This window comes from Coregonus clupeaformis, chromosome 7, assembly GCF_020615455.1.
Source record: "Coregonus clupeaformis isolate EN_2021a chromosome 7, ASM2061545v1, whole genome shotgun sequence".
Classification (NCBI taxonomy): Eukaryota; Metazoa; Chordata; class Actinopteri; order Salmoniformes; family Salmonidae; genus Coregonus; species Coregonus clupeaformis.
Window position 1 is genome coordinate 5363106 of NC_059198.1, and position 68539 is coordinate 5431644.

The following is a 68539-nucleotide window of genomic DNA, read 5'->3' on the forward strand; positions in this document are numbered from 1 at the left end:
GGACCAGGCTAATGCCCACATTCCACCCTGACAATGATCTCTACTTTGGCCACAAGGGAGTGATAGAGGGCCATAATCAATCATCTGATGGAGGGTATAAATCAGTGTTTCCCAATCCCGGTCGTGTGACCCTATGGGGTGCATATTTTTGCTTTTGCCGTAGCACTAACACATTTTATTAATTTAATTCAACTCATCATCAAGCCTTTGATTATTTGAATCAGGTGTGTTGGTGATAGGGAAAAAATAAACATTTGGGTTCCCAGGACCAGGATTTGTAATTTGGGAAACACTGGTGTATGTGCTTATAGGGTTTTCAAACATGTTTGGCTTGACAAGCACACACATATATATGGGACCAGGCTAATAAAAATGACTGGAATACATGTCCATACAATATTGTGTCTCAAACAAGATGAAAAGACCCCATGCTGACAGAGGAATCTATTTTATATGATCTTAGTTCATTAGTGTCTGTACAACCATTCATCTGTCAACATAAAACAACATGAAAGCATTCCAAGCCAGAAGTCACAGCCATGGGTTTATCCTATGGAGAGGGAGGCTCAAATAATGAACTCACTGACACTTTGCTTTATTAGGAATATAGCCAATATATTGATATAGACTCTGTTCAGCTTTCTATATTAAAACATCTTTCCTCTGAAATTAATGTATTGAACCCATACATCAACCCAAGTGTAGAATATAAAAAATGTATAGAATCCTGGATAGTCATAGCCTAATTAAAAAACATATATTTTTAACTGAAGATAAAAAATAAATGTAAAAAAAGCTAAGACTTTGATATTTGGAAAGGTATAAATAAAGTTGTTAATGCTAAAAACAGCTGTTGTGCAAAATGTAATCAGTCAGCTTGGTATCATAGACTAGACGTAACATAGTAAACGAAAATCTGTGTACATTAAATTAGTATGATATGTTACGTTTGGTATGGTAATGCGAATGTCTAGCATCCCAACGGTTGCGTGTTCGAATCTCATCACGGACTTTAGCACTTTAGGTAATTAGCAACTTACTAATTAACTACTTACTATTTTTTAGCTACTTTGCATGTTAGCTAACCCTTCCTCTAACCTTAACACTTTAACATAACGCCTAACCCTAACCTTAACCCTAACCTTAACCACCTAGCTAACGTTAGCAACAACAAATTGGAATTCGTAACATATCATACTCGTTGCAAATTTGTAACATATTGTATGAATTGCAATTCGTAACATATCGTATGAATTGTAATTCGTAACATATCATATGAAATGAATGATGAATAAATGAATACATACCATACCAAATGTAACATATCATACTAATTTGACATCCCGGATTGTCCTTTACTATGTTACGTCTACCCCTGAGTCCAGGTTGCATCAGTCCTATTGTCTTAGCTTGTGCAACAGGTGAGTAATGTATGTATGGCTTTATGGTGGATCAGTAGCTATTGGTGAGAGACCTGCACAGAAGCATAGTGACGTTGTCACGTTATTGTGATATATAAATACCAGCGCAGCAGCCAGCCTCCCTCTCCAAAAGGACTAGCCGAAAAGCTCCAGACGAATTAATTGCATTCCCACCTTCAAATGAATTCTGCACCCTGCAGAGCTGGATCTTGCTGTTTTACTTTGCTAACAGTAAACTACACATTCATCACAATCAAACAAGTTACTTTGATTTGATAAGAAAATGTATGTTAGTTTACATAACAATAATGATTAGATTGTGGGCGTTTTGAGATCAGCAAAATGCAAAAACGGATTATTGAGTGTGTACCGCTCCCGCTTGGAACTGAGACGAGGACTTGATCGTTGTGGACGCAGAGAAGGCACTATCTTTTTGTAATGTGATAAAGTGTAACATTTCTTCAAAACATTTCGTTGCTTTGATACAAGTCTTTAACAGCACCACCTCGATGAAGGCGCGCGTCTGAGGTGGAAAATAAATGGAAATGCGCACTGCGCGAATGGCTAAACTCTGACGTGCCATGGACAGTGTATGAAGCGCTCAGGTAAGTCTCTCAATAGAAATGAATAGAACTAGCAAATACGTTTTTTTTTTTTCAGGGGAATTATTAAAACAAGATTAAAGTTGCATTGTTTAATATGTCCCTAAGCAATTGAATATCAGGTTTTAAGTTATTGGTGTGCTTGCTAAAAGCAAGACTACTCTAACACTCTTACAGAGGAGCTACACCGGGATGGCGCGTGCCCAAACTGTGAACAGGACATTAGGGCTGTAATTTTACACGCTACACCAGAGAGGTAAACAGATGCGTGGGTGGAAGCAGAATCAGTAGTACTAGGTCTCTTCTGCAAGGAATCTATTGACTTTCGGTCCAATATGGGTATATGACTATATGACGACAACCATATTTCTCATTATATCAAAAATAAAGTTGAGTTAAAATTCTACAACCATATGCAGTCAATTCATTAATCAACAATTGAACAGTTGCTGGCTATCTGCAGTGTCGGCCGCCCATTTGGGTGTTAGGGGCAGCGCCCCACATGTGATTGGTCAAACTGAAAAAATAAATAATTATATATATAGAAAAAATAACAATATTATATAATTCATGGATTATGTTTTAAATGTTCATAAAAGTGTGGTAAATGTGTACATTTTCCTGTTAAAAAAATATATAGTTCAAAACAAGCGGTGCAGTAACTTACTACTCTGCCCCTCAGTGACTCTGCCAGCAGCAGCAGCTCCGCGGGCGCATAGGCTGTGCGAACATTGCTTGGATTGTTTTGCCAGCTATTTGCTATGAGGGGGAACTGCCCCAATGAAATCACAGAATTTCATAGCATACATTTTTACAGCACAAATTAAATGGACCACCCTGGGGCGCTGAAATGTTCACTCAGTCAGAACTTCTGTGTCTGCTCTAGTCTTCCTCCCAATGAGTCTCTCACACCTGACGGCTTACTTCTGCGTGAAACTAGATCTGCTCTATCAGGTACAGACGCCGCTAGATCAAAAAGCTAATTGTATAGTTAACTTGTAAATAAATAATCAAAACAGTCATGGGAGCCTGGGACCTGATAAACCGGACATCTACATCCAACAAGAGTCGAAGGACAGAGGGATACACTAGCTAGAACCTTCTCATCGCAGATCTGGTAGGACAAAAAAGCATGTTTCCCCCATGGTGTTTATCAGGCAACATGTTGACTAAAATAACATAAAACTGGGTGTATCACAAAGCATGATCAAATTAATTAGCTAGCTACAGTAATTTTGAGAAACGTGAAATAGTTTGGTAGATTTTTTTGTCAAATTAACCCTTTATCTACCTTTGATAAGCAGATAGCTAGCTGGTAGCTTGCTAGATAGTTGGCTCCCATGCCAATTTCAAGTCTATCTAAACTAATATCTGACTAACTCGGAAATAGGAAGTTTTTTCAGAATTAAAGTTAACTTGCTAGTGCATCATACTTTGTGACATTATGTTAGCTATCCCCAGTTAGATAATCTGATTTCACTTATAGCATCTGCATGCTTGTTGCGTTCTCCCTGGTGCACTCGTTAGTTTGTGAGCTGGCTGCTTGTTCTAAATAGACCTGCGCCCCGGGCTTTCAACCAATCAGCGGCTGCCCCTGGCTAGCTGTCTGTACTTTGCAAGCCAGAACAAATACACATCAATTGATTTTGTTGACAAAACAGACCTGGTTCTCCGAAGACGGTTGCTACAGCATTCCATGCTTTTTCTTTGGACAAAGCGTCCTTGTATTGGGGGTTGCTGGGGTCATACAGCAAAGGATCCTTCTCAACTTCAATGATCAAACGGGTGTCATCCATTTTGCCAACTTTGTTCTGTCCTTTCAAATCGGAATAACTTCCAAGGAGGGTTGGGGGAGGGGTCTACAGCATCCTCTGCCTCAAAAGATAATACAAGGTAGACCATCAGCTCTGCAACTGCCTTTTTGTTCATTAGCTGGTTTGAATGTTTAAATGTTTTTAAAAAAATGCATTGATACTATACATATAACAACCTACCTCTAGTTATGAACTAGGAAGACTACAGTTATATTTGTTTTTCAATCAATCAATCAAATGTTATTTATAAAGCCCTTTTTTTCATACAGGTAGCCTTCTACTATTGTATTGATGTAGCCTACTACTATTATTCATGTGTCTATTACATTTTCACTATGAAGCTGAGTGAATATGTCTTTAAGTGTCAAAAAAAGATTCATACCAATTATTTCAGGCACTTTGTATGGTGTTTACGTGTGTGGATCCGAGAAAAAGAGACTCCAAACATAATGTTAGGTTGCTGCTACAGCATCTACGCTTTATGCACGTGCCAATGTAGCAGGTAACATTGACTACAGTCTTATCTTATCAACTTAGTATGAAGCAAGTTTCATGGACGCGTGGTGTAGCTGGGCCGTTACATACTCTTATTATTATTAGTGTGCTTGCTGAAGGCAAGACCACTCTAGATTTCTTTAATTGTCTTATTACATTTACACATTTCAGTCATTTAGCAGACGCTCTTATCCAGAGCGACTTACAGTTAGTGAGTGCATACATTATATATATTTTTTATTTTTTCATACTGCCCCCCGTGGGAATCGAACCCACAACCCTGGCGTTGCAAACGCCATGCTCTACCAACATCCCCTGCCAGCCATTCCCTCCCCTACCCTGGATGACGCTGGGCCAATTGTGCGCCGCCCCATGGGTCTCCCGGTCGCGGCCGGCTACGACAGAGCCTGGATTAGTGTGCTTGTTGAAGGCAAGACCACTCTAGATTCTTACATAGTCTTATTAGTGTGCTTGCTGAAGGCAAGACCACTAGAGTTCTTACATAATAATAATAATAATAATAATAATAATAATAATAATAATAATAATAATAATAATAATATTAATAATAATAATAATAATAATAATACATTATTATTTTTGCATAAATTAATGTGGACCTGAACGAGAACAATAGTAATACAGTGGTAGCTATTCAACAGGTGTAGACATTACAGTGAAATGCTTACTTACAAGCCCTTAACCAACAATGCAGTTTTAAGAAAAAAGTAAGTAAAAAATAGATAAGTAAAAAATACCGGTTAGTCGAGGTAATATGTACATGTGGGTAGAGTTAAAGTGACTATGCATAGATAATAAACAGAGTAGCAGCAGCATAAAACATTGTCCTGTTTCTCAGCCAATTAAGACCAACTTTAAAATGTTCAGGCTATCCTAACTACATAATTCTCTAAAACCTTTCTAAACTATGTAAAGAAATGTATTTGCATAAATGTGCATACAACTTAATTTATTCAATGCCAGCCATAAGAACACAGTGGTGGACATTTTAAATGCTACTTCTCTTTATCCATTTCAGCTACAAACATTAAAACAACTTTAAGATTTTCAAAAGGTTATAAATTATATCTATTGAAATGTGCATAAATTACCATAACATAACCCATCAAAAATAACAGCAACTTTTGAACCGTTCAAGCTAAAAACACCAAACCAACTTTTATATATTCAGGCTATCAATCAATCAATCTTTCAATCTACCTACTTTTTCAACTATAACCAGTCACTACCGTTACTACTGCAGTCACAAGCACTACCATAAATACTTCAACACAAGCTAGTAAGCACACACATTCTTTAGGAAATTTACTTTTCTAGTATGTATGTATTATTCTTTTCACATGGCTGAACCAACTTTATATGTATTATACAATTGTAAAATTCGAACAATTCAAAGCATGATAATGTTTTTGTACGCAGGCATTTGCATTGGTATGCAGCATTGCCTGTGTGTACTTTTTTTTTAGGAGATCAGTGACTGACTGTGAAACTATCTGACTTGACGTTAGGTATTTGCCCAGCGTCACCTATCATAGCATTTTACTGTGACAGAAGTCACCCGGAGATGAGATGATTTATTGCCAGGACATGCATGTCCTTAAAGATAAGAATGTTCCATTGTGTTTAGCCAAAAATGTCATGAGATAGTTCACACGGCCATTATCCAGGGTTTCAAATGAACAGATATGCCACATTTCTGGTTCGTTCTTGTTGCAGGGAGCGTTGACAGGAATTAGAATTTGACTATAGAAAACCATGCTTTTGTTATGTGTGATATGACAATTGGAGAGAAAGAAGATTATACAGGCTGCCCAATTCTGATCTTTTGCCCAATTATTGTCAAAGAGCTGACATGTCCTGTGTAGCTCAGTTGGTAGAGTATGGCGTTTGCAAAGCCAGGGTTGTGGGTTCGTTTCCCATGGGGGACCAGTGTGAAAAAAAATGTATGCACTCACTAACTGTAAGTCGCTCTGGATAAGAGCGTCTGCTAAAATGACTAAAATGTACATCTGATTGGTCAAAAGACTAATAAGCAGCAAAAGATCAGAATTGGGCTGCCTGTGTAAATGCAGCCAAAGAAGAGGTGTGGAAAGAATGTCACCATGCCGGTTTGCAGACAGTTGCCATGTTTCCATCCAACCATTTTTCTGCGTAAAAAAAAAACTCCAGACAAGTGGAAGTAAACAGCAAATTGTCTGTAAAATGTACACACAAAATATGTTTGACTAGAGTGGTTTATTTTTTGTTGGTGAAAAAGATAATGGGACAAATGGCGATGAAAAAGCTTTTTGGAGCGAATAGCCTATTGATAGAATACCATCATGTTGTCCTCCCACTCCTAGGCTATGACATGGGGATGCACCACAGCTCACGTTCAATATGTTCCTCATGTACAATTCCAAAAAAGCAGCACACGAAGTTTCAAACATTTACAACACAAAGCACTACAGTTTAAAACATCAGTTTACACATTGATCAGGACATTGGTGGTTGGGAGGAGTGGTTGACTAGGGGTCAAAACATTGACAACACCGCAAATCATTTTCCACCATTTGACTCTAGCTTTAAAATCATTTTAAGGGACAAGCTCCTGAAGTTTCAAGTCCTTTTGTAGCTCGTTCCAAGTAGAGGGGCCAGAGTAATGGGATGCTTTTTCACCTAGCTCTGTACGGACCTTAGGCACCGTCAAGGAGATACAGTCCTTTGAGCATATGCGATAATTGTCATTAGTCTGCTGGACAATGCAGGTACACAGGTAAAATGAAAGCTGTCTCAGTATGGCCTTATAAATTAAAACTTATGTTGCTTGCATTCAGATTTTTGATACTATTTATACTTTTTGAACTATAACCGTTTTGAATTTGCATAAATTAACATGGATTTCAATGAGATCCATAGGCGTACAGTGATTGATATTCAAAATGGTCCTGCTCCTTGGCCAATTAAGCTACAATACCAACTTTGAAAATGTTCAGAATATCCTGACTTCAAATTCTCTAAAACCTTTATAAACTGTAAACAATTTTAAATTGCATAAATTAGGATAAAACGTAATGGATTCAAAACCAACCGTAACAACACAGTGGAATACATTTTAAATTCTACTGCTTTTTAACCATTTTAGCTACAAATATTAAAACAAATGTAACATTTTCAAAACGTTTTAAATTAAACTATTTAAATTACCCACAAACAGTAATGACAACTGTTGAACCATTCGAGTTAGAGACACCAAGCCAACTTTCTTGTGTTCAAGCTATCCTATCAATCAATCAATTAACCAATTAACCAATTAACGAATCGATCTTCTTTACATTTCCATAAATTAACATGGGTTAGCATAAAACTTCATGGATTCAATGCCAACCATAAGAAAACAGTGGTAGACATTTGAATGCTACTGCTCTATAAACATTTCCGTTTCAAACAATTAACCACTTTAAAATTGTCAAAAGTTTATAAATGATAACTATTTAAATGTTTACTACTTAAACTATTTACATTTGCTTAAACTAACCCAGCAACAGTAATAGTAAAAATCAATCAATCATTCTGTCAATCAATCAATCTTTCCATCTACAGGTACCTACTTTTTTAACTATAACCTGTCACTACCATTACTACCCTTATGGAAAAACCACATGATTTCACATGTGGAAAATCACAGGATTTCAAGTGAAATTGCCACGTTTTGCAATTTTTCTAGAACACTTCACGTCATGATATTTCACATGAAGTTTCACATGTGGATTTCCACAAGTGCTCACATAACCTTTCACATGTAAAATAATGTGAAAACGTGTGGTTTTGGAACACTTAACATGTTATGATATTTCACATGTTTTCTCATGTGATCACATTAACCTTCACATGTGGATTAAAATGTTCGTTTTCAACTTACATATTTTGACGTACACGATTACATTGTGTATGTACAGCGCATTCGGAAGGTATTCAGACCCCTTGACTTTTTCCACATTATGTTACATTACAGCCTTATTCTAAAATGGATAAAATAAAATACAAATCCTCATCAATCTACACACAATACACCATAATGGCAAAGCAAAAACAGGTTTTTAGAATTTTTGCAAATATATATAAAAAAAACAGAAATACCTTTTTTAGATAAGTATTCAGACCCTTTGTTATGAGACTCGAAATTGAGCTCAAGTGCATCCTGTTTCCATTGATCATCCTTGAGATGTTTCTACAACTTGATTGAAGTCAACCTGTAGTAAATTCAATTGATTGGACATGATTTGGAAAGGCACACACCTGTCTATATAAGGTCCCACAGTTGACAGTGCATGTCAGAGCAGAAACCAAGCCATGAGGTCGAAGGAATTGTCCGTAGAGCTCCGAGACAAGATTGTGTCGAGGCACAGATCTGGGGAAGGGTACCAAAGCATTTCTGTAGCATTGAAGGTCCCCAAGAACACAGTGGCCTCAATCATTCTTAAATGGAAGCAGTTTGGAACCACCAAGACTCTTCCTAGAGCTGGCCGCCCAGCCAAACTGAGCAATCGGGGGAGGGCCTTGGTCAGGGAGGTGACCAAGAACCCGATAGTCACTCTGACAGAGCTCCAGAGTTTCTCTGTGGAGCTGGGAGAACCTTCCAGAAGGACAACCATCTCTGCAGCACTCCACCAATCAGGTCTTTATGGTAGAGTGGCCAGACTGAAGCCACTCTTCAGTAAAAGGCACATGACAGCCCGCTTTTTAGTTTAGTTTGCCAAAAGGCACCTAAAGTACTCTCAGACCATGAGAAACAAGATTCTCTGGTCTGATGAAACCAAGATTGAACTCTTTGGCCTGAATGCCAAGCGCCATGTCTGGAGGTAACCTAGCACCATCCCTACGGTGAAGCATGGTGGTGGCAGCATCATGCTGTGGGGATGTTTTTAAGCGGCAGGGACTGGGAGACTAGTCAGGATTTAGGGAAAGATGAATGGAGCAAAGTACAGAGAGATCCTTGATGAAAACCTGCTCCAGAGTGCTCAGGACCTCAGACTGGGGTGAAGGTTCACCTTCCAACAGGACAATGACCCTAAGCACACAGCCAAGACAACGCTCCCCATCCAACCTGACAGAGTTTGAAATGATCTGCAGAGAAGAATGGGAGAAACTCCCCAAATACAGGTGTGCCAAGCTTGTAGCATCATACCCAAGAAGACTCGAGGCTGTAATCACTGCCAAAGGTGCTTCAACAAAGTACTTAGTAAAGGGTCTGAATACTTATGTAAAAGTCATATTTCAGTTTTTTAAATGTATTTATGCATTTGCAAAAAAAATCTAAAAACCTGTTTTTGCTTTGTCATTATGGGGTATTGTGTGTACATTGATGAGGAAAAAAAGCAATTTAATCGATTTTAGAATAAGGCTGTAACGTAACAAAATGTGGAAAATGTCAAGGGGTCTGAATACTTTCCAAATGCACAATTTATATAGTCATTATTATTCAACATGTCCTCACCTGAGATTTGAACTCACAACTTCTTGGTTCCCGGCATTCCGATCTTCCTGCTACGCCACCATGTCTGTGTGAATAACTGATTTCACCTGTATTCCGACACTTTGGACTTCAAAGTAGATCTCAGCTTTGTATGATACACTCAAGAAAAGCTATTTTATTTATCATTGTAAGGGTTGGTGTGAGGTGTGAACAATGTGCGGTGCAGGATAGACAGTAGGCAGTAGGCAGAGATGGTGAAACAAGGATCTTTACTGGTGGTCCCAAAGCCAGGATACAAAATAACGGACTTGTCACAATAAAATAAAGGAGGAGCAAATTGGTCTCCAAAAACAGGCTGACAGCAAAAATACGAAATACTAACTACGACTGAAACAACAATGAAACAGGGAGAACACTTCTCAAGTACCTGTACATATGTCTCGCGATCAGACACTGATTCGTACTGCTTGGCATCAAGAAACTAACAGAGAAAATTGAGCAAGGGAACACAGGGAAGTGAGGGCATAAATACACAGGTGAACAGGTAGACACAGGTGACACCAATAGGATCATGATTAGTCCAGACTGTGAGTGAGGAGGTGCCTAAGGTTGTCAGAGGAGGACACCTAGTGGGTCGCTCCGGAACTGCGACCCCCTCCTGTAACAATCATAGTGATTCAGGAGTAACATTTAAACATAATATGCCCAAACAACATTAGACAACTATACAAAAAAAAACTCAAATTGCTGATATAAGTAAATAGAATCAATAATGAGAGAATAGTCAGATTAACTGATAACTAAAATAGCAGTGCAGATGGCACTCTTTTGCTAAGTGCAGAGATGTATTATAGGTAATGAATGTGATGGGCCTTCTGACAATGTTACAGACTTTGTGGCACAGCAGAAACATCAGCATACCCAGGTGGGGTCATATTGAAAAGTCAGTACTACATCATCATGTCAAATGTAATCATATTGTCAATGATTTAAGATTTTTACAAAAACTTTGCTGAACGGCATACCATTTACCTTAAAACCTCCATACCATTTCATTACTTATCTTACAAATAAATCATATGAAGAGAATAACATGTTTTCACCTCACATTTGAATTGCAGATTGTGAAAATCTAATTTCTATTTTCACATGTGGAATTGCATTTTTACGTGAAAAACTGTCACGTGAAAATCTAATTTGCACTTAAACATGTGAAAAACTTTCAAAAGTTGTCACATGTAGTTTCATGGTATCACATGTTGAAATGTTGCACCCCCATGTTGTCACATTTATTTCACCATGAGATGTTTTCATATGTGTAGCTTCATGTTGTCACATGTTTCTTTTACATGTTGTCACGTTATCACATTAACTTCACATAAGATCACATGAAATTCATGTGTTTTTTCCTGTAAGGGTACTGCAGTCACTATCACTACTATAACTTATTTCAAAACTATAAATAATTTAAGACAAGCTATCAAGCACACACATTTTCTTTAGGAAATGTACTTTTCTAGTTTGTCTATTTATTCCACCCACTCTAGCGCTTAAACCGCTTACGCATTCAACACTAAACAAACTTTAGAATGTGTAGCCAGCCCCAACTTCAATTGTTTGAGATTTTCTTTTCATACTATTTATACTTTTTTTCTACGACAACAATTCTTAAATGCATTTCACCCAATGCATTTCAATGGCGATGGCAATAAAAGTGCCACCGTTTGCTCACCATTTATTAATCATTACTCCCACATTTGCAAATGTTAGTAAGCTAGTTATTCACACATGTACAGTTGAAATCTGAAGTTTACATACACTTAGGTTGGAGTCATTAAAACTAGTTTTTCAACCACTCCACACATGTCTTGTTAACAGTTAACAGTTAACAGTTTTGGCAAGTCGGTTAGGACATCTACTTTGTGCATGACACAAGTAATTTTTCTAACAATTGTTTACAGACAGATTATTTCACTTATAATTCACCGTATCACAATTCCAGTGGGTCAGAAGTTTACATACACTAAGTTGACTGTGCCTTTAAACAGCTTGGAATAGAATAGAATGGCGTTAGAAGCTTCTGATAGGCTAATTGACATCATTTGAGTCAATTGGAGGTGTACCTGTGGATGTATTTCAAGGCCTACCTTCAAACTCAGTGCCTCTTTGCTTGACATCATGGGAAAATCAAAAGAAATCAGCCAAGACCCCAGAACATTTTTTTTAGACCTCCACAAGTCTGGTTCATCCTTGGGAGCAATTTCCAAACGCCTGAAGGTACCACCTTCATTTGTACAAACAATAGTACGCAAGTATAAACACCATGGGACCACGCAGCCGTCATACCGCTCAGGAAGGAGACGCGTTCCGTCTCCTAGAGATGAACGTACTTTGGTGCGAAAAGTGCAAATCAATCCCCGAACAACAGCAAAGGACCTTGTGATGATGCTGGAGGAAACAGGTCAAAAGTATCTATATCCACAGTAAAACGAGTCCTATATCGACATAACCTGAAAGGCCGCTCAGCAAGGAAGAAGCCACTGCTCCAAAACCGCCATAGAAAAGCCAGACTAAGGTTTGCAACTGCACATGGGGACAAAGATCGTACTTTTTGGAGAAACGTCCTCTGGTCTGATTAAACAAAAATAGAACTGTTTGGCCATAATGACCATCGTTATGTTTGGAGGAAAAAGGGGGTATCTTGCAAGCCGAAGAACACCATCCCAACCGTGAAGCACGGGGGTGGCAGTATCATGCTGTGGAGGTGCTTTGCTGCAGGAGGGACTGGTGCACTTCACAAAATAGATGGCATCATGAGGAAGGAAAATGATGTGGATATATTGAAGCAACATTTCAAGACATCAGTCAGGAAGTTAAAGCTTGGTCTCAAATGGGTCTTCCAAATGGACAATGACCCCAAGCATACTTCTAAAGTTGTGGCAAAATGGCTTAAGGACAACAAAGTCAAGGTATTGGAGTGGCCATCACAAAGCCCTGACCTCAATCCTATAGAAAATGTGTGGGCAGAACTGAAGAAGCGTGTGTGAGCAAGGAGGCCTACAAACCTGACTCAGTTACACCAGCTCTGTCAGGAGGAATGGGCCAAAATCCACCCAACTTATTATGGTAAGCTTGTGGAAGGCTACCCGAAACATTTGACCCAAGTTAAACAATTTAAAGGCAATGCTACCAAATACTAATTGAGTGTATGTAAACTTCTGACCCACTGGGAATGTGATTAAAGAAATAAAAGCTGAAATAAATCATTCTCTCTACTATTATTCTGACATTTCCCATTCTTAAAATATAGTGGTGATCCTAACTGACCTAAGACAGGGAATATTTACTAGGATTAAATGTCAGGAAATGTGAAAAACGGAGTTTAAATGTATTTGGCTAAGGTGTATGTAAACTTCCGACTTCAACTGTATATATATTTCCTTAAACATCCTGTGTTGTGTGCTTATTCTTTTACCAGGTACTGCAGGAATGTCTACCAATGGCATGCCTATCTTTTTTTACACTGGTCACTCAAAACATTTATGAAATATTTATATACAGTACATAGCACTCACTTTAGATCAGGGAATGCAAAAATACTTAATAAATGGTGAACAAACTATTTATTAATGGCTAATAAATTGTTTATTACGGAACCTTAAAATACCACTTGAATGGTCAAAACTTAACGCTACTCCACTTGAACCGTTTAAGCTATCAAAACCAAACCAATGTTGAAATGTGCAGACTGACCCTACATAATAATTGCACACAGCTTTTTGATTCTATTTATACTTTTCGAACTATAAACATCATACCCTTCAGAAATACTTGTAATAGGCCTCTGATTATGAAAATAATCAAATGTTTATTATTTCAAGTTTCCTGGTGTTTTTACCATTATTTTCATATGTTAATTCCTTTATTAATTTTCTAGAAACTTTGCAAATATGCAACATTGTGCTTCAATGGTGTCAACATTTTGTGGTAAGAAAACTGTTAAATTCTATTAAAATCACATCAAAATGATAAAAACCATTGACATGTGATGAAAAATATTGACTAATGGTATAGAAATCTGAAATGAAGTCTTATTTTGTCTGAAATGGCTAAATGTATCAACTTGACCAATCCACATTTTTGTATTTTGCTATCAAAAACATATCATTTTTAAAAGATCAACAGTTTTTTGGATTTTCTATGTATGGAGAGCATCTAACTTTCTTTTAGTAATATTTGGTTGTCCTTTATGGCTTAACTTGGAGACATAACCAGGGGTTAAATTGGGCCGGGTCCCGCCAGGTCCGAGACCCAGCACCTATGATGATGAGAGCCAGGCAGAACTGAGACCTGGTACCTTTGCATATTTGAATTATCTAATGAAAAATTGTTGTCCCACATGAAAAGAAAAAGAACACGTGAAAAGAACACGTGAAAAAACACATGGTTTTCGGACACATGACACAAGAGGACCAACACTAATTTTGAAGTCGCAGGCGGGGCTACTTCATCACGTGACCATGAGCAACCTCACACACGGTTATGGGCTTAAAAAAAAGAAGACACCTGTACCATGTCAGATATAGAGCTGAAATGTATTACATTTAGAGTTTGCATCCCAATATTACACTTTATATACAGTACATCACAGTAGACTGAAATAAAACGAAACTGTTTGACATAGAAAACATTCCAGGTGAAGCTGGTTGAGAGAATGCCAAGAGTGTGCAAAGCTGTCATCAAGGCAAAGGGTGGCTATTTGAAGAATCTCAAATCTAAAATATATTTTAATTTGTTTAACACTTTTTTGGTTACTACATGATTCCATATGTGTTATTTCATAGTTTTGATGTCTTCACTATTATTCTACAATGTAGAAAATATTAAAAATAAAGAAAAACCTTTGAATGAGTAGGTGTTCTAAAACTTTTGACCGGTAGTGTATATATTATGTATTTTGGATGTTTTCAGTGTATTTTGAACTCTTTCAGACAATGCATTTAAAACAATTGTGCATTAAAATTACAAATAGTTAACTGATTAACTCTGACAGCGCTCATTTTAACATGTTAAAAGGATAAATAAGGAGACACGGAGCGTTAGCTTCTCTGTTCTTTTCACTGGGTTTCTTCCATCGGTCACTGACCAACGTATGAAGAAGAGAAGCGTGCGCCTGCAGCAGTAACATTCCGAATGGATAGCTCAGAAATAAGACATTATTATTTTTAACACACTTTAATTATTGTACTCAGGTAGGCTAAGTTACCTTTTTACAGAATGGCATTACAGAATTTGCAATTCCATATGTGGAAACATTGCTACTGCAACATGTTAACACCACCTTTACACATGTAAGGAGAATAACACTATTTTCAAACTGCATATCCAATTTTCACATGTTCAAGTTTTTAACATGTGAAACAGCTAATTTCACATGTGCAACTGCAACTCACGTGAAAAGGTGGTGTTAACATGTGAACTCTACATTTTATACATATGAAAATATGGTTTCACATGAAATTTGAGCTCAACATGTGAAAACAGTTTTTTTTTGTAAGGGGAGTAAGCAACAGCAAAATCAGAGAACCCCATAGTAGAATAGTAGAACTATTCAATTGTTCAGCCTATAATATATTCCTCTCGAGGCGTATTCAAATTGCGAGTGCTGCACAGGGAGAGAAATATGCATGCCATGTCACTCACTGTACAACTTCCTTGATGCAGTCGCAGGAAAACACACCTTTGAAAGCAGTTTTGATGGCCTCTGTTAAAAGAGGAGGATCACTTATCTTTCTAGTGTTACTACAGATGCAAGATCTTCATTTGACCTGTATTGTTGCAGCAAAATAATTCCTAATGTTTAGTATACTCAATGTATACAGACATAATGCTAATGCAGTTTAACCATTTCAGCTACAAACATTGAAACCACTTAAACATTTTCAAAACGTTAAATTATGGAGTGGCTACTCTAAAGATACTGAGATTTCTGTGCATTTGCAGGATCCGCTCCGCGCTTCCCCTTCCGAGTCCTTTCAGGTGCTGCTTCAGTGCTCACTCACTCCATGACTCTGCTGCCGCTTGTTCAAACAAACTTAGTTATTTGTCTGTTGTAACAGTAATCAAAGCAAACATAAGAACGACACAACAGGCAGTCTAGCGATTTCATGTTCTTTTTTCAGGAGGGGAGTTGGCCTACATGCAGCTATATAGGCAGGTTATATGTACACAGCATATCAACAAGCAAGACACAGACAGGCAGTCAGTAGTAGCGATTTGATGTAGAAACATTGGCTATATGGCAGCATAACTATAAAGATTACATAATCACAAATAATGCTGATAGTTTTCCCCCAATGCAATGTATAGACTTCTTGCGTGTGCAACAGCAATATCCATTACAACAGACAGATAATCTTCATATACAGTATACACTGAGAGTACAAAACATCAGGAACACCTACTCTTTCCATGACATAGACTGACCAGGTGAATCCAAATGAAAGCTATGATCCCTTATTGATTTAACCTGTTAAATCCACTTCAGTCAGTGTAGATGAAGGGGAGGAAACAGGTTAAAGAAGGATTTTTAAGCCTTGAGACAATTGAGACATGGCTTGTGAATTGGCAAGACAAAAGATTGAAGTGCCTTTGAACGGGGAATGGTAGTAGGTGCCAGGCACACCGGCTTGAGTGTGTGTCAAGAACTGCAACACTGCTGGGTTTTTCACGCTCAACAGTTTCCCGTGTGTATCAAGAATGGTCCCCCACCCAAAGGACATCCAGCCAACTTGATACAACTGTGTGAAACATTGGAGTCAACATGGGTCAGCATCCCTGTGGAATGCTTTGGACACCTTGTAGAGTCCATGCCCTGACAAATTGAGGTTGTTTTGAGGGCAAAAGGGAGTGCAACTCAATATTAGGAAGGTGTTGCTGTTTTGTACACTCAGTGTATATATTTTTGGAATGTTTGTTCAAATCGCCACCACGTTTTTATTTCAGCTGTTCAGAATTATGAGGCAGAGACATAGGCTACATCATCATGTCCATCAAATTGGTTGAGGGTTCAGAAGAGGGTGAGTAAAGCGTAAAGCGAGAAACTTGAATGTGTGTGTAAAATAACACATGCGCAGAACGTGATTCGGATCCTTAGTTTTGGGAGAGAAGTTTCCAGAGGGGCGGGGGGCATAAACTCCGTATTCGTAGTCTCGGCCTAAATTATTGAAACTGTTGAAATTAGCATAAATTAACATAACATAACCCACCATCTATAACAGTAACTTTATGTTTGTATTCTTATTTTTTATGACCTATTATTGTTGAGAAGGAACATGTATTGTAAGCATTTCGTTGTAATGCTGTATTGTAAGCATTTCGTTGGATGGTGTATACCATGTGTATTCTTTACGACTAATACAACTTTTTTTTAAACTTGAAACTTGAACAGTACACGCTAGAGACACCAAACCAACTTTCACATGTTCAGGCTATCCTATCCAATACTATCCTATCCTATCCTATCCTATCCTATCCTATCCTATCCTATCCTATCCTATCAACCATAAATACGTAAAGAAAAGCTAGCAAGCACACCCATTTTCTTTAGGAAATGTACTTTTCTATTTCTATTACATATTCAGGCTATCCTATCCTATCCTATCCTATCCTATCCTATCCTATCCTATCCTATCCTATCCTACCCTATCCTATCAACCATAAATGCTTAAAGACAAGCTAGCAGACACACATTTTCTTTAGGAAATGCATGTTTCTATTTCTATTACGGTGCATTCGGAAAGTATTCAGACCCCTTCCCTTTTTCCACATTTTGTTACGTTACAGCCTTATTCTAAAATGGATTAAATAAAAAAAATCCGCATCAATCTACACACAATAACCCATAATGACAAAGTGAAAACAGGCTTTTAGACATTTTTACAAATGTATAAAAAAATAAAATAAAAAAAACCTTATTTACATAAGTATTCAGACCCTTTGCTATGAGACTCGAAATTGAGCTCAAGTGCATCCTGTTTCCATTGGTTATCCTTGAGATGTTTCTATAACTTGATTGGAGTCCACCTGTGGTAAATTGGACATGATTTGGAAAGGCACACACCTGTCTATATAAGGTCCCACAGTTGACAGTACATGTCAGAGCAAACACCAAGCCATGAGGTCGAAAGAATGGTCCATAGATCTCCGAGACAGGATTGTGTTGAGGCACAGATCTGGGGAAGGGTACCAAACCATTTCTGCAGCATTGAAGGTCCCCAAGAACACAGTGGCCTCCATCATTCTTAAATGGAAGAAGTTTGGAAGCACCAAGACTCTTCCTAGAGCTGGCCGCCCGGCCAAACTGAGCAATTGGGGGAGAAGGGCCTTGGTCAGGGAGGTGACCAAGAACCCGATGGTCACTCTGACAGAGCTCCAGAGTTCCTCTGTGGAGATGGGAGAACCTTCCAGAAGGACAACCATCTCTGCAGCACTCCACCAATCAGGCCTTTATGGTAGAGTGGTCAGACAGAAGCCACTCCTCAGTAAAAGGCATATGACAGCCCGCTTGGAGTTTGCCAAAAGGCACCTAAGGGACTCTCAGAACATGAGAAACAAGATTCTCTTGTCTAATGAAACCAAGATTGAACTCTTTGGCCTGAATGCCAAGCGTCACGTCTGGAGGAAACCTAGCACCATCCCTACGGTGAAGCATGGTGGTGGCAGCATCATGCTGTGGGGATGTTTTTCAGCGGCAGGGACTGGGAGACTAGTCAGGATCGAGGGAAGATGAATGGAGCAAAGTACAGAGTGATCCTTGATGAAAACCTGCTCCAGAGCGCTCAGGACCTCAGACTGGGGCGAAGGTTCACCCTCCAATAGGACAACAACCCTAAGCACACAGCCAAGACAACAAAGGAGTGGCTTCGAGACAAGTCTCTGAATGTCCTTGAGTGGCCCAGCCAGAACCCGATCTAACATCTCTGGAGAGACCTGAAAATAGCTGTGCAGCGACGCTCCCCATCCAACCTGACAGAGCTTGAGAGGATCTGCAGAGAAGAATGAGAGAAACTCCCCAAATACAGTTTTGCCAAGCTTGTAGCGTCATACCCAAGAAGACTCAAGGCTATAATTGCTGCCAAAGGTGCTTCAACAAAGTACTGAGTAAAGGGTCTGAATACTAATGTAAATGTGATATTTCAGTTTTTTTTGTTTTTATTATACATTTGCTAACATTTCTAAAAACCTGTTTTTGCTTTGTCATTATGGGGTATTGTGTGTAGATTGATGAGTGAAAAAACAAACAATTTAATCAATTTTAGAATAAGGCTGTAACGTAACAAAATGTGGAAAAAGTCAAGCGGTATGAATACTTTCCGAATGCACTGTAACTTTCTTTTATGTTACACGGACTATGAAGATTTAATGAGGATGAAGACTACAATAATGAGTTTTCCACTACCGTGGGTTTATGCCAATCATGGACATTTCATAGCTTTTTCCAACATCTTAATGTTAATATGGGAATGATTGTCACTGTATAATACGCTGTTATTATTTTGATTAAGAAATTAGGTTCATAAGAAATTAAAATCAAGCCACTGGCAGTTTATCTTCAATGTGTCCTTTATTAATCTCTTAAGGACAGACTACGTAAACATAAAAAAATGAATTCCGTGAGATTTTAGTTCTGGGTTAACCGAGATTAGACCTTTATAGATAGCAAAGTGTAGTTTGAAGGGGCAATCTGCAGTTCAAAATATTACAAAGCGGTCACCCTCCACTTGTTTTGGTAAACAGCTGAGAGATGGGGCTTGAGTAATATAACCACTCTCAAATTCATAGACAAAGCTATGGATGCAAGGACTGACCATCTATGAGATTGAAATGATAGTTTTACCATGTTTTAAAGCTATAGTGGTTGTTTACATTAACATTGTTTACAAACATTGGAGTAAAACAAGCTTATATTTTGGCTTCTGATGGGGTACTACAGTTGAACTAAGCTCATGAAGCATTGATAAGGTATATTGTTAAATAATTAATGGCTATATATCAATCATGTAACGGTCCAAAAATTGATGTAGCATCTGCAGATTGCCTCTGTAAATGGCACAAACATGAGTTATTAAAAAAACGAATGTTCTGTTTTCTTTATTTTCTGTATAAATTAGAATATTATATAACCAACTTCCGGGCTTCTGGAAAGTGCAATTTTTCATGAGTGAAAATAGAAACTGTCATGATTCTGTTCTAATATGACAACAATGGTTGCCCTATTTTACCAGAATCAAAGCTACCTTGGGGAAAATGCAGAATAGTTGTTATTGTAAATCAGATCCAATTACAGTCTATGTTATTGCAGACTTAATAGGATGCTGCATAGGAGTGTCGACTGCTCATATAACACGATAACAAACACTTGTGAGAGTAATACAATTATGTCCATACAATAGTTTTGATTTAGATTGACAGAAATGTCAAACCGATTCATGCAACTTCGCCTCCATGCCACATGCAATTGTTTGTAGTCACAACACTAGGCTGTTGAATGGACGTCATTCCAATGTTTTGGACGGCGGTTCAATGAATCCCCACATCAGACCACTTATTGGCGCAACAGGTTTCAGGAGCTAAGGCTAGGGGTTTACTCAGAAACACTAACCCATCTGGAACAATAAATGTCAACCCTAGACCTAGCCTAGTCTTCATTCAGATACAACCAGCATTGTCCAGAACTTGCACCCCATTTACATTTTAGTCATTTAGCAGACACACTTATCCAGAGCGACTTACAGTTAGTGAGTGCATACATTTTTCATACTGGCCCCCCGTGGGAATCGAACCCACAACCCTGACGTTGCAAGCGCCATGCTCTTAGACTAGATTAGCCAGCCTACTCCAATTGTGCTGATTGGAACCTGCTTGACCATTTCTGTCTTAACCTAAAGTTGGGGCAATCTATGATTGCTTCATCCATTTTGGGATTTAAAATTCATGATATAAACCCATTGATTCTTGAAGAGTATAAGAGATTAGTTCCACTGTCTTACCCCATCAGAACCCCATCAGAATCCCAAATATAAGCATTTGTTTGTAAACAATGCAATTGTAAAGAAACACTGTATAGCCTCAATACATGGTTAAAACTATAATTTGGATATCATGGATGGTCAGTCCTTATAATAATAATATGCCATTTAGCAGATGCTTTTATCCAAAGCGACTTACATTCATGCGTGCATACATTTTTGTGTATGGGTGGTCCCGGGGATCGAACCCACTATCTTGGCGTTACAAGCGCCGTGCTCTACCAGCTGAGCTACAGAGGACCACAAGGGCTGCAAGGACCACAGTCCTTGCATCCATAGCTCTGTCTATGAACTTGAGAGTGGTTACATTTCTCCAGCCTCAGCTATTTACCAAATCAGTGGCGGGGTGACCACTTTGGTTACATTTCTCCAGCCCCATCCCTAAGCTATTTACCAAGTCAGTGGCAGGGTGACTGCTATGTAGTGAAGCGGCATGGGGAATACGTGGAAGAAGTGCATGGATGTACTGTATGCCTGCCTGAGGTAGTCCATGGAAATTTGCTGTTCTTCTGATGAAGTATACAGAGAACAGTGTCAATATGGGCCCCCTGCCCAGAGAATGTCCACGTGCTGTTGTGGGTGCACAAAGTGGAATGGTGAAGCAGTATAGTGGAAAAGGTTAAATAACACACTATTACATAACAAAAACATTGAAACAACACTCAACCCCTCATCCATAAGATGGTTTTCATAGACAAATGTCAGAATGACAAATGATGTTCAATTCTATTCTAATTTATTCTATATTCTTCTTCTATTCTGGTCTATTCAAAATGTCCATTACTTTAGGCTAGAATGTTTATTTTCCATCCTCAATAACTGACAGTTCTGTTTTTATTTTCAGCCTTATGGGCCATTTCCTGATCCATCTCCCTGACCTCCAACCCCACCCCCACCTCCCCACCATGAATCCCCAAGACTGCACCTCCAATCCTGGGGACTTCAACCTCTCCTCCTCCTCCATCGGCTATTCCATGGTCACCAAGTCCTTCATGAACGGGTCCGGAGAGAGCGCTCCCTTCCAGGACAGCAGCACCGTTATCACCGCGGTAATCTCTATGACTGTATTCATGGTGGGACTCCTGGGCAACACGCTGGCCATCTACGTGGTCCTGCGCTATGCCAAGATGAAGACTGTCACCAACATGTACCTCCTGAACTTAGCCCTGGCAGATGAATTGTACATCTTAGGACTTCCCTTCCTGACCACCCAGAACGTGCTCTCCTATTGGCCATTCGGGCAGTTCCTGTGCCGCGTGGTCATGACCGTAGACTCCATCAACCAGTTCACCAGCACCTTCTGCCTGACCGTGATGAGCATTGACCGCTACCTGGCCGTGGTGCACCCCATTCGGAGCGCCAAGTGGCGGCAGCCGAAGGTGGCTAAGATCATCAACGGGCTGGTGTGGGTGGTGTCATTCGTGGTGGTGCTGCCGGTCACCATCTACTCAGATGTGCAGGACCGCTTCAACTCGTGCAACATGAGCTGGCCTGATCCCCAGGAGCTGTGGTCAACAGTCTTCATCCTCTACACAGCCATCTTGGGCTTCTTCGGCCCCCTGCTAATCATCTGCCTCTGCTACCTGCTCATCATCATCAAGGTATAGTTGGTTTGTACTATAACCCACATCCTCTTTAGTCTTATGTTGTTAATTGTTTGATCATTGTTTAAGGCCCATTCCATTTGTGTGAGGCCCCATTCCATTTGTTTGAAGTCTTATTCCATTTGTTTGAGGCCACATTCCATTTCAGTCCCTAGTCCCTTCTTCTCACTGTCCCAAACTGAATTCTAATGGTTCTTAGGTTTGGTTCCATTTCCAAACCCAATGGACCAGTGCCTTAAACCCTGGCCTGGGTCTTTAACCTCTCCAAACCACTCTATAAATCCTCTCAATATAGTGATGTTCAAAGGTATCCATGTCCAAAGATATTCATTCACAAAGTCACTGAGTAAAGCCTCCCATTCATTACAGGTGAAGTCTGCCGAGGCCAAAGCGGGCCTGACCAAGCGGCACCACTCCAAATGCAAAGTCACTGACCAAAACCTCCCATTCATTACAGGTGAAGTCTGCCGGGGCCAAGGCAGGCCTGACCAGGCGGCGCCGCTCCGAACGCAAAGTCACCCGCATGGTGGTCATCATCGTGGTGGTCTTCGTCATCTGCTGGCTGCCCTTCTTCACCACCAACATAGTCAACCTCGTCTTCATCATACCAGAGAACAGCGTCACCGCCGGCGTCTACTTCTTCCTGGTCATCATGACCTACGTCAACTCCTGCGCCAACCCACTCCTCTACGGCTTCCTGTCGGACAACTTCAAGCAGAGCTTCAGGAAGGTCCTGTGTCTCCACAAGGCCAACGGGGTTGGGGTGGGGGACGCAGGAGACATGGGGAGTGGAGGGGGACGTCCCATATCCCCTAGGCTGGAGAGGGTGGAGACGACGCAGCAGCACGACCCGCTCTTCACCCCCCGGATCATGGACTTCAACAATGGACACATGCAGAACAACCAGGTAGGTACATCTATAAGAAATAGAACGACTAGAACGGACATTCGCAATAAAGTGAACGTTCCGTGATGGGTGGACTACTAATTCTATGGGTCAATCTTCTACCCAAGAACTGTGAATGGCTGTGAGGTATCACTTATTTTGGTCAGTCTGCCAAAGATAATCTTGAAGGGTGTCAGTTTCATTTATTGGTAGTCAACCGCAGCATACAATATAAATAGATTCACAGCCAATTTATATGTAATACATCTCAATGACAGTATTTGATAGTTTGATCACCTGCAGAGCATCTTAAGAAGTCAAACCAGCAGTAGAATATATTAATAAGCACTTACTACACAGGGAGTTTACCCTTCTCCTTGGCCCACAAATGCTTTACGGCATAGAGGGTGAGAGGAGCTGAAAAATCACTCTGGAATCCTAATATAATAAACCCTCCTGATCAGCAGCTATGACGCTGAGGGGATCCAGTGTACTGTGTGCTGACAGTTAGTTACACCCACTAGTAGTGTAAATGGGTACCACTGATTTCTCCTCAACGGTTGATGCCTCCAGCGTATTTCATTTTTCTGATGTGGTGTAGTTGATGCGGCTGTGCCAGTGTGTGTGTGTGTTTGTGTGTGTGTGTGTGTGTGTGTGTGTGTGTGTGCATATGTACAGTGTGTGTGTTTCTGTATCTGTGTCTGTATGTATATAAGTCCATTGAGTGTGTGTGTGCGCACATGCGCATGTGTGAGTGTGTGTGTTCAGCATTCAATACTATTGTCTCACTATTGTGAGATGGCGCTGCAGAGATGGGTAGCTGCCGTCTTACGGGCTCCTGACCAATTCTGCTATTTTGTGTGTTTTTTTACGCTGATCTTTGGACATAATATTTCCTCCATTTAATATGACCGAAAACAGCTTCTGGACATCAGAACAGCGATGAAGATTTCTATTTCAACTAGTCGGCAGCTGCGGAGGTACTGCTCAGGCCCTAAGCCCCGGGACTCGAAAGACGAAGAGACAGCGCAAAAGAGGCAAACGAACCCTGAAGAGACTACGTCGACGAGTAAATAAACCGCCTCTTACGCTTCGTTCTATTGGCGAACGTACAATCACTAGAGAACAAACTGGAGGAGCTCAGTTTGGGACTATCCTATCAAGGGGACCTGAAGAACTGTAATATACTGTAATGACCCAGCTGGGTCATAAAGTAAAAGAGAGACGGGCACCAGGTGTACAGGCAGAACACAGGTTTATTCCTGAATGGGCTATTGTTCAGGCCACAACCCACGCCGCTAAACCTTGAACATACACAAATAGAACATGTCAAATCAAGGGTCCCGAACAGAAGAGAGAGAGATGAGACCGTAACCCCTATTTAAGCATTCCAAAACCCCGCGGGATTACCCATCATACCCCCCCAACCTTTCCATCTGTCCTGGCATATTTAACCCCTGCTAGCACCCATGAGAACGATAACACATCCATGAACACAGAACACAATACAGGGTCGTTACAATACATATCCTTGTTCAGTTGTGGCTGAAGAAGGACATTGATAATATACAGTACCAGTCATAAGTTTGGACACACCTACTCATTCCCAAGGTTTTTCTTAATTTTTACTAGAATAATAGTGAAGACATCAACACTATGAAATAACACATATGGAAACATGTAGTAACCAAAAAAGTGTTAAACAAATCAAAATATATTTTAGATTTTAGATTCTTGAAAGTAGCCACCCTTTGCCTTGATGACCGCTTTGCACACTCTTGGCATTCTCTCATCCAGCATAATGAGGAATGCTTTTCCAACAGTCTTGAAGGAGTTCTCACATATGCTGAGCACTTGTTGGGTGCTTTTCCTTCACTATGTGGTCCAACTCCTCCCAAACCTTCTCAATTGGGTTGAGGTCGGGTGATTGTGGAGACCAGGTCATCTGATGCAGCACTCCATCACTCTCATTGGTAAAATAGCCCCTACACAGCCTGGAGGTGTGTTTTGGGTCATTGTCCTGTTGAAAAACAAATGATAGTCCCACTAACCAGATGGGATGGCGTATCGCTGCAGAATGCTGTGGTAGCCATGCTGGTTAAGTGTGCCTTGAATTCTAAATAAATCACTGACAGTGTCACCAGCAAAGCACCCCCACACCATCACACCTCCTCCTCCATGCTTCACGGTGGGAACCACACATGCGGAGATCATCCGTTCACCTACTCTGCGTCTCACAAAGACACGGCAGTTGGAACCTTTGGTCATCAGACCAAAGGACAGATTTCCACCAGTCTAATGTCCATAGCTCGTGTTTCTTGGCCCAAGCAAGTCTCTTCTTCTTATTGGTGTCCTTTAGTAGTGGTTTCTTTGCAGCAATTCGACCATGAAGGCCTGATTCACGCAGTCTCCTCTGAACAGTTGATGTTGAGATGTGTCTGTTACTTGAACTCTGTGAAGCATTTATTTGGGCTGCAAAATTTCTGAGGCTGGTAACTCTAATGAACTTATCCTCTGCAACAGAGGTAACTCTGGGTCTTCCTTTCCTGTGGCGGTCCTCATTAGAGCAAGTTTCATCATAGTGCTTGATGGTTTTTGCGACTGCACTTGAATAAACTTTCAAAGTTCTTGAAATTTTCCGTATTGACTGACCTTCATGTCTTAAATTAATGATGGACTGTTGTTTTTTCTTTGCTTATTTGAGCTGTTCTTGCCATAATATGGACTTGGTCTTTTACCAAATAGGGCTATCTTCTGTATACCACCCCTACCTTGTCACAACACAAATACATTAAGAAGGAAAGAAATTCCACAAATTAACTTTTAACAAGGCTCACCTGTTAATTGAAATGCATTCCAGGTGACTACCTCATGAAGCTGGTTGAGAGATGCCAAGAGTGTGCAAAGCTGTCATGAAGGCAAAGGGTGGCTACTGTCACGATCGTCGGGAACAGAGGAGGACCAAGGCGCAGCGTGGAATGCGAACATATTTATTTATAGATGATCACACGAACAAAACGAAAACGTGACGTCCCTGGTTACATTCACAAACCAACACGGAACAAGAAACCACACCAAATCAATGCCTAACGGCTACTTAAGTATGGCTCCCAATCAGAGACAACGAGCTACAGCCGTCTCTGATTGGGAGCCACCCTGGCCAACATAGAAATACAACAACTAGAACAAACACAAATGAAAACTCACACCCTGGCTCAACATACTAGAGTCCCCAGAGCCAGGGCGTGACAGTACCCCCCCCTAAAGGCGCGGACTCCGACCGCGCCAACCACTCACAGGGGAGGGACCGGGTGGGCACTCCGCCTTGGCGGCGGATCCGGCTCGGGCATGATCCCCACTCCCTCTCTAACCCCCAAAGTACCCCTGGTCCGGTCTGGCCCTGCTGACCGGAGCTGGACTGCACACTGGTGGAGCGGATTGCTCTAGCTCCGGCGTGAAGCAGCTGACCCGTGCCGACCAGGCACCGGTGGCACAGGCACGGGCTGTGCCGGACTGACGACGCACACCACTGGCTTGGTGTGGGGAGCAGAAGCGGCCGAGCCGGGCTGACGAAACGCACCCCTGACTTTGTGCGGGGAGCAGGAGCGGGCCGGACCGGGCTGACGAAGCGCACCACTGACTTGGTGCGGGGAGCAGGAACGGGCCGAGCCGGGCTGACGAAGTGCACCATTGGCTTGGTGCGGGGAGCAGGGACGGGCCGGGCCGGGCTGGCGACGTGCACCATTGGCTTGGTGCGGGGAGCAGGGACGGGCCGGGCCGGGCTGGCGACGCGCACCATTGGCTTGGTGCGGGGAGCAGGAACAGGCCGGACCGGGCTGACGACGCGCACCATTGGCTTGTTGCGGGGAGCAGGGACGGGCCGAACCGGGCTGGCGACGCACACCACAGGCTCGGTGCGAGGGACAAGAACAGGCCGGACCGTACTGGGGACACACACCACTGGCCCTACGCGGGGATCAGGAACGGGCCGGACCGGACTGGTAACACACCCCAGTACCTCTCGCCGTGCCTCTACACTTTCCTCCCCTTTTGTGACCAGTGGCCCCCCGTAACCTGGCGGCCTCCTCTACTAACCGCTCCATCGCGGCCCCCTGCTGCCCCGTCGTCCACGGCGTGAGCCCCCCCCTAAAAATTTTCTGGCCGTCTCTCCTACCCGTAGACCAGGTCTCCATGTCCCTCGCCAGACTTTCGCCCTTCTGCTTCCAAGTCCAGCCCTTCTCTTCCTCACCCGGCTTGACCCAGTCGAGGAGGCGAAGGAGATCTGCTAGAGATCTCCCTGGCGATGGCTCCTGGACACGCTGCTTGGTCCAGTCTTGGTGGTTTCTTCTGTCACGATCGTCGGGAACAGAGGAGGACCAAGGCGCAGCGTGGAATGCGAACATATTTATTTATAGATGATCACACGAACAAAACGAAAACGTGACGTCCCTGGTTACATTCACAAACCAACACGGAACAAGAAACCACACCAAATCAATGCCTAACGGCTACTTAAGTATGGCTCCCAATCAGAGACAACGAGCTACAGCCGTCTCTGATTGGGAGCCACCCTGGCCAACATAGAAATACAACAACTAGAACAAACACAAATGAAAACTCACACCCTGGCTCAACATACTAGAGTCCCCAGAGCCAGGGCGTGACAGTTACTTTGAAGAATCTCAAATATAAAATATATTTTGATTTGTTTAACACTTTATTTGGTTACTTACAAGATTCCATATGTGTTATTTCATAGTTCTGATGTCTTCACTATTATTCTACAATGTAGAAAATAGTAAAAATAAAGAAAAACCCTTGAATGAGTAGGTTTGTCCAAACTTTTGACTGGTACTGTACATCTAGCTGGTTTTTGTATGCACCGATCGGCAGCTTTGGGTAAGGTTAAGGGGGGAGGTGTGTGTCTCTTTGTCTCAGCTGGTGCACAATCTCTAATGTTAAGGAAGTCTTGAGGTTTTGCTCGCTTGAGTTAAAATATCTCATGATAAACTGCAGACCGTATTATTTAACAAGAGAGTTTTCATCTATATTTTTCATACATGTCTATTTATCCCCACAAACTGATGCTGGCACTAAGACCGCACTCAACAAGCTGTATAGGGCCATAAGCAAACAAGAAAATGCATATCCAGAGGCTTCGCTCCTAGTGACCAGTGTTTTTAATGTAGGGAAACTGGAATCTGTCTTGCCTCATTTTTACCAGCATGTCAGCTATGCAACTAGAGGTGAAAAAACACAAGATCACAATTACTCCACACACTAAAACGCATACAAAGCTCTCCCTTGCCCTCCATTTGGCAAATCTAACCATAACTCTATCGTCCTGATTCCTGCTTACAAAAACTCAAACAGTAAGTACCAGTGTCGTGCTCAATACGGAAGTGGTCCGATGAAGTGGATGCTAAGCTACAGGACTGTTTCGCTAGCACATAATATCATTGAGGAGTTTACCACATCAGTCACCAGCTTCATTAATAAGTGCATTAACGACGTTGTCCCCAAAGTAACTCTACGTACATATCCCAACCAGAAGCCATGGATTACAGGCAACATCTGAACTGAGCTAAATGCTAGATCTGCCGCTTTCAAGGAGTTGGACACTAATCCGGAGACTTGTAAAAAATCCTGCTACGACCTACGACGAGCCATCAAACAGTCAAATCTTCCATACAGGACTAAGATCGAATCCTACTACGCTGGCTCTGATGCTTGTCGGATGGCAGGACTTGCAAATTATCACAGATGACAAAGGGAAACCCAGCCGCAAGCTGCCCAGTGACGTGAGCCTACCAGACAAGCTAAATTCCTTCTATGCTCACTTCGAGGCAAGCAACACTGATCCATGCATGAGAGCACCAGCTGTTCCAAACGACTGTGTGATCTCTGTCACGCCCTGGCTCTAGGGACTCTTTTATGTTGAGCCAGGGTGTGTAGAGTCTATGTGTTTATGTTCTGTGTGGGAGTTCTAGTTGTGGTATTTCTATGTTGGCCAGAGTGGCTCCCAATCAGAGGCAACGAGTGTCAGCTGTTGCTGGTTGTCTCTGATTGGGAGCCATATTTAAACAGTCTGTTTCCCTTAGTGTTTGTGGGATCTTGTTTCCGTTTGGTTTGTTTCTGTGTTAACCGTAGGACTGCACGTTTCGTTTATTGTTTTGTTGATATATTATCACTAACGATAATAAAGTTAAGTATGTTCGCAACTAACGCTGCGCATTGGTCTACTCTCTACGACGATCGTGACAGAAGATCCCACCAAAACTGGACCAAGCAGCGTGTCCAGGAGCCATCGCCAGGGGAATCGCTAGCAGATCTCCGTGGCAACCTTGACTGGGTCAAGCCTAGTGAAGAGCAGAGAGGGTGGACTTGGGAACAGTGGAGGAAGAGTCTCGACTGGGTCAAGCCAAATGAAGAGCAGAATGGCTGGAGTTGGAAGCAGAAGAGCGAGAGTTGGGCGAGAACTATAGAGGCCTGGCCCACGGGGAGGAGAGACCCCCAGAATTTTTTTAGGGGGGGGCTCACGCCGTGGATGACGGGGCAGCAGGAGGCCGCGATGGAGCGGTCCAGCGGGTGTGCAGAGGAGGCCGCCAGGTTAAGGGGGCCACTGGTCACAGAGGAGAGGGAAAGTGTGGAGGCACGGCGAGAGGTACTGGGGTGTGTTACCAGTCCGGTCCGGCCCGTTCCTGATCCCTGCATAGGGCCAGTGGTGTGTGTCCCCAGTATGGTCCGGCCTGTTCCTGCTCCCCGCACCAAGTCAGTGGTGCGCGTCGCCAGCCCGGCCCGGTCCATTCCTGCTCTCCGCACCAAGTCAGTGGTGCGCTTCGTCAGCCCGGCTCGGTCTGTTCCTTCTCCCCACACCAAGCCAGTGGTGTGCATCGTCAGTCCGGCACGGCCCGTGCCTGCTCCACCGGTGCCTGGTCCGGTACCGGTCAGCTGCTCCACGTCGGAGCTAGAGCAATCCGCTCCACCAGTGTTCAGTCCAGCTCCGGCCAGCAGGGCCAGACCGGACCAGGGGTACTGTGGGGGGTTAGAGAGGGAGTGGGGATCATGCCCAGAGCCGGATCCGCCGCCAAGGCGGAGTGCCCACCCGGTCCCTCCCCTGTGGTGTTCTGTTGGCGCGGTCGGAGTCTGCGCCTTTGGGGGGGGGGGTACTGTCACGCCCTGGCTCTAGGGACTCTTTTATGTTGAGCCAGGGTGTGTAGAGTCTATGTGTTTATGTTCTGTGTGGGAGTTCTAGTTGTGGTATTTCTATGTTGGCCAGAGTGGCTCCCAATCAGAGGCAACGAGTGTCAGCTGTTGCTGGTTGTCTCTGATTGGGAGCCATATTTAAACAGTCTGTTTCCCTTAGTGTTTGTGGGATCTTGTTTCCGTTTGGTTTGTTTCTGTGTTAACCGTAGGACTGCACGTTTCGTTTATTGTTTTGTTGATATATTATCACTAACGATAATAAAGTTAAGTATGTTCGCAACTAACGCTGCGCATTGGTCTACTCTCTACGACGATCGTGACAATCTCACTCTCCATAGCAGATGTGAGTAAGCACGTTAACATTCACAAGTCTGCGGGGCCAGACATATTACCAGGATGCATACTTAGAGCATACACTGACCAGCTGGCAAGTGTCTTAACTGACATTTTCAACCTCTCCCTGACCCAGTCTGTAATACCTACATGTTTCAAGCAGACCATCATAGTCCCTGTGCCCAAGAACACCAAGGTAACCTGTCTAAATGACTATCACCCCCTAGAACTCACATCTGTAGCCATGAAATGCTTTAAAAGGCTGGTCATGGCTAACACCATCATCCCAGACACCCTGGACCCACTCCAATTCGCATACTGCCCCAACAGCTCACAGATGACGCAATCTCTATGACACTCCACACTGTCCTCTCCCACCTGGACAAGAGGAACACCTATGTGAGAATGCTGTTTATTGCCTACCCTCACCCCAGGTGGTGAGGGTAGGCAACAGCAAATCCGCCACGCTGATCCTTAACACGGGTGCCCAAAGGGGCCCCTCAGGGGTGCATGCTTAGTCTCCTCCTGTACTTCCTGTTCACCCACGACTGCGTGGCCACGCAAAACTCCAACACCATCATTCAGTTTGCTGACGACACAACGATGGTTTGCCTGATAACCAACAACGATGAGACAGCGTATAGGGAGGAGTTCAGTGACCTGGCAGTGTTGTTCCAGGACAACAACCTCTCCCTATATGTTAGCAAGACAAAGGAGCTGATCGTGGACTACAGGAAATGGAGAGCCGAGCACGCCCCCATCCACATCGACGGGGCTGTTGCAGAGTGGGTCGAGAGCTTCAAGTTCCTTGGTGTCCACATCACTAAGGAATTATCATGGTCCACACACACCAACACAGTCGTGAAGAAGGCCTGACAACTCTTCTTCCCCCTCAGGAGGTTGAAAAGATTTGGCCATGGGCCCTCAGATCCTCACAAAGTTCTACAGCTGCAGCATTGAGAGCATCTTAACTGGCTGCATCACCACTTGGTATGGCAACTGCTTGGCATCCGACCGCAAGGCGCTACAGAGGGTAGTCCGTACAGAGCTCCCTGCCATCCAGGACCTCTATACCAGGCGGTGTCAGATGAAGGCCTTAAAAATTGTCAAAGACTCCAGCCACCCAAGTCATAGACTGTTCTCTCTGCTACCACATGGCAAGCGGTACTGATGCACCAAGTCTGGTACCAAAATGACCCTTAACAGCTTCTACCCCCAAGCCATAAGACTACTAAATAGTTAGTCCGGGTAGCTATTGGTTAACTATTTAACTATCTGCATTGACCCTTTTTGCACTAACTCTCTTGACTCATCACATACGCTGCTGCTACTGTTTATTATCTATCCTGTTGCCTAGTCACTTTCTCCCTACATATATGTACATATCTACTTCAATTACCTCGTACCCCTGTACATCAACTTGGTACTGGTACCCCGTGTATATAGCCAAGTTATCGTTACTCATTGTGTATTTATTCCCTAATTTTCTATTATTTGTATTTTTTTCTCTCTGCATTGTTGGGAAGGGGCCGTAAGCAATCATTTCACTGTTAGTCTAAAGCTGTTGTTTACGATGCATGTGACAAATACATTTTCACTTAATTTGATTCCCTCCAAGCTCAACACCAAGCTCAGAGCCCTGGGTCTGGACACCACCCTCTGCAACTGGATCCTGGAATTCCTGACGGGCAGACCACAGGCTGTCAGGATTGACAAGAACATCTCCTCCACACTGACTCTTAACACAGGGGCCCCCCAGGGGGTTGTCCTCAGCCCTCTGCTGTAGGCCTGATAACCAACAACGGTGAATCAGCCTATAGGGAGGAGGTAAGTAAACTGGCATTGTGGTGCCAGGACAACAACCTTTCTTCAACATCAGCAAAACAAAGGAGTTGATTGTTGACTTCAGGAAGCAGAGGGGGGAACATGTCTGATCCACATCAGTGGACTACAGTAGAGTCAGCAGTTTTATGTTCCTCGGTGTCCACATCACCGGCGACATGACATGGACCAACAACACCACCACAACAGCGTCTCTACTTCCTAAGGCGGCTGAATAAATTCCAAATAGTACTGCTGCACCATCAAGAGCGCCCTGACCGGTTGCATCGTGGCCTGGTACGGGAATTGCTCCGTCCACGACCGCAAGGCCCTCCAGCTGTTGGTGAAGACGGCCCAGTGCATCATTGGGACCATACTCCCCCCCATCCAGGACATCTACTTGAAACGTTGCCTGAGGGCGGCCCGCAGCATCATCAAGGACCCCACACACCCCAGCCACGAGATGTTCTGTCCCTCACCGTCGGGCAGATGATATTGAAGCATGAGATCTGATAGAAACTGTCTTTGAGCCTGTTGCTATCTACAAGCCATCAGACTGCTAAACACTTGAACTGGTCTGACCACCTTCACTGACTCTCCGCACCTTAGCACATATGCACTCACTTCCTCACTCACACAGACATACACTAATCCACACACACACTCACACGTTATGTTACAGTAGTCCATCTTATCCGATGATGAGTTCCACTTCTGAGTTAACAGTGAATTCTTTGGTGACTGTAGAGTCCAATCCGAGATCCACAAACTTTATTGCAGGTGGGGAATGTGCAGTCTGTGTTGGCGGGGGCAGGCATGGTTGTATGTCTCAGTCTGTGTTGGCGGGGGCAGGCATGGTTGTATGTCTCAGTCTGTGTTGGTAAGGGCAGCATGGTTGTATGTGTCCTGAGCTGTTTTTGCTGTCTCTTTGTGCTCCTCTCACCTCTGTACACCACTCTGGCAGAGCTGCTGCCAGGTGGAACGGTCAGCACAGCAGGAGCTTCCTCTAGGTCTGTGGGTTTGATGTTGCGCTTCTTCAGCGACGTTTTCAGCTGGTCCTTGTAGCGCTTCATCTGCCCCCCTACAGACCGCCGGCCAAGATGTAATTGGCCAAACAGGATCTTCAGAGGCAAGCGCTCCTGAGACATTACTTGAAACGTTGCCTGAGGGAGGCCGCGGCATCATCAAGGATCCCACACACCCCAGCCACGAGCTGTTCAGTCCCTCACCGTCGGGCAGATGGTATCGGAGCATGAGATCTGATAGCAACAGGCTCAGAGACAGTTTCTATGTACAAGCCATCAGTCTGCAGAACACTTGAACTGGTCTGACCACCTCCACTGACTCTCCGCGCCTTAGCACACATGCACTCACTTATACACACACACACAAACACACACACACACACACACACACACACACACACACACACACACATTTATGCTACACACACATCACAACTGCTGCTTCCAGACTCTTATTATCATTGCTAAATACTGCACAATTTAAACACTTGCACCCCAATCGCTCCTTCCCCAAAACACTATAAATTGTGCCTTCCTGTATTATACTTATGCTAAAATGTTTATTCTATTCTACTGAACCATTTACTTTATGTTCATATTCTTATATTTTACTATGTCTTATTGTTGTTGCATTGTCCAGAAGGAACCTGCAAGTTAGCATTTCATTGGACGATGCATACCATGTGTATCCTGTACATAAGACTAATAAAACTTGAAACTTGAAACTTGTTTGTGCGTGTGTGAATAGATTTTTGGTAATCTCCATGGAGTGTCGGTGAAGGCCATCAGACTTGTCTCCCTCTGAGAGCTGTGTCTGTGTCTAATACCCACTGTTAGTGTGAATGTGTTTCTTTGTTGCCATAGTGTGAGAATACAGAACTATAGGGGGGGGGGGGGTCTGTATATCATAAGCTTTGTCCAACCAATCAGTTCATGATAATGTGTGCTGGGCGTTGTTTGTAAGCATAAAATGTATCTCTTGCTGTCTTTGCAGTGTGTTCAAATTGAGACTTCTGGCAACATCAAGACGGAGTTTATGCCCTCAGAGAGCCCAGTGATTGATCAGTCTTCGCTATGATGAGGCCTGATTGGTCAGTCTACGCTATAATGAGCCCTGATTGGTCAGTCTACGCTTTGATAAGCCCTGATTGGTCCGTCTACGCTTTGATGTGCCCTGATTGGTGAGTCTACGCTTTGATAAGCCCCGTTTGGTTAGTCTATGCTATGATGAGCCAAGATGCCTCCCTCTCCATCCAGACAAACAAGACATCATCTGGAGCCCTCCCACTGTCAACCCATGTAGCTCTTGACCATTGAACTCTTTGGGACGATACAGGAAGAAGAGGTACATGGGACTACAAAGAACACTCCCTGTTCTGACACTACCTGGCACACTGAACGATTTCTGCTATGACACCTCTCCTGTTTGTCAGTATAAACCTCAGACATTTACAGCACATTGCACCACTGGAAGAGGCTGAGGGGATGACGGCTCATAACAATGGCCAGAACGGAGCGAATGGAATGACATCAAACACATAGAAACCATGTGTTCAATGTATTTTATACCATTCCATTAATTCCGCTCCAGCTGTTAACACGTGCCTGTCCTCCTCAATTAAGGTGCCAACAACCACCTGTGCATTGCACCAGCTTGGTGTCGTGGAACCAGAAAGAGCACCATCTTCCATGTACTTTATAGATTCCTTCCATACACTATAAGGAAAGACAAACTTTTAGATGGTGAATGGGCAAAAACTTGCCCTAGATTCAAATGCCCTAGAAAATGAACCTGAGTATTCTATTCACTTTATATGAACTGGATCATTTGATTTAATCAGGAATGTTGTGAATTTAAATGGATTGTCCTCTTTGTGAGCTTGGATCTCTCTGTATGTACTCCATTACTATGTAGGTATGGCCATGGGGGGAGCGTGCTACACATACTGTCTATGACCCTTGTCCATTTGTAACTATAATCACCTGTAACAAGTCCCAATGGCTCATAATGCCTACCTATGGAGTCATGGATGGTTTCTGCTCTGGGCAAAGTTAGTTCAAGCTGGGATGACCAATGAAATGGTACTAGAGTAAACCTGCATTGTGGAAAATGAACACTGTCCCCAAACAGAGAGAATGATGATAATGATTATATCAATCAAACAGATGCAACTGGCTTATAGTACTCACTGTATCTATGGCATAATGTCATAATTGACAATGTATCTCTCTCACATAATGTCATAATCTCTCCCCCTCTCTCTCTCTGACCGCAAGGCGCTACAGAGGGTAGTGCGTACAGCCCATAATTGATGACCCTATTCATATTATTGATGAATTATTGTTATTTGTTGGGTATTATTGTTATAAACTTGGGTAGTTGTTCCAAGTGTTTCGGTTATTTTAATGCGTTTATTTGGGATTAATGGATCCCCTTGGTCTTTTATTGGAGATTGAAGTGCTGGTGCAACCTCATTGGGCTCGGCCTTAACTGGGATCTTGTTCTTTAGGCAGCATAAGAAATAAAACTGTCTGAAATAGGGAGGGACTACCTAGACTGACGTCCAATAAGATGCACTGATTTTTGTTTCCCATTTTGAAATGTTTTGAAATGTTTTCCCTTGCATGCCCTAATGAACATGACCCAGGGTCAATCTGATAACAACAACACAATTGTCGCTGTCTGATGAAAACCACTTATCTCCAAAACAGAAATGTTTCAGGAAATGGAAGAAAGGACCATATTGTCCCATTAACTAACATACAATTATCAAACTTCAGAAGTTATTTTGAATACATGTTCTTGGTCCTAGTCATGAAATGTTCAGAGTACATTGAGGGGAGTTACTGCTTTCAATAAATGTTTTAAAAAAGAAGACAATTGGCAAAAATGGAGTTACAAGGTTTTCATCAGACAGAGACGCAATGATTAATCTGCTGTACACACTTGCAGTATTTTATGGATTACATTTAACTGTATTGATTTAAATGAGCACACAATCCACACTCACTTTCTTACAGTCATCTATGACAGGTTCAAGATTTATACAGTAAGTTATTATCTGTATATTCTACTCTGGGATTACACATTGGTCAAGTACAGATATTTTAAATTGCTGTTATTTATGCTAATAATTTTAGATAATACCAAAGCATTATTGCTAATGTGTAACATTTGGACATATGTTCAAAATGTTTCATTTCAGTGTTATTGTTTTAATAAAATGACAAATATACAATTGGTTCGATCCATATGCATGTATTCTGGGTACCAGTCCTTTTAGCTAACATTCCACTCCTTGCCACTCCTTTGGCAAATGACAGGAGTGGCATGAAGTGGAATGTAAAAGCTGAACAGACACAGCGACCAGGCTAATATGCATGCTCTTTGGATGGATGTTGCTCCCCCTCTCTGTCTCTGTCTCTCTGTCTCTCTGTCTGTCTTTCTATATCCCCTCTTTCATCTCCTATCCTCCCATGATCCCTCCCTCTCCCCAACCGTCCCTGGTGCTTTCTCTTTCTCTTCCTCTCCACCCCTATCCCCAGTGTGTTTACAGGCAACGTGTCCCAGTGGCTTACTACTGCAGGTGTATGGGTGAAAACAACAAGCTGCCCTTTAAACCGCTAGGCCCTAGGCTATACCTAACCGTTTGACTGGCATGTTTTCCACCCCTCAATGTCAGGGGAAAGGACAGAAGGAGAGCAGCAGGGTATTTGAAGGTCTGTTCTCAAATCGCCTACATACGTTAGCTGGCTATCTCATCGACCGCTGAATGAAGCTTACGTGTGTTTACGAGCTTTGTTGTTTAGTCTTACTTCAAATGTGTTGGTAACAATGGCTATGTTTTCAGTCTTATCTCAAATAGTTCAACATTATAGCTTAAAGAAAAGGTCCAAAGTGGCACACACTGCCATAGTTCTGCAGTTTTAATGTTTTAACGTTGTCCAATTATGCAAACAAATGGTGGATTGTAAAAGTGTAATACCTTTTAATAATAACAATAATAAGAAAAATAACTTCCATTAATTTCCATTAATTTCTGCTTCCAGGAGAGCGAGGGATTAGTTATAACTGCGGTATTGTCCGACACAGCCCCCGTAGGTCTTAAGAGGTCGCAGGTGTGGGTGGAATTGCTTTTCCACCCATTAATTTTTATTCAATAGGAAATAAACAAACTTGCAATTACATTGGTGCTTGCGGTGGTGTCAAGCCCAGCTTGCCTCTAGTGATAAAGCTGCAGCCTCCATACTCTGGCTTGAACAGTGATGAGACTATGCCGTATCAGAGGAAGATGCAGCGTCATGGAGAAGATGAGAGAAACTGATATTTATTTATATATTTCTTAATTCCATTATTTTACTTTTAGATTTGTGTGTATTGTTGTTAACTGTTAGATACTACTGCACTGTTGGAGCTAGGAACACAAGCACTTCGCTGCACCCGCAATAACGTCTGCTAAATATGTGTATGTGACCAAACACTATTACAGAGTGTTTTAATTGGTTTACAGATGTTGCTGGTTTTTTATTGATGCTTCTTGAAATACGGTAACATTAGACTGTACTGTACTGCTTTCCACAGCTAAGTCTTGGGATGGGTTGATGCATTTCGAAATACAATACAATCAATATGTAGGCCATTTTATTAATTTGTATTTATTTAACCTTTATTTAACCAGGTTAGTCTCATTGAGATACAAATATATTTATCCCAATGAGATTAGCCTGGTTGAATAAAGGTTAAATAAATGAAACATTATAAAATAGCCTACATATTTGTTGCATTGCAGTATGAAAAAATAATAAAATGTATGCACTCACTAACTGTAAGTCGCTCTGGATAAGAGCGTCTGCTAAATGACTAAAATGTAAAATGCATCAACCCATCCCAATACTTAGCTGTAGAATGCTGTAGCCCAGAGGTGCAGGCACCCTTTACATTTACATTTTCAGTCATTTAGCAGACGCTCTTATCCAGAGCGACTTACAGTTAGTGAGTGCATACATTTTCACTCTTTTTCATACTGGCCCCCCGTGGGAATCGAACCCACAACCCTGGCGTTGCAAGCGCCATGCTCTACCAACTGAGCTACATGGGGCCCCTTTCCCAGAGAAAGTACATTTTCAGTAGGCAAGAGCTTCTCTATTACGAATGACCACACATACTTCTCTCTAACATACATTGCTCTTTTTCACTCTCAAACGCGCACGCACACGCACGCACACACACACACACACACACACACACACACACACACGCACATACAAAAACACACACATCTCTAAAACACACTCTCTAGGAAAGTATGTCACCCAGTTAGAGACATTTAGTGCCTTCCAAGAAATCTATATCTCGTTTTCAAGTGGTTGCGATAATATTGTAACTCGCACAACGCTGACATCAATATTCTTGGAGATTTGTTTCAGGTGTGAGGAAACTAAATTACACATTTTTATAGATTCATGGAGACCACTTGAATTTGTGTTGCTGTTGATTACATAAAGGTTAAATTAAACCAAATTGATAACACATACAATGTGCTGAACTTTTCTATCAATCTTGTTTTTTTATCTTTATTTATTTTACCACAAAATTCCATTGAGATAATTAAAGTCAGAGACATAATCATGGTACACATAACCCAGAAGGCAGCTCCAACTCTTGTCATTTCTCTACTCCACTACTCACATTTATTACCACTACTCATAGTAATCTATTGTTATATTCCTCACTGTCCATATATTTTGGAGTTTTTATAATGAAGTGCAGCTCCTTAGTTACTTACAGTAATATCATAATAACAGAATCAGGGAGAGGGGGGTTGTGGGTAATGGATGCCCATTCTTGATGCAACAAACGTCATGACAACCCTTCAGCAGCCCACCGGCAACCCACTGCTTTATGGAGTGGCTCTGATGCTTATTGATGCCCGGTGTAGACTAGACTAAATGGTTGTGAGATGCTGTCTGGGTCTCTCCACTGGGGGTGGCTGCCGTTGGCCGGCTTCCCCAGGCTCCACAGCCCATTCCTAGGTTGAGGAGCGGATTGTTTCCCTCGGCCTGACAGGCTCGCCTGGGTGGAAGGTGTTGTGATGGGGACGGCTGCTGACCTTTCAAGCTTTCAGACTCTCTCGTCAGCGGCACAATGCTATCCTGCAGGACTGGGTTCAAGTAGTATTTGCTTTCTTTCAAATACTTTAGCAACGCTTGATTTTGCTTGCCTTGCGCAATGGAACCAATGGAATCATCCCAAAAGAGCAAATCCCGGCCATATGGCACTCCAGACAGGCTAAATCAAACGCTTAAAGTATTTTCTAAAAAACAAATACTATTTGAACCCACCTGAAGGTGTTCAAGGCGGCTGTACTGTAGTCAGACAATGGTTTCCAAAATATAATACAATTATCGTATAGAGGAAATATGCATGGAGGATATCCAATTTGGCGCACAATATCCGATCTGTTTAACCAATTGAGATGTTGTGATTGTGTGTTCTTGTATCCTCCAAGCTGCAACATCCGTTCTGCCTCAATTAACATTTAATAAATTGCTTTTCCAAGGCCACAATTCTTTGCTTCAAACAAAGCTCTTGACTAAAAATGTGCGTCTGAGGTGACTATCTGTAAAGCACCCTCCACGGAACTTAACGTTTTGTGTGTTCTCAGCTCTCCAAATGATTTCTTTCCGGGTTTTACAGAGAAACGCGCGTGGAAAAGGCTGGTAATCAAGGTCACTGTAGGAGAGTTCAAATGATTTCCTCAAATCTGATTTAAAGGCTACAGCAAGGCATTGATGTATCTCGGTCTGTTAACTCAAAGGAATTGAGCTTGAGGTCTTTGACCTTGACCCACTAGAATTGCTGCAATGTAATCTTTCGAATGAGTGAGACAGAGTGAGCCTAGTCTGCAGACATTGGAAAACACAGGCAGAAAAGTGAAAATTGTTTAATTCGGTAAACGTTACAGTTTTTTCCTCCACTATACAGGCATTGTTGTTATCTCCACATGGATGCTTAGGAAAGGTGAAGCCATAACCCATTACCAGTATCTTCAAGTAGACACCCTGAGAATCAAGTGAACATTTCTGTTTTTGTCCTTCTCTTTTTCTCACTCTGGAGGGGGCTGCCCACTTTTCTTCTGTGGCTCTCTAGGAGTATGAGCACCACCACTTCTCAATTATGTGGAGAAAAAGCTTTCCATGGGGCGAAAAGAGGGGGGAAAACGGAGGGGATGGAAGTAGGAATGAGAAGGAGGACAGAAGGAGAGTTGAGATACGGAAGACAAGGAGGAGGTATAATCACAGGAAGGTTTCTGTTCTACACATCCTCAGGACCGAAAGCCTTCTATCGTTCGCTCCTGTGTTCCTCTCCACAGGTGTTTCTGTGATGGACAGATGGGTCCAGTGGGCTCGATGGGGACGTGTGGCTGAATAATTATTCATTGAATTGTCTAATGACAGAATGGATGACTGTGTAACAAAGGTGATAAGTAACCTTGCCTGAGGCCTGTAGATTTGAGTTTGTCCTCAAGTTAATGCCTAAGCTTAAAGCTGGAATCTGTAGAAACTGCCACGTCTGTTTGGGATACTACAACAACAAAGAAGTTACTGTAAATAACAAACACAGTTTTTTCCCCTCAGACACCATTGCCCGCGTGATAGAACAGCACAATATGTACTGCCATTTTTTTACAACGCTGCTCACCTCCCTTTGGAGGCTCCTCACCTCCGTTTAGTCAACAAAACAAAAACCATAACAAAGGCGCTGGGGGGAACAGTGACGCTGTTTCCCCTAATGCTGATACAATCTTTAATTGGTGAAACTGCCACGTCTGTTTGGGATTACAACAACAAAGAAGTTACTGCAAACCGTAAGCACATTTTTCCCCCCCTCAGACATAATTGCAAGCGCAATCTAACTTTTTTTTACCACACTGTGCGGACGCTCCTCTTTTCAGTTTCCCCTCCATTTCATCAACAAAACAAAACCAATAACAAAGGCTGTGGGGCGAACAGTGGCGCTGTTTCCCCTAATGCAGATTCCAGATTTAAGCTTCACTGGCTAAAATAGTATTGTTTATTTAATGTGTAACGGAGGTGGTTTACTGTGTTAGCCTGCTGAGCTTAAAGCGCAACTGAAGGCAATAAACAACTTCTCTGATGGAAAATGGCCTATGTGGCATAGATATTATTCAGACACATTTATTTATTCTAGTGTCAAAATTGACTACAATGTGTAAATAGAAACATTTTGTTCATAAAGTCAGTCTCGTCCAAAACTGAGTTTTGAAAGTGAGTTGGGTTTTGATTTCGATAATGCTCACTTGCCCACTAACACAGGATACACAGCTGCATTGATTTCTCTCTAGCCAATCCTACCACAGAACACACAGACAATGAAGCAGATCTGCCTTTGTTTACATAAGACACACGTTGAGAAATACTGCACAAACACCTTAGCTAGATTTACAATTGCGTGACTAAAACCTCCTCTGTAAAAACATCAAAATGAATTGTAGATTTCTTGAGTTATCTTAGATTCATTCTGACTATTTTGAGGAAGTAACACTATTTCACCACCACATGTGAACTTGCAATTCCACATGTGAAAGTGAGATTTCCACATATGGAGTTTTTCATATGTGAAACTGCATGTCCGATTTTCACGTGAAAGTTTTTAACATGTGAAACCTCAAATTTGACTGGTAGTTTTTTTGTAAGTGAGTACAGGCTTTGTTCCTATGGTGTCTCATGGGAGATAAACATCAATAACTGCCACATCAAATCACATCCCCAAGAATGAAATCTCGTTTTTTTTAATGAGCAACAGAGTAACACATGTGGAATCGGTGCGTTCAGTCACTTTTTAAGCCCAGTCATTAGCTTGCTCAGGGAGCTAATGCAAGTCTTCAGGTCTCTAATTTTGGATGGGTAGGCCTATGTGTTACGGAGGTGATTCTGTGAACCACACTTGCATGATGAGTCACCTTGTCTGAGACCTGGAGACTTGAGTAAGCTCCCCAAGCTAGCTAATGGCTAGGCTTTAGCTCGGCGGCTATTGCAGTCTTGTGGCATGCAGGAGACTCGGATTCGAACCCAGTCACAGGGGGGAAGTATCTGAGTAATTCAACTAATTGGTAACTGTATAACTGATAAAGACCATGGGGTTTCAAACATCAACATTAACACACTGTCTGGTCTGGTAAACAGAAATGTGATTTTTATTTTCTACACATCCAAGAACAGGCTGTGAGGTCTAAAGTAAGTGAGAGACATGTCAATAGCAATCTGATGTCTATTCATTTACTGTCTACAAACATGTTGAATATTCAGATGTGCTTGACACCGAGTCAAAGCAGATGTACCGATGTCTAATTTAACAGAGATTAGCATGTTATTTTCAATGGTAATTTAGAGCTTCTGTTTCGGTTGAACAACATTTAAGAAATGTCTTGGAAGCATTTAGGGATGTCAGGTTTAAAATAGCATAGATGAGCTAAGGATGATACATGCACCCAATTTGTTCCAATCAATCTCAAAATGGATAACAGGCTGATCGAGATGAGGAAGGAGGATTTTTTTTTCTTCACATTAGCTGTTAGTTAGCAGGAGAGAAAAAATGTGGTTTGTTTTAATTGGTAAATTATACATACCATAGCCTACATACACACCACTATACACAGACAGGAATGGAGAGTGAGGTCTTCTGGGATAGAAATAAGAGGGGAGGATGTTATGGAGGAAATATGGAAGAGGTCATGTGAGGAAATAGGAGGTGTGGGGGGATGATGGGAAAAAGGTGATAATAGAGAGATAAAGATAAGGAGAGGAGTTGGGGAAAAAGGAGAGGAGAGAAGTGAAACCATAAATAACACTTGTACACTATGGTCTTGCTTCTGTTGCACGATGCATTTGAATAAAGTATCATTTTAAATGAAAGTTATTTATTAAGTTTGTTTAAGTGGTAATTAAGGTATTGTTTTTATGCTTGAGAAACAGCTAATAGCATCATTGTGATGGATCAGCTCATGATTAAATCGCTTCAGCCTGGTTCTTGGAAATCAACTGATTTAATGGTTCCTGGTTTTCCAAGTAATTCTCTGTTTTCCCAACTGCGCTCACTGTCTTTCATGTGTTTCAAACATGAACTTGTCTGAGGTGTCGTGTCGCACTTGACGACAGTTGCTATGCATTGGAGCTCTGCGATTGGTTGCCCAGAATTAGCGAAGGGTCCATTCAACTCACAGGTAACTGTATAACTGAAAAGGCCATTGGGTTTCAAACATCATCAACATTAACACAATGTCTGTTCTGGTGAATAGAAATGTCTTTTTTTTTCTACTCATCCAAGAACAGGCTGTGTCTAAAGAACATGAGAAACGTGTCAATAGCAATCTGATGTCTATTCATTTCCTGTTTACGAACATGTTGTTGCCTCAGTTGCATGATACATTTGGATGAAGTATCGTTTTAAATGATTTTTTTTTTCTTCTTTCGTTTAAGTGGTAATTTGGGAAATTATTTAAGCATGAGAAAAGCAATGCAGTTCTTATTTTCTACACGCACACAATTATTATGATGAGTTTCCCTGGTGTTTTTCCAAACTTTTACTTTCTGATGCATTTCAGTCACTTACTGATGCAAATACAAATTGTTACACCTTTCCCATATTCAAGTCATTTGACATATTTTCTTATTAGCCTTATGAACATAGAAACTTGGTTGCAGTTTCTGTGCTACATTGTTTAAAAAGGCCATTACTGTTTCTGTAACAATATAGCTAAAACCACTATTGTTATTCAGTGTCAGAGTAGCGTGTCATTTCGGCCATTTGTGAGGTATTAAAAAATATTCTGCTAATGTCTCCAGTCATGTAAAATGACGTAGAATTGCATGAAATTAGGCAATTTTTAAAATAGTTTCCAGGTTCCTACCTCATTGCTTTCACCAATCTAACCATGTCAGAATCAGTTCGGTCATCAAAAGAAGGAAGGCACAGTAGCACTTTCACACATGCGCCCAATTTGTTCTCAAAATGGCTGACGGGCTGCTTGAGATGACATAGGTTGATTTGAAATTGAAATTGTTCTTCGTGACGTAACAGACCGTTAGGTCGTGATAAACTTTTCAGGTTAGCTGTTAATTAGCAGGAGAGGGTATGTAGTTTGTTTTAATTGGTAAATTGCATATACAATAGCCTACATACACACTGCTACACATTATCAAGAATGGGAATGGAGTCTTTTGGGAGAGTAAAGAGAGGGGGAGGATGTTATGGAGGAAATATGGAAGAGGTCATGTGAGGAAATAGGTGGTGTGGGGGGCGCAGTATGAGGGATGATGGGAAAAAAGTGATAACAGAGGGAAGAAGATAAGCAAAGGAGAGAGGTGAAAAAATACTGGCTGTACACAGAGTCATGTGTGTGTGCATGTGTGTGTGTGGTGTCAATATGCATATGTGCATATGTGTGTGTGTTCCAGGTAGAACCCTTTTTGGTTCCAGGTAGAACTATTTTGGGTTCCACGTAGAACTCTCTGTGTAAATGGTTCTACATAGAACTAAAAAGGGTTGTACCTGGAACCAAAAGAGTTCTACCTGGAACTAAAAAGGATTATTCAAAGGTTTCTCCTGTTGGGACGGCTGAAGAACCCTTTTAAGATTAGATCAGATGATGTTATTACTCACACGCACAGGGTCGCAGATGTAGTCGCAGGGTACAGTGAAGTTCTTATGCTCCAACAGTGCATGTGAAAAAAAGAGAAGTGTAGGAGACAATACATTTTTTAAAACAATTATATATACAGCTGTGGAAAAAATTAAGAGACCACTGCAAATTTTTCTTAAATCAGCATCTCTACATGTATGACAGCCATTCCATTCCAGTGTCTGTTGAATTGCAACACAGGCACACCTCATTCTACTGAATTAGGTACTGATTAGGTGATCACATTAACCAAATCTTATTTAACAAGGAAAAGTATAAAAACCACTGCTGTGGTCATCACTATCGTCTTGCAATAGGACCAGCTGGATGGCAAAAACAGTAATAATAGTACCTCAAAAGTAATATTAATCAAAGAATAACTATTGACCATGCCAAAAGAGTTGAAAAGGAAAGTTTTGAGTGAGGAAAAGAAGGGTTCAATTCTGGCTTTACTGGCAGAGGGATACAGTGAGCGTCAGGTTGCTTCCATCCTTAACATTTCAAAGACGGCGGTTCATAAGAACAAGGTCAAGCAGCAGACATTGGAGACAACAAAGCTACAGACCGGCAGAGGGTGAAAACGACTCTCTACTGACCTGGATGACCGCCAACTCATTCGAATGTCACTCAACAACCGTAGGATGACATCAAGTGACCTACAAAAAGAATGGCAAACAGCAGCTGGGGTGAAGTGCACGGCGAGGACTGTTCGAAACAGGCTCCTAGGGGCAGGGCTGAAGTCGTGCAAAGCTAGAAAAATGCCCTTCATCAATGAGAAGCAAAGAAGAGCCAGGCTGAGGTTTGCAAAATACCATAAGGATTGGACCATAGAGGACTGGAGTAAGGTCATCTTCTCTGATGAGTCCAATTTTCAGCTTTGCCCAACATCTGGTCGTCTAATGGTTAGACCTGGAGAGGCCTACAAGCCACAGTGTCTCGCACCCACTGTGAAATTTGGTGGAGCATCGGTGATGATCTGGGGGTGCTTCAGCAAGGCTGGAATCGGCAGATTTGTCTTTGTGAAGGACGCATGAATCAAGCCACGTACAAGGTTGTCCTGGAAGAAAACTTGCTTCCTTTTGCTCTGACATTGTTCCCCAACTCTGAGGATTGGTTTTTCCAGCAGGACAATGCGCCATGCCACACAGCCAGGTCAATCAAGGTGTGGATGGAGGACCAGAAGATCAAGACCCTGTCATGGCCAGCCCAATCTCCAGACCTGAACTTCTGGAATGTGATCAAGAGGAAGATGGATGGTCACAATCCATCAAACAAAGCCGAGCTGCTTCAATTTTTGCGCCAGGACTGGTATAAAGTCACCCAACATCAATGTGAAAGACTGGTGGAGAGCATGCCAAGACGCATGAAAGCTGTGATTGAAAATCAGGGTTATTCCACCAAATATTGATTTCTGAACTCTTCCTAAGTTAAAACATTACTATTGTGTTGTTTAAAAATGAACATTAACTTATTTTCTTTGCATTATTCGAGGTCTGACAACACTGCATCTTTTTTGTTATTTTGACCAGTTGTCATTTTCTGCAAATAAATGCTCTAAATGACAATATTTTTATTTGGAATTTGGGAGAAATGTTGTCAGTAGTTTATAGAATAAAACAAAAATGTTATTTTTACCCATACACATACCTATAAATAGTAAAACCAGAGAAACTGATAATTTTGCAGTGGTCTCTTAATTTTTTCCGCAGCTGTATATACAACTGTAGCAATGATAAATGTCCATTGGGGAGGTTGGAAGCAGGGTAAAGTGGCTTGCTAAAGTATTCACCCCCCTTGCCATTTTTCCTATTTTGTTGCCTTACAACCTGGAATTAAAATGGATTTTTTGGGCGTTTGTATTATTTGATTTAGACAATATGCCTACCATTTTGAAGATGCAAAATATTTTGGTGGTGCCCCTTGCTTAGTGGTGTTGCAGACTCTGGGGCCTTTCAGAACAGGTGTATATATACTGAGATCATGTGAAAGATCATGTGACACTTAGATTGCACACAGGTGGACTTTATTTAACTAATTATGTGACTTCTGAAGGTAATTGGTTGCACCAGATCTTATTTAGGGGCTTCATAGCAAAGGGGGTGAATACATATGCACACACCACTTTTCCGTCATTTATTATTTATATATTTTTGAAACAAGTTATTTTTTTCATTTCACTTCACCAATTTGGACTATTTTGTGTATGTCTATTACATGAAATCCAAATAAAAATCTATTTAAATTACAGGTTGTAATGTAACAAAATAGGAAAAACGCCAAGGGGGATGAATACTTTTTCAAGGCACTGTATCAGGTTGTAAATCACAGCTGGACTGGTACGTTGTTTGCTGCCTCCACCCATTTGGGATGTTTGTTTAAATTACTCAATATTTTGAACAAAAACGGACGACCGTAACTAAGGCTGGGAATGTCAAGACAATCAAACTAGAAAGTTAGTCATAACGTGGCTAATAGGCTAGCACACATGTCAAACACAAGGCCCGCGGGATAAATAGGATACGCAAGCAAGTATAAATGAGTCAACAGTTGAGTCCATGCAGTGCAAAAAAATTTAAAACATGTTTTAAGTTTAAATGTTATAACAACCTATAGCTACCTTTTTGTTATTTGGCATTATTAAATACTTGTTTATTAGGTTTCGCAGCATATTATGCACATTTGCAAGGGATAGCCGCAAAGGCTTGACAAATACTATTTAGCTCTTCTTTTATTTTAGTATGTTAAAATACCATATACATCACCCTATGTACATAAGTGGACATAAAGAGCCATATTTTTCAAATAAAAGAATGGGCAGTTTGGGTCGCAATTGCACATTTTTTGTAAAAACAAATAGGCTATGTCAGGCCTGGAAATGTGTTGTGTTTTTTCAGTATAGCCTGTACTCGGATTGAGTTTGACACCCCTGGGCTAGCGTATCTATTTATGTAGCTAGCTATTTATTTAGCAAGCTAAAACATGGAGCCTAATTTTAGCTAGCTAGCTGCTGGGAAAATGTAATGTCATTGTAGGAGTGGGTGACTGACCAACTACAGCTAGAGATGCAGGTGTCATTTGGTTAGCTTTTTTTGATGGCCAACTAGCTGAAAAAGGTTGAGAGGGTTTATCTTATGTTCCCTCGTTAGATTTTAGCACATCTCGCTCTTGCTAGCATTAGTTGTTGATCTTGTTGTTGTTGATGCGCATAGGCAACTGAGGGAGAGATATCCTACCTTTTCATGGTTGCTTGATCAATAGGACTGTGAAGTTCACAAATGTAAGAGGACTCCCTTGGTATTTACATATTTGCAGAAATCCATTAAGGTGTATTTTGTGGCTTTTGACGATGCTACTGTAATACCTTGCTAAAACCAAGTATAGAGTTTATTTGTTATAATTCATTGGTATTAGATTTAAAAGGTGATCGAATAGCTCCTGATTTGTAATGTCATTAATGCATTTCTTTGAAGCAATGTTTTTAAAAAATGTACAAGTGAACAGGTTGGTTTACTTTTAAGTTTAAGTTTCCCACGTATCTCGTTAAAGTTTTGACCAATGAGGTAACTTGTTAAGTTGTGGCCAATGGGAGAGTGGACTGGTTGCTGGGAAAGAAAAGAGAGGGAAAGGTTGAAAGAAGGGAGAGGAGAGACGTTAGTGGGGTTGGTGAAGGAAAAACGACCAAAGGAAACGATAAAGAGAAAACAAAACCATACCTACAGAGTTTAAAAAAAAAGGGAAATCCTGATTTTATTTCTATAAGAGAGTGTTTATCATTTCGTTAAGAAAGACCTAGTAGAGACTGAAGCTGCCGTCGCATTGTGGAGACATTCAACATCCTAGAGGTTAGCCTAGCATCGTGCAAGACTTGGAGAGACTTGCTTGTGACGATCAACGAGTTCGGGTTTCCAACGGATGTCTGTTGCTGCTACCGAGTACTGGCTGCATTGATAGCTGTGTTCGCTGTGGATCTTGTGAGGACACCTGCACGGAACTACTATATTTTGCTGAGGCATTATCTACAAGTAGTGAGTAACTACAAATGTGGGGGTGGACTTCGGGACTTTATGTATGTCGTCATTTTTTTTATGAGCTCCAACGCGCCCAGGGTTTAAGCAAGCTTGCAAATAATTTGGACATGGGTTGTGGAAAAATCATTGGGATTTATTATTTTTATTTCTTTTGATGTGATACATTGAAAATGTGATTAATATAGATATTGAACCTTATGTCTGTTGTATTGGTGGAGTCATTTACTGTTTCAGTTTCATTTAATGCATGGGAAAGCATATCCTTATAATAATAACCAAGTCTATAATCATTCTATCTGAAGTTAATACCCTATTTGTCATTCACCCTAGCAAGTTTACAATAGGGATTCTTATTGGAGATGTCCTTCTCACCTAATATCCCATGCTGTTCAGATATTCTAAATAAGGTAATATTGTGAGAGTCAAATTCGAGCCTGGTGAGAGGGTTACACTACTATCTGTAAACATACAGTCCAGTTCAAAATGAATGATGGCAGGCCCATATAGGCCTATTGTAGCTCTGATTGGCTATGGCGCACTGGTCTGTGTAGACTCCGGTCCTGGACAATACAGGTTTTATTAGGTTTTATTTACTGCAGTGTCTATTAATTGTCCAAACGCACACCGCTTTCCCACTCTATATTGCTATAGAATTTTCACAAATGCCTTACTATACGTAATTCCCAAACATTCTATGAATTTATGAACACATGAAAATTACCATATCTAAGTGCTCGCTTGTCAGAAAATGTAAAATAAGGTGTCATATTCTTCCTGTGGTTGTTTATGAACAGATATTAATAATAATTTAATGTTGCAAAAAATGCTGTCAATTCCACTTTAATTTTGCTACAGCAGGAAAATAATCCTGCAGCAACAGGAAATGTGAATTATTATGTGGATTATAATGAATGAAAATTTTTGTAGGGGTTGATACAGTACATTTTTTGTAAGGGAAAATCAAGTCTGAAATTTCAGAGTGGAAATTACAAACTTCAGAAGCCTTTTTAAACCTCAAATACGCTACAAGTTTTATATTTAATGCATTGCAGGAAGGTTTTCCTGCAACCGGGTGATGAAATTAAGATCCTACATCTATATTATATCTGTGTCCATATTGTCCATGAAATTCTAGTAGCTAGACCATATGGTTCAAGAGAAAATAGCCTAATTAATAATTTAAAAACGCATTTAATCAATAATGGCATTGTTTTCAATTCAGAGTCAAAGATAGATCTAACCCTTGGTTTTCTTCGGAGCTACAGTATCTGAGCTCATTCAGATGAGAAATCAGGCCTGGGCCAAAGCAAGGAAAACTGACTCTGTAGTGGACTGGCAATCTTTCAGACAATTGAGAAACAGATGTAGTATCTCGATTAAGAAAACTAACTCAAGCTACTTTTTAAGCTCTATCTCTGACTCTACTGGAGATCCTTCTAAATTTTGGAAAACGGTAAATGCACTGATGAGTGCAAATTTCTCTTCTTCCCTGACTAAGCAAGTTCTCTCTGACTCTGGCATCATAACTGAGAAGAATAGGATAAGTGATGTTTTTAATCATCATTTTATCTCGGCAGGCTTTTTATTTGAGAGAAACTGTGGTTTAATTGACCCTGGTCAGTCAACCGACTGCACTTCCCTCTGCCAGCCTCTAGCTGTCTTGACGGTTAACCCGCCAACTTCTTCTAAATCTTTGTTTTCATTTCAACAATTTACTACCTGTAATGTGCCTTGCTTAAGATTGATGTAAAAAAAAAACACTGGGGCTGATGTGCTTGATCCATTTTTGCTGCAGTTCTCTGCCCCCCTGATTGCTGAATCATTAACCCATATTTTTTACCTGACGATTATATCTATATCCCCAAGGTTTGGAAGGCGGCCCATGTACTCCCCATTCACAAAGGTGGTGATCGTTGTGACCTAAATAATTATCACCCTATTTCTAAACTTTCTTGCCTAGCTAAAATATGAGAATCCTTGATTAATTCTCAGCTAAGTTCATTCTTATCTTTGAAATGTATTCTAAATGTACGTCAGTCAGATTTTAGACCAGGTCATAGCACTATCTCTGCTGCATCCCTAGTTATAAATGATGAGGTTAAATGTATGGATAAAAAGCAACATTGTGCTGCCCTCTTCATTGACCTGTCAAAGGCTTCGATACGGTTGATCACTCACTGCTAATTCAGAGGCTTTCATCGATTGGCCTAGACCAGGCTGCATGTAACTGGTTTAAAAATTACTTGACAGATAGAACTCAATGTATATCTACTGATGGTGTTAAATCCGGTTTGCTGGATATTACGAAAGGTTTCCTGCAGGGGTCAGTTCTGGGTCCTGTACTATTTACTGTTTACATTAACAATATTGACTTGTCTGTAGAATATTGTAACCTGCACTTGTATGCCGATGATACTGTTGTGTATGCTATTGCCCCCAGGGTTGACCAGGCTCCATCTGAACTACGGTCTGCCTTCATTGTATTACAGAAAAACTTTATTGACCTGAAATTAGTACTGAATGCAGGTAAAACTAAGTATATGTTGTTCTCTAGAGTGCATAAAAATAACTCTGATTATGTAAGCATATGTACTTTGGATGGTGTCCATATGGATTGTGTCCCTGCTTACAAATATCTGGGCATATCTGTATAAATGAAAATATGTCTTTTAGAAAGCATATTGATGAGTTAGTTAAGAAGCTGAGAATAGAAATGGGTTTCTTCTAAAGAAATAGGTCCTGCCTCTCGCTAAATAGTAGAAAGCAGGTTATTCAGTCGACGTTCCTATCGGTCCTAGACTATGGCCACATCATCTATATGAACGCAGCTGCCACTTCATTAAAGCCGTTACATGCAGTTTATCATAGCACACTGTGCTTTATTACTGGCGGCAGTTTTAGTACTCATCACTGCATTCTCTACCATAAAGTTGGTTGGCCTTCTTTGATGTCACATAAGTTGATACATTGCTATGTTTTCATATACAGTATAAAGCCCTTTTACAAAAAGTTGTACTGTACCAAACATCATTACTAAACTTTAGACATATGTTACCACAACCGGTCTCAGGGATGGCTAACTCTGGAAATTGCTTTGGTCTCTACTGAGTTAGGTAAATCAGCTTTTAGTTTTCTTGCACCTTATTTGTGTAACAATCTTCAAAAGGTTATTAAATTTGATGTTTTGGTGCCTCTAGGGCAATTCAGAAAGCTGATTGAAAACCTTATTACTAAAGAATGTGTTTGTTTTTTATGACCGTGTATTTCTTTCTTTATTTCTGCATTTTGTATTTCTATTTTGATGTATGTATTTTCTATAATTGCTGTAATTCAGGACTCATCTGTACGACTCCCTGATAAAATAAAGGTTAAACACATAAATAAAATTAACTCTGCAACTCCAACTTCCAACTATTGACTTTATTGACAAATGCCATCAGTTTAACGCCAAAACATTGACAACAAATACATATTGACATAGCAAAATGAAGTTAGTAAAAAATGTAATAAAGGATATTTCATGCTGAAACACTTACAGTGCATTCAGAAAGTATTCAGACCCCTTGACTTTTTCCACATTTTGTTAGATTACAGCCTTATTCTAAAATTGATTAAATTGTTTTTTTCCCTCATCAATCTACACACAATACCCCATAATGACAAAGCAAAAACAGGTTTTTAGAATTTTTTGCAAATGCTCCTGTCCGGCAGGCGGTACCCTGGCCATAAAAAAAGGTAATATCAAATTTACATAAGTATTCAGACCCTTTACTCAGTACTTTGTTGAAGCACCTTTGGCAGTGATTACAGCCTCAAGTCTTCTTGGGTATGATGCTACATGCTTGGCACACCTGTATTTGGGGAGTTTCTCCCATTGTTCTCTGCAGATTCTCTCAAGCTCTGTCAGGTTGGATGGGGAGCGTCGCTGCACAGCTCTTTTCAGGTCTCTCCAGAGATGTTCGATCTTTTTCAAGTCCGGGCTCTGGCTGGGCCACTCAAGGACATTCAGAGACTTGTCCCGAAACCACTCCTGCGTTGTCTTGGCTGTGTGCTTAGGGTCGTTGTCCTGTTGGAAGGTGAACCGTCGCCCCAGTCTGAAGTCCTGAGCGCTCTGGAGCAAGTTTTCATCAAGGATCTCTCTGTACTTTGCTCTGTTCATCTTTCCCTCAATCCTGACTAGTCTCCCAGTCCCTGCCACTGAAAAACATCCCCACAGCATGATGCTGCCACCACCATGCTTCACCGTAGGGATGGTGCCAGGTTTCCTCCAGACGTGACGCTTGGCATTCAGGCCAAAGAATTCAATCTTGGTTTCATCAGACCAGAGAATGTTGTTTCTCATGGTCTGAGAGTCCTTTAGGTGCCTTTTGGCAAACTCCAAGCGGGCTGTCATTTGCCTTTTACTAAGGAGTGGCTTCTGTCTGGCCACTCTACCATAAAGGCCTGATTGGTGGAGTGCTGCAGAGATGGTTGTCCTTCTGGAAGGTTCTCCCATCTCCACAGAGGAACTCTGAAGCTCTGTTAAAGTAACCATCGGGTTCTTGGTCACCTCCCTGACCAAGGCCCTTCTCCCCCGATTTCTTAGTTTGGCCGGGCGGCCAGCTCTAGGAAGAGTCTTGGTGGTTCCAAACTTGTTCCATTTAAGAATTATGGAGGCCACTATGTTCTTGGGGACCTTCAATGCTGTAGAAATGTTTTGGTACCCTTCCCTAGATATGTGCCTCGACACAATCCTGTCTCAGAGCTCTACGGACAATTCCTTCGACCTCATGGCTTGGTTTTTGCACTGACATGCACTGTCAACTGTGGGACCTTATATAGACAGGTGTGTGCCTTTCCAAATCATGTCCAATCAATTGAATTTACCAGAGGTGGACTCCAATCAAGTTGTAGAAACATCTCAAGGATGATCAATGGAAACAGGACGCACCTGAGCTCAATTTCAAGTCTCATAGCAAATATTTTTAGATTTACATTTTAGTCATTTAGCAGACGCTCTTATCCAGAACGACTTACAGTTAGTGAGTGCATACATTTTCATACTGGCCCCCCGTGGGAAACGAACCCACAACCCTGGCGTTGCAAGCGCCATGCTCTACCAACTGAGCTACACGGGCCCATCTCTCTAGAAATTAGACCCATCTCTCTAGTCATATCTCTAGAAACTAGACCCATCTCTCTAGCCATATCTCTATAAACTAGACCCATCTCTCTAGTCCTATCTCTAGAAACTAGACCCATCTCTCTAGTCCTATCTCTAGAAACTAAACCCATCTCTCTAGCCATCTCTCTAGAAACTAGACCCATCTCTCTAGCCATATCTCTATAAACTAGACCCATCTCTCTAGTCCTATCTCTAGAAACTAGACCCATCTCTCTAGTCCTATCTCTAGAAACTAAACCCATCTCTCTAGCCATCTCTCTAGAAACTAGACCCATCTCTCTAGCCATATCTCTATAAACTAAACCCATCTCTCTAGCCATATCTCTAGAAACTAGACCCATCTCTCTAGCCATCTCTCTAGAAACTAGACCCATCTAGGGTTTTTTATGGTTTATAAATATGCAAAAATTTCTAAAAACCAGTTTTGACTTTGTCATTATGGGGTATTGAGTGTAGAAAAAAAAAATATTTTATCAATTTTAGAATAAGGCTGTAAACGTAACAAAATGTGGAAAAAGTCAAGGGGTCTGAATACTTTCCGAATGCACTGTACATACAGAAATACTACCGTCATTTAAATACAGTATATTTGATATAAACGTTACATCCAACTGAAGGTTCAAAGATCAGGTATAGGGCTTTTGAATGCTGAACAGAGTGGTCTCTTGTTTGCCACCTGTTCCTACTACCTTCATGAAGGAACAAGTTGTTTGATCTGCTCTCCTCCCTGTCCATCAAGCCAAGTGGCTAACACTGCAGCCTCTCCTCTGCTAGACATATTACACCTGGGTTCAAATAGTATTTTCTCCCCTTAAAATACTTTGAGCATTTTATTGAGCCTGCCCGGCTGCAGTCCAGTTGCACGTTTTGGTCTATTCCATTGGTTCCATTGCGCCAGGCATGCTCAATCAAGCACAGATGAAGTATTTGTGACAAACCAGATTTAAACCCAGGTACTATTTGATCGCCTCACCTGACACCTCTTTCCTCTGTGTGTGCGTGTGCGTGTGCATGTGTGCGTTACACCTCTCTCCACTCAGTTTCACAGCCCCTCCATGTGAATACTGTACCTGTCTAATGTATTCTGTTTTATTCAGCTGCCTCTCCTTTCATCTGGACAGATAAAAGGCCCTGATCTTAAAGCAGTTTTTAAATCAGCATAGTTAAAGCCATAGGACCACAAAGAGGACTGGGTCTCCAGATACATCAACACAAACACAAACTACAAAGACAACAGGGATGGTTAATGAAGGGAGTGTCAAGAGTGCTGTAGGTGGGTGTAGTGGTGGAATCAAGCGCAGGACACCGAAGTATAGTCCAAAAGACTTTAGTTAACTTTCCAACAAGGAAAATACGAACACACTTGCCCGAAGGCGAAACTACGCACGAAGGCGACAAAAATAAAGGCGCACTAAACATGTGCGTAAATGCTCCAACGCAGTGGAGTGAAGCTCAACCGAGCGAAATAGCAGTACACAAGCACTACACACGACAGACATAAATCAATCACACACAACACTAGACAAACACAACGAGAAACTTATAGGACACTAATTACGCTAAACGAGAACAGGTGTCACAACAAACAGACAAAAGCAAACGAACATGAAACATACAACGGTGGCAGCTAGTATTCCGGAGACAATGAACGCCGAAGCCTGCCCGAACAAGGAAGAGAGGCAGCCTCGGCCGAAACCGTGACAGTGCCCCCCCCTTGACGCGCGGCTCCAGACGTGCGCTGACTCCGGCCTCGGGGACGACCCGGAGGACGCGGAGCAGGGTGCGTCGGGTGCCCACGATGGAATTCCGTCAGGAGAGACGGGTCCAAAATGTCTCTCCTCGGCACCCAGCACCGTTCCTCCGGACCGTACCCTCCCACTCCACTAGATATTGGAGACCCCCCCATCCGACGTCTCGAATCCAAGATGGACCTCACGGAGTACGCCGGTGCCCCTCGATGTCCAATGGGGGCGGAGGAGTCTCCCTGATCTCACTTTCTTGGAGTGGGCCAGCTACCACCGGCCTGAGAAGGGACACATGGAACGAGGGGTTAATACTTTTATATTCAACAGGTAGTTGTAATTTGTAACACACCTCGTTCAACCTTCTCAGGACCTTAAATGGCCCTACAAACCGCCGACCCAGTTTCCGACAGGGCAGGCGGAGGGGCAGGTTTCTGGTAGAGAGCCAGACTCGATCACCAGGTGCGTACACCGGTCCCTCACTGCGGTGGAGATCGGCGCTCGCCTTATGACGTCGGAGGGCCCGCTGCAGGTGGACGTGTGCAGCGTTCCATGTCTCCTCCGAGCGCCGCACCCACTCATCCACCGCAGGAGCCTCGATCTGGCTCTGCTGCCAAGGTGCCAGAACCGGCTGGTAACCTAACACACATTGGAAAGGGGTTAGGTTAGTGGAGGAATGGCGTAGGGAATTCTGGGCCATCTCGGCCCAGGGAACGTACCTTGCCCACTCCTCCGGCCGGTCCTGGCAGTATGTTCTAAGAAACCTACCCACATCCTGGTTCACGCGTTCCACCTGCCCATTACTCTCCGGGTGGTAACCCGAGGTGAGGCTCACCGAGACCCCCAACCGCTCCATAAAGGCTCTCCAGACCCTGGAAGTAAATTGGGGAACCTCGATCAGACACAATATCCTCGGGCACCCCGTAGTGCCGGAACACATGGGTGAATAGTGCTTCGGCATACCGCCGAGACAGTGCATCTGCCTTACCGTTCTGTGACCCAGGGATGTACGTGATCTTAAATGTAAACCGGGTCAAAAACATATTCCATCTTGCCTGACGAGGGTTCAGCCTCCTCGCTGCCCGGATGTACTCCAGGTTACGGTGGTCCGTCAAAATGAGGAAAGGGTGTTGAGCCCCCTCAAGCCAGTGCCTCCACACCTTTAGGGCCTGTACCACGGCTAACAGCTCCCTGTCCCCTACGTCATAGTTTCGCTCCGCCGGACTGAGCTTCTTAGAATAAAAAGCACAGGGGCGGAGTTTAGGTGGCGCGCCTGACCGTTGTGAAAGCACGGCTCCTATACCGGCCTCAGACGCGTCCACCTCTACCTGAAATGGCAAAGAGGGATCCGGATGCGCCAGCACCGGGGCCGAGGTAAACAGGTCCTTCAGTCTCCCAAACGCCCTGTCCGCCTCGGCCGACCACTGCAGACGCACCGGACCCCCCTTCAAAAGAGACGTGATGGGAGCTGCCACCTGTCCAAAACCCCGGATAAACCTCCGGTAGCAATTCGCAAACCCCAAAAACTGCTGCACCACCTTCACAGTGGTTGGGGTTTGCCAATTACGCACGGCTGACACCCGGTCTACCTCCATCTTCACCCCTGACGCAGACAACTGATACCCCAAAAAGGAGACCGACTCCTGGAAAAACAGACACTTCTCTGCCTTAACATACAGGTCGTGCTCCACCAGCCTCCACAACACTCTGCGCACCAGGGCCACATGCTCGACATGGGTAGGCGAGTACACGAGAATGTCATCTATGTACACAACCACCCCCTGCCCCTGCATGTCCCTGAAGATCTCATCCACGAATGATTGGAAAACTGACGGAGCGTTCATCAACCCGTATGGCATGACAAGATACTCGTAATGGCCCGAGGTGGTACTAAAGGCTGTCTTCCATTCATCGCCCTCCCTGATGCGCACCAAGTTGTACGCGCTCCTGAGATCTAATTTAGTGAAGAAACGCGCCCCATGCAATGACTCAGTCATGGTCGCAATCAGCGGGAGTGGATAACTGTACTTCACCGTGATCTGATTGAGACCACGGTAATCGATGCACGGGCGTAAACCACCATCCTTTTTCTTCACAAAAAAGAAACTCGAGGACGCGGGGGAAGTGGAAGGCCGTATGTATCCTTGTCTCAGAGATTCGTCTATGTAAGTCTCCATAGCTTTCTTCTCCTCCTGAGACAGAGGATACACATGGCTCCGTGGGAGCGCAGCTCCTGCCTGGAGGTCTATCGCACAATCTCCCTGCCTATGGGGCGGCAACTGCGTCGCCCTCGACTTACTAAACGCAATAGCCAAATCCCCATACTCAGGGGGAACGTGCAATGCGGGCACCTGGTTTGGACTCTCCACCGAGGTAGCCCTACGGAAATGCCCAAACATCGACCCACACACTGGGCAGACCACTCCATCAGAGCCCTCTCCTGCCACGAAATAGATGGGTTATGGGTACTCAACCAGGGCATGCCCAGCACCACCGGATACGCAGGCGAGTCAATCAGAAATAACTGAATCATCTCCTGATGACCCCCCTGCGCACGCATCCTAAGTGGCGCAGTGACCTCCCTGATTAAGCCCGCACCCAAAGGACGGCTATCTAGGGCATGAACGGGGAAAGGGACATCAACAGGAAGAAGGGGAATCCCTAAAGCTAAACAAAACTTCTTATCAACAAAATTCCCAGCCGCGCCTGAATCTACCAGCGCCTTATGCTGGGAATGAGGTGCTACCTGTGGAAAACGCACAGGTATACAAAAATGTGCAACAGAGAGCTCTGGGTGAGTGGGGCGCCTACTCACCTGGAAGGAATCCCCAGTGCGGGACCTGTCGTCCTCTCCCCTAGGAGGCCATCCCCAGCACCTAGCCGCGGTGTGTCCTCCCCGACCACAGTTGGTGCAGGAGATGGACCCCCTCGTGAGCCGACCCCTCCTCTCTCTAGCGCCAGCGCCCCCGAGCTCCATGGGGCACGGCTCGGAGGCGCTGGAGGGTGGAATGGACGGACCCCCCTCGGAACGTCCGCGGGTAGCTAGCAGGTTATCCAGCCTGATGGACATGTCGACCAACTGGTCGAACGAGAGGCTGGTGTCCCTACAGGCCAGCTCCCGACGGACGTCCTCGCGAAGACCACATCTGTAGTGATCGATGTGAGCCCGCTCATTCCACCCTGCATCTGCCGCTAGAGTACGGAATTCGAGGGCGAACTCCTGGGCACTCCTCCTCCTCTGCCGGAGGAAGACCAGACGCTCCCCCGCCGCTTTCCCCTCCGGGGGATGGTCAAACACCGCCCTGAAGCGGCAGGAGAACTCGTCGTAGGTGATGGTATCCGCGTCGATCCTCGTCCACTCCGCGTTGGCCCATTCCAACGCCTTCCCGGAAAGGCAGGAGATCAGGGCGGACACGCTCTCATGTCCCGAGGGCGCCGGGTGCACGGTGGCCAGGTACAGTTCCTCCTGGAGAAGGAATCCCTGACACCCGGCCGCGGTCCCATCGTAGGCCCTCGGGAGCGAGAGTCGAACTCCTCGGGGTTCCGGAGCAGGAATGGGCTGACTGGCCGATGGTGCTGGCGGGGAGGATGGCGGTGGAGGAGTCCCCCAGCCTCGGATGGTGGTGATCACCTCCTGCAGTGCGGTCCCCATCTGCAGGATCTGGTCACTTTGTTCCCGGACCTTGTCCTCCAGCGTCGCCTGGGCTGCTGCGGCTCCTGCTGATTCCATTCTTGAAGGTGTGTGATTCTGTCAAGAGTGCTGTAGGTGGGTGTAGTGGTGGAATCAAGCGCAGGACACCGAAGTATAGTCCAAAAGACTTTAGTTAACTTTCCAACAAGGAAAATACGAACACACTTGCCCGAAGGCGAAACTACGCACGAAGGCGACAAAAATAAAGGCGCACTAAACATGTGCGTAAATGCTCCAACGCAGTGGAGTGAAGCTCAACCGAGCGAAATAGCAGTACACAAGCACTACACACGACAGACATAAATCAATCACACACAACACTAGACAAACACAACGAGAAACTTATAGGACACTAATTATGCTAAACGAGAACAGGTGTCACAACAAACAGACAAAAGCAAACGAACATGAAACATACAACGGTGGCAGCTAGTATTCCGGAGACAACGAACGCCGAAGCCTGCCCGAACAAGGAAGAGAGGCAGCCTCGGCCGAAACCGTGACAGGGAGAGTGGGGGACGCGTGGCACCTGCCTAATATTAGCGTGGGTGGGTGAGGGTGTGTGTGTGTGGGGGGGGTTCTCTCTGTGTATCTGTGTGATTAGTCTTAATATATTTAGAGATTTGTCAATATTTAAACCAAAACACAGAGAAACTACATCGAGAAAGTATGAAAAATGTGTGCACTCACTAACTGTATGTCGCTCTGGATAAGAGCTAAATGACTAAAATGTAAAATAGACAGGTGTGTGCCTTTCCAAATCATGTCCAATCAATTTAATTTACCACAGGTGGACTCCAATCAAGTTGTAGAAACATCTGAAGGATGATCAATGGAAACAGGATGCACCTGTCTCATAACAAAGAGTCTGAACACTCATGTAAATAAGGTATTTCTGTTTTTTTTATTTTTAATACATTTGCAAACATTTCTAACAACCTGTTTTTGCTTTGTCAACAGGTGTACAAAACTGGCCCGCGAGAGACATGATCTTGTCTCAATGTAATCAAGATATGAAATTATTGTTATTTTCAAATACAATCTTTTTGGGGGCTTAGTTGTGGTCAATTTGCAGTGTACAAAATATTATAATTATTTTCTGGCTCCCCGACCATTCGCTCAGACAAAAATCGGCCTAAGTTGATGCTCTGATACAGCATCGACTGGTAGAGTGGATCTCTAATGGGGGCTTCTGAGGGAAAGGAGAGGAATGGAGAGAAAGGGAAGGATGAGGGGAGTAAAGGAGACGATTAGGGGAGAGAAGAGAAGGGGTGGAAAGGAAAGGAAGGATGGGAGAGTTGAGGAGGAGAAGAGAGGAAAGGAGAGGAAAAAAAGAAAATCCCAGGAACTTTTTACAGCTGCTCCATGGAGAGCATCCTGATCTGGGATTTTCACTGGGGGCGAGCTCCCAGCCATCCAGTGGCCCCCCGTGGGAATCAAACCCACAACCCCGGTGTTGCAAACACCATGCTCTACTAACTGAGATACTAGTGGCACAGCTAGCACTGCGAAGCAGTGCCTTAGACCACTGCGCCACTCGGGAGGACCACTCCAGCCCGCCGAGACATGGACTGTTCGGTGCATCAAGGCTCAGACAAAGAGTCCTAAACAGCTTCTATACCCTGGCCATAAGACTACACTTCCACACTCCATTTCCCCAGGGGGGCAGCAGCAACCTTGTCCAGGTGCTGAGCCTGCTTGATGTGAAGCGCATCAGGTGCTGTCAGTTAAGGTGATGGTCTGTCAGTGTCCCAGCTTGCAGAGGCATGAGGCTGCTGGATTGTTTGGTGGCCATGAGGCCTTTCATTTGGTTTTGAGTCTTTAGTTTGGGCATGGCTGTAGTTTTCCGTTTTATATGTTTAATTTCGTCACCATCTGAACAACTAATAACCCGCTTGGACGACCAAGAGGTCAAGATGGTGCTGGCCCTGAACTCGGTAAGTTGCTGTCTCCTGGGCACATCCAACACAGTCCTCAAACACTGATTTCTCACATAAATGCACACATTCCTTCAGGTTACAGGCCATGTAACTAGACCTAGGACCCCTAGACTAAGAGAGTGCAACAATATCCATATGCTAGTTATTGGGTTCATAACAATTGGTTCAATTATTTCTTGAATGAGCAGAAAGTGCACAGTGTTTATGTACAGCTTGATTAAAGCACATGCATCAAACATATCATATTAACATATACAGTAATTTCAAATAAATTGTATAACTGCCAAACTTAACAGTGATTGATTGACAGTAGCTATTGAATGATACATATGTGTGAAGTTTGTCTGTTTGTGTGTGTGTTTATGTGAGTGCGCTAGCGTGCGTTTCTCTCCTACCTCTAGTTCAGAGTACCATTCTACAAATCACAACAGTCTTTTTCAGACTGTCGTTAACAGATAGTAGATAGGTTATTATTAAACAGCAGTGCAGAGAATGCCTATTTCTCACAGATCCATATTTTTCTGCAGTTACATCGCAAGTCTCCCCATATTCCTTGGCCTTATGGGCTTTTTCTAAAATCCCAACAGTTCTCAGATGTATGATTTACAGGCTGTCCATTCCCACAATATCTGCAGTAGAAACAACACAGAGTTAGACTGGCCACTCTCTCAGAACCTAGATGATGAACAACACAGAGAATCAGTCCTAGTCCTGACGCTGTGGTCAGTGTTATTAGAGCAGTAGTCTCTTAGAGGGTAGTCAGGTTTGTGCCGTCCACCCATTTTCAGGTCCCCTCCGTAATAGAGACAGTCAGACCAATCCAGATATTTGTGTTAGTCCTTAGCTATAGCTACCTAGTTAGACTAGCAAGCTAATTAGCTACCAAAAAAATTTGAACATACCTTTGTGAAATAGACAAGCGGTGATACATTTGTACCAATGTCAAACAAATTGGTATGAGTATGATGTACCCTAATCATAGAAGAACAACTAGCTACTGCATTTTATTTGGTATCTACAAGTGGTCATTTCATTAGCTACATTGGTTATCAAGCTGTTTTGTATTGATTGTAGAAATGTGTCACTCGATCCTTCTGCATGAAAACCATTATCCGTTATACATACATAGTAGACTATGTACTGGACATTACAATACATTCCTAACAGTGTAATTTGTATGTTATTTTTTATAAGTTCCCGTTTTGAAGAGTCGCAGTCCTCATTCGGGGTAAGCTATCCCAAGATCTCCAGACATCCCAGACTGAGGACAGCCCTGCTGGTGCAACTGCCTGAATTGCCAGGAGATGGCCACTGACCTTGAGAGGAAGTGCTGCGGTCAGGGCCCGGACAGATGTGTGAGCAGGATGGCACACATTGAAATTTTTGCCTGGAGGAGGGGATTTTGCAACTTGTCCGGTCTACCAGAAATTACATTTTGCCATTGGCCGACCTGCAGGATCCAGGCACCGATCACAAGGAGTACAGGCTTGCAGCATAAAGACAGTATGGATCCCTGGGACAAGAACCAAGTGGTAATCTCTAGGCTGTGGAGCTCTGATTTCCTCACTCCGGAAGACAGTACAGTAAATCAACTTCCAGAACTGTCACAAGAAAGCCCACAACAACATGTACAACTGTTCTACCATTTACTGTCCAGCTCCAAGTTCACAGACTGCTAACTACTTCAATCCAAATACTCATGCACCTTATAACACACAACTGCTGCCATTTCACCACACCACTATTCTATTTATTATTACCTAGTATTTTTACATAACACTTGAACACTTTCCACGACAATGCTGTACTTTATTCTTCATTTGGATCCCAATTAGGAAAAATATTCCATTTGGTGGCATCTTTGTGTGTCGTTTCTTAGCAATTATTTTTATGGTCTGGGTGATATCAGTTTAGTAGTTTACCAGTTCAGGACTTTATCAGAATGTTTTCCTAACACTGTGCTGAGAAGGTTACAGAGACTACCTTGTATTCTTGTTTATCTCCCTAATAAACCTCTATTTAACTTGATCTGTGTAATCAGACCGACTTGTTTTGTACTGTATTTACAACAGGGTAGTCCATCCATCTTCCTGGATATCTACCCTCCTGTAGGTCTGCTAATTTGAAGTTAAAACTGCCAGGAGCATAGATATCCATAAAAATAGCAGTTTAGTAAATGACACTAAAACCATTCCAAAAGTACAATAATGATTTCTATATGCTAGATAAAGAATTCACAGATATTGTTTCTCACACCAATTTATTGTTGCCCACACAAACTTCCCTTATTTACAAATTATTTATAAGTTTGGTTGTAGGCCCCCCTCGTTCAACAACATTTCTGAGTACTCTGTAGGTTTTCACACTTCCTGGGAGCCACCAAGTCTTAAAGGTGTGCTAACTGCTTCCGGTGTTGCGTGGCAACATCTCCTCAAAGTTGTAGCAGCTCAGCCGTAGTTGGTGGTGGCACTTTAGGGAGTCTTGGGTCATCTGATCTCAGGATCATTCTCCTTGGTAGCCCCAGCTGAGAGCCCAGTCTTCTCAACACTGCTCTCTGAAGTTCTGGGATGTAGATGTAGTCCTTTGCCGTTTTCAATGTGTAGAAACTCCACCTTAAAGACTTGTTATTGTATAAAATCCCTTAGTAATCGAAGTGGCGTGAAAATAATGTGTCCCGAAAAAACTGTGAGTGGGGTGTCCTACTTCCTCTTCAGTCTCTGCTGCTACCTTTAGTTAACAGAGAGTAAGTTTGCTTGCAAGAGCAACAAGTCAACAAGTTTGGGAGTAAAGACCCCCTAGTGGCAACTACTCCTAGTGGTGAAAGTAAGAACTGCAATTGAAGTCAGAAAATGTATACAGTCAAATAGGAGAATAATAATTCTGTCAAGGAAATATATTTTTATTTTATTTTTAATTTATAGAGGCCTTGCAAAAGTACTAATTTCTTCACATTTTATTGTGTTACAAAGTGGGATTAAAATGTATTTAATTGACATTTTTTGTCAACAATCAGGTCTGTGAGAGCCAGAAATCTTGCTTGTTTGTAGGTCACCAAATACTTATTTTCCACCATAATTTGCAAATAAATTCATAAAAAATCCTACAATGTGATTTTCTGGATTTTTTTTCCTCATTTTGTCTGTCATAGTTGACGTGTACCTATGATGAAAATTACAGGCCTCTCTCATCTTTTTAAGTGGGAGAACTTGCACAATTGGTGGCAGACTAAATACTTTTTTCCCCCACTGTATTTGTTCAATTCTAGCATTCACTTCCAGCATTTGAATCAATTTCTTCATTTCCTGCTCTAATTTATCAGTCACACACTGTGTCATGTTTATTTTGTCTTACAGTGCCTTGCAAAAGTATTCATACCCCTTGGAGTTCTTCACATTGTATTGTTACAAAGTGGGATTAAAATAGATTTCATTTTTATCAACAATCTACACAAAATACTCGATAATGTCAAAGTGGAAGAAAAAAATGTCTTTTTAAAAGATTGATGGAAATTAAATAACTAAAATCTAGTCGTTGCATAAGTATTCAGCTCCCTGAATCAATACATGTAAGAAACAACTTTGGCAGCGATTACAGCAGTGATTCTTCTTGGGTAAGTGTCTAAGAGCGTTATACACCTGGATTATTGTCCCATTATTATTGTCATAATTCTTCAAGCTCTGTCAAGATGGTGGGGATCATGGCTAGACAGCTATTTTTAAAGTCTTGCCATAGATTTTCAAGCAGATTTAAGTCTAAACTGTAGTTTACCACACAGGAACATTCACTGTCTTCTTCGTAAGCAACTCCAGTGTAGATTTGGTCTTATGTTGTAGGTTATTGTCATACTGAAAGGTGAATTCCTCTCCCAGTGTCTGGTGTAAAGCAGACTGAAGCAGGTTTTCCTCTAGGATTTTGCATGTGCTTAGCTCCATCCCGTTTCTTTTCATCCTGAAAAACTCCCCAGTATTTCCCGATGTCAAGCATACCCATATCATGATGCAGCCACAACCATGCTTGAAAATAAGGAGGCAGTTACTCAGTCATGTGTTGTGTTGGATTTGCTCCAAACATACTGTTAGGCTTTGCATTTAGGACAAAAAGTGTATTCCTTTGCCGTGTTGTTGTACAGTATTACTTTAGTGCCTTGTTTTGTATATATTCTTTTCACTCTGTCATTTAAGTCATTATTGTCACTACAGTGTTGTTGATCCATCCTCAGTTTTCTCCCATCACAGCCATTGAACTCTATTTTAAAATCACCAATGGCCTCATTGTAACCTCTCTGAGCAGTTTCATTCCTGTCCTGCAGCTCAGTTCAGAAGGATGACTGTATCTTTGATTTGTCTGGGTGGTTTAATATACAGTGGGGAAAAAAAGTATTTAGTCAGCCAACAATTGTGCAAGTTCTCCCACTTAAAAAGATGAGAGAGGCCTGTAATTTTCATCATAGGTACACATCAACTATGACAGACAAAATTAGAAAAAACTTATGATGAAAATTACAGGCCTCTCATCTTTTTAAGTGGGAGAACTTGCACAATTGGTGGCTGACTAAATACTTTTTTTCCCCACTGTAACTATGCAAACGGAAACCATTGGTCGAGTACCAGAGTAAGAGGCTACAAAAGAGGATTTAGATTCCTATGCAATGTTCTAAAAATAGGATTACTTTACTGACAGTTTTGTCCTTCTATTATTTTTGGTTGAAGTTTGGTTGAACAGTAAACCAATCAGAATGGAGAAAGAACATTAAAACCACTTAGAATTAATTTGTTGCCATCCTAGGGCCTTGCGCTACCCATAAAGCATATTTAGAACTTTATTATTATTCAGAAACATAAAATACCGACATTCAATCAAAAATTATACGAATACAGTGATATGATATTGGGCCCCGTGTAGCTCAGTTGGTAGAGCATGGCGCTTGCAATGCCAGGATTGTGGGTTTGATTCCCACGGGGGACCAGTATAAAAAAAAAAAAAACTGTAAGTCGCTCTGGATAAGAGCGTCTGCTAAATGACTAAAATGTAAATTATATTTTGGCCATATCGCCCAGCCCTAGATACACATGGCGCTTGGCCGGGCTGTCCTGGCCACAGTCCAGGGCTATCACAGAGGCAGGGGGAGGGGAGGGGAGGGAGGGTGTAGTGGGGGAAGCAGAGGGGTGTGGTGGGATCGGAGCTGTTGGAATAGTCGCTATTTCTGTCCCTGTTCCTGCTGTCCCAGTCATGGCTGCTCTGCTGCTACTGCTGCGGCTATGGTTGTGTGAGTGGTGGTTACGGTGTCTGCAGTGGTCTCTGGAGCCCATGTTGTCCCGTCTTTAGCCCCTCTCCCCTCACTCTCACTCTGAGTGATGCGAGTGGTGGGAATACTTTGAAGAAGAGTTGGCCTCCTGGTAAGATTCACTTCTAGAGCCGATCCCACTGGCACCATACCTCCCTCCTGAGTCCCTGTCCCGGTCTCTGTCCCTGTCCTTCTCTCTGTCCCGTTCTGCCAGAGGGGGCTGCTCGTACTGGGGTGCAGGGGGTGGCAATGCATATGTGGGTAGAGCTGGGGCTCATTAGGATGTAAGGGGGCAGTAGGGGGGTTCGTGGGGTGACCCTTGTGATAGGGTTCTTGAGGAGGTGCATGGGGGTCCTCCGGGTAACGGGGAGCTTTGTATGCCCCGACTGAGGAAGAGACAGCAGAGGAGGAACAGGAGGGCAACATGTCCTGGGGAGGGTAGCCACTGCTGGTCAACGACCCAGTGCTGTATACAACATGTCTGACAGAAACACAATTACAGAGGGTTTTGATAATACCAAAGTTGCCACATTGATTGCGATCCTAATTAATATAAAAAATATATACTTTTTTATAATAACAACACATGGATAATTGCTCAACTCTAACTGAGCTGTTATGCCATAACCTCATGTTATTTATTAAAAATGTTCATTTTTAAATAATCTTCCAAAGACTAAAAAAATGTCATCCCAACATGGTCACCCCAAGACTGACCTGTGAGTCCCGGAGCGAGGGGTTTAGGGTGTTCCTCCTCCCTGGGAGGAAGCAGAGGAGACTGGGGTGTAGGGATATTGAGTACAATATTTTTTTATGTCTCCATAAAACACCTCTATGCTTCAATATTAATCACACGTTTTTTCCCTACACTCACAAGATCAAAGTTAGCTAGCTTGCAACAACTAGCCCCTAAAATCCTGCTTCACACAAAGTAGCTAGCTAGCTAAAATATGTTTATTCATCACTGGCACTTAATTCAGCTGACTAATGTTAGCTAGCTAGTAAATACTTGAAATGTACAGCCACCACACTAACATTAGACCTACTGTGTACATTGTTCCCTTACATCGGTTATTTTGAAGTCCTTCGTAGTCGACTTTGTTGAAAGTGTTGTTGAAGTCTTCTCATTGAAATCACAGCTAATATTGCGGACAGGCAGTGAGTGGATCTCTACGGACGTAAGTGGATCTCTCTAGCTAACTGACACTGAAATTC

General features: G+C 42.6%; 1 protein-coding gene across 1 annotated transcript; it reads left to right on the forward strand.

The window, feature by feature from the left end:
• Positions 1 to 1855: 1855 nt before the first annotated feature.
• LOC121570737 (somatostatin receptor type 5-like) lies at positions 1856 to 36405 on the forward strand. The gene is made up of 4 exons (XM_045221587.1): positions 1856 to 2026; positions 21743 to 22499; positions 22960 to 23409; positions 34768 to 36405. Exons 2-4 carry the CDS (start codon positions 21747 to 21749, stop codon positions 34849 to 34851), a joined length of 1287 nt encoding a protein of 428 aa, XP_045077522.1. The 5' UTR covers positions 1856 to 2026; positions 21743 to 21746; the 3' UTR covers positions 34852 to 36405.
• Positions 36406 to 68539: the final 32134 nt, after the last annotated feature.

Bases quoted from the DNA above. Each gene is read 5' to 3' on its own strand.
- LOC121570737 (XM_045221587.1), top strand. From the start codon at position 21,747: ATGGGCCATTTCCTGATCCATCTCCCTGACCTCCAACCCCACCCCCAC. The intron at 22,500-22,959 runs GTATAGTTGGTT...CATTCATTACAG, and splicing joins ACCTGCTCATCATCATCAAG to GTGAAGTCTGCCGGGGCCAA. The intron at 23,410-34,767 runs GTAGGTACATCT...CTGTCTTTGCAG, and splicing joins GACACATGCAGAACAACCAG to TGTGTTCAAATTGAGACTTC.